General features: G+C 42.0%; 1 protein-coding gene across 1 annotated transcript; it reads right to left on the reverse strand.

Moving 5' to 3' along the window:
- Positions 1–16,902: 16,902 nt before the first annotated feature.
- On the reverse strand, positions 16,903–44,070 carry LOC131246132 (cytochrome P450 71A1-like). The gene is made up of 2 exons (XM_058246018.1): positions 43,048–44,070; positions 16,903–17,724 (listed from the first exon to the last, which is right to left on the reverse strand). The coding sequence occupies exons 1-2, from the start codon at positions 43,987–43,989 to the stop codon at positions 17,107–17,109; spliced, it is 1,560 nt and encodes a 519-aa protein (XP_058102001.1). The 5' UTR covers positions 43,990–44,070; the 3' UTR covers positions 16,903–17,106.
- Positions 44,071–72,089: the final 28,019 nt, after the last annotated feature.

Genomic DNA, 72,089 nt, shown 5'->3' on the forward strand with positions numbered 1-72,089 from the left:
TTTGTGATTTGGGTAAACTTGTGGTTATGCTTCTTATGAAATAAATGTATATTAAAAAATCCTCCTTGTAGGATCCTAGGATCAAAATTTAGTGTATAGGTGTTGGGAGCTGAGAATGGGGTACTACGGAGGCTATCGGCACCGGATTCGGTAATCAAAAATTCTATGAGCCCGGTTTTTGAGTTTGGGGCATGACAACTTGTTTGTGATGAATCCGCTCTTTAATAAGAATAATTCCTCGATATGACAATGTCCAACCTTACGCGCCTTATACCCATCTACTTTATGTAGGGCCTCCTAGGGGAGAAAAAGCCCGTTTAATGAAGTAGCCCTTAAATAAGGGCTCGGCTCATTAAAAACAGTGCAGTCTATGGAGAACCTTCTCTTAAGTGTAGAGAAGCAACCCTCTGACGACCCAACCCTTAAACAAGAGGTTGGCTCGTCAACTATAATCAATGATAATTCAAGCAATCATTACACTATGAAAATCAATCATAAAATGAAGACATTTAAATAATCAAAGTATTCAAAGGTATTCATTAAAAAAGTGACATCAAATTGCCGCAATATCCGCTTAAGCAAACCAAAAGAGAAAAATTATATTCAGGGGCATATTAATCAACTCGAGGAGGAGGTGGGTCGGTAGGAGGGGCTTGCTCAGGAGGTCCTTCTCCAGCTTCCTTAGCAGTAAGAGTGTCGGGGTTGAGGTCGGGGTAAAGGTCCTTGACGTCCCTAAGGCAAGTGTCATAACCGCAGTAATAGAAGCTCTCGGCCTCAGCAGCTCTTTCTGCTGAGGGCTTGAACTCTTCAACAGTAGCAGCAGCAATAGATGTAGCTGAGGATCGAGCTCAGGACATTGTGTGGCCAGAGCCTTCTCGACGGCCACTTGAACGACCTTCTCCATCTCGGTGGCAGCATCAATCTTCAATTACTTCAGATCAGCCGCTAATCCGGAGGTGTAGTCCTCAATGAAGGCAAGGCAGGCCTTCACCCTCATCAGCTCGGCTCTGGCTGTGTCCAAGTGGGACTTGGTCCCGCTGAGCTCTTCCATCGCCAACCTCTTCTTCACCCAGGACTCCACTAGCTGGCCCTTCAAAGCATCTCGCTCCTCATCAGTGGCCTTTAGAAGTGCTTCAGCCTCAACCTTCCCCTTCAGGGGAGCCTCATTCTCCTACTCCTTGTTCATCTCCACCAACTTCTCCTAGGTGGATAAGAACATGGGGATTGCCTGAATGAAAGACAGAACAAAGGAGCTCAGAACGAGGGAAACATATTGGGTAAAGAGGAAAACTTTCTTTATAGAAGATCGAAGCTATATTAGTCAGGAAGGCCTCATGACGGTGGGCAAGAAGGTTGGTGATCTCCGCCTCCAGAACATTCTTTGCTGCCCAACCTACCAGGTGGGACATATAATTGCTGGGTGGGATCTCCTTGGCATCCGGAGGGGAATGTGAAGATCCAGCGGCCTCACCGACGCCATTGCCAGCCGAGGCCTAGGACTCAGCCACTGGCGCAGTAACACCCCTGACCGCTGAACTAGTCTTACTAAGTAGTTGACTTTGGCGGGCGTGAGATAAGGGATGTGCTCTGCGCCCGCCTCAGTTTCCCTCCTGAGCTCGGACAGGGAAGGAGCAACAGTTTCGGCAACTGCCTCCCTTTCCATCCCAGGCGGATAGGAGGGGGTGACCGGGGGCACCTTGGGGGCTTAGGCGGGAGTGATGCTGGACCTGGCCTCGGTGAGAGGGGTCCCCTTCTTTCAGGCAGTGACCTTCACCCAGAGCATTTCAATAAGGGGAGTAAGTTGTTTCCACTTCTTGGTCCCTGAAGGCTTGGCCATACATGTGTAGCACAGCTCAACTCAAAAAACATCAGTGACAGAAATCTAAGCTACATCTAAACTATAGACGAGCACTTACTGAGAGCAGAGGGAAAAGGGTTAAATCTGTAAAGTCTGGATTGGTGGAGATTATCCGATGTGATGAGCTGGTGCCATACGCAGGATTCTTCCTTCAGCACCCTCGCCCTATCGACCTGGGCTCGGAGGAAAGAGGAGAGATCAGGTGGACCCTTCGGGTAAGCTGTGGAAGAATAGCACAAGTCAAGTCGATACGCTACAAATATATATATATATATAACAAATGGAACAATGGAACAGACATCTCCGGAGATCTGACCTGAAGTGAAGAATTTGGTGGGCACTTTGACCCGAAGACTATTGAGCTCGGCGGCAGGTGCTTCCCACTCTCCCAAGGCCCAAAATCATTCTTCTAATCCTTGTTAGATGATGGAAGTTGGACAACGAGGCCTGGGCCGCAATGCATCCTCGTTGAGAAATAATATGAGCACGGCTCTAAGGGGTCGTGCTTAGCTTAGTAGATGAACATAAATTCATCTGGGGTTAGCTCTTTGTTCTTGAACCGATGCCAGATGATGTAAGCGGCTATCAGTGACCTCCAAGCATTCAGGACGAGCTGACCCGAGGCTAACTTCAGATGCGCAATCATCGTCTGTATGAACGGGTGGATCGGGAACTGAAGCCCACATTGCAGGGCACAAATAAAGGCGACTATGTCCCCCTCGGCTAAGTCCCCGGGGACATCGTGCAGAGCAGGGGCACGAATGGCCTGCCCGGATTCTTACCATCTGAGATTCGACCAGGATTGAGCCCTCAGGGATGAGCTCGACAGGTCGTCCACTTACTGGCCTAGCGGCTGTCCTCCCAGCTAGAGCTCGGGGTGCCCTCTTCGTACCCTTAGGCCAAGCCATGGTCTTCGTGCCTTTGGCCTTCTTGGCCCAAGGTCGTAGAGGTACCGCAGTTAGTGGCTCTACCAAGGCCTCAAGCCTAGAGCTTATGCTCTCTGGCATAGTATCGCCTTCAAAGGCATATACTTCACAAACGTCATCCGAGCCATTTGACATGGAAGAAGGATGGAAAGAAAAACTGGAAATTTTGCAAAAGTAAGAGTAATAGGATGGGAAGACTCACCGAAAATCATCTACTCTGAGAGTCGTAGCAGTAGAAAATCCTTGAGCGAATGATGAGGCTAACAAAGGAAGTGGTAGCCTTGATACCATGCTTAGACAAAAAGCAATCATGATGGGCATTTAATGCTGCAGGCAAAGGTTCGCCCAACAGAGCACCTGCTCACACATGGCGGTGTCTGATTAGCCCAACCAGTGTAATAGCTCGAGCCACATGCTATCTTTAATGATCAACAATAAAAAGGTGAAGAATGAAGAGTTGTCCGCTCGCCCATCGCTTTACACGCGGCATGTTCTTCGCCACCCTGCCATTACTCATCCTCAGTTTGTGCCACGTGTCCATCCATTACTTGCCAGCAGACGAAGAGGCCACCGCATAAGTCTGACACCTCAATAATGCCAAGACATCATTATAAATCTTACTCGGCACCATCACTAGGGGGAATGAACCAGCCCGCCCGCTTGTCTTCAATGTATGAATTTACTCCTCAAGCTTGCATGGCAAACTCATGGAGTTGGGGGCTTCTGTTAGGGGAAAATATGATCTGACAATAATTAAGGTCAGCTCGGCCCAGTTACATTTATGGATGGCTCAACCTAACTTTCTTCAAGGTCGGCTTAACCAGATAAGCAGTCGTTCTAGAGACTTCATCGAAAGGAACCAGCGAGCAAGATAGGTTCGAGCCATGACATGGAAAGATATGGGCTCGGATGGATCAGTCCAAACCGTCCTCAAGTAGGTGAGCGAGTCACGCTCTGACAACTCCCGCCGACCCGGTATAACCCAGGCTCGGCTTAGGAATGCTCTACTCGACTCGTCTTTAATCGACCTTCTGGGTTCTATCAGCTGAGCTGAGCCCAATCTAGTAACGTATGATAGTATTAACCACTCAACCACAATCATGAGATAACTAACAATATCATCACGTGCGCAGTTCTCGCCTAATGGCTGAGATTGTGCCAAGATTAACGGACTCCCACTCCAACTAAACAGTATAAATAAGGTCCTCATTGAATGTAATAGGTACGTAAAACCTCTCACCCAAAACCCCTCTACACTATCAGATCTAGATTCATAGCCTGACTTTAGCATCGGAGGATCCCCTGCTCTAGCCAGGGTCTCCTTTGTTCTTCTCCTGTGTAGGTGCTCGGAGCTTGGTGAAGGTGAACCGGATTTTTGTATCAACAATGATAGTTAGGAATTTCGATGAGATGGCTTTGAGTAGGAGAATTGTGGTGCTCTAGAATCTCGGGGGGTTATTGGTTTGAGATAGATGGTTATGTCATGGGAGATTCTCGATGGTATAAGTATGAATGGTGGTTTGTGATGGTGGCAAGGGTGATTTTGGGAATAAGATGGTTCTGGTTGTGAAGTTATGTATGGTGGTGATGGCGGTTATTAGATCTCTAGCAAGGCTTCAATTTCTTAACAATATAAGAAAATGGATGGCATTACACAATACACCGAGATAGAATTCCCACCAGCCTTTGAAGCCTCTTTACCTTCTCATCTTGAGGATCCATTGCCGGTCCATTGCCTGCCACTAGGTGATCACGACTTGTCCCTCAACGTAGCATACACATGTTCTCCTTAAAAACAACTTAATTATGGAATCAGCAAACTTCAATTTCAAGCCACAAAGCTATGATCATTGCGCCTACATTAATTTTCAATCACAAACTTATATAACCTGGTGTTCTCTAACTTCAAATGCTTTTTCAACAACCACTCTTACAAGAAATTAAGCAACTCGTAATTAGGTTTTTTTTTTTTTTAATATCAAAATCCACTCTAATACCATATAATGTAATTTCCCAAAAAACAAAGAAAGCTTCAAAGAGCTCTCCATTATTAGAAATTTCCCATTAAAAGATCCAAAACTATTACATTGCAGGGAAAATAAAGTATTTATATAACTTTCGAAACTAACTCTCAACTTATCTTAGTAATGTGATAATTACAATTAATCCTTAACTAACAATAACTAATTTAACTAATCTCCTAACCATCCAACTAACAATATAATTGAAAGACTGAAATACCTGTAATATGTTGAAATAAACCAACTAATTATAGCAAACCTTGCAAAACAGGAACCCAGTGTGGTATGTCTTAGGATGGTAAGAATTGGATTTTTGTCGGCTAGGCTCTGCCACTTTTAGCTCCCGTTATAGCCTTCCACATTCAATGGGAAAAGGCTAAAACAATGGAAGGTTACAATCTTCCTATCAGTGATAATTTTGGGGATTCTCCTATTGGTGATGGGGGACGCTGATCATTAAGTAATTTCTCATTAACCATTTACTAATATGGATGGGATGGTTTAGAATCTAAAGGATTTAAAAATAGTCAAATTAAAATAGTGTATATGGAGTGCAATTTTAGTAATATTAAGAGTGAAAATGGGGGATGGGTTCCTCAAATCTCTTGCTTAGAGTCAATTCACAATCTGATTCAAACCAACCCTCTTCCATTCATGAGATATTGCAATCTGAGACTTCGGAGGGAATCCCAAATCCACAGTGGGCCACGTCTGATCAACAGTCTGGAACATTTGGACCATAACCTGGCACGTTAGTAGCTGTGAGCACAAACAAACAGTGTTGAGAATTAGGACAAAATAATTCCTTGTTAATCTAAAACTCCATTCTCAGCACCATCATTCCTGAACCTAAACTTATCATCTCTAGACAATTTTGCATCAATTTCTAGAAAATACCTAAGCGGGCGCACCTTATGGATGGAGATCCCTAAGTATATGGACCAGATTCGAACTCCAGCTGCTCCACACATGTGAAATCCAATCATCGGAAGCTCGATCGGATCAATGAAGTTGTTTCCGTGGAAGGGAAAGGGAGAGGAATAGAGGGAAATAGAGAGAGAGAGAAGTGAGCGAAATAGAGAGGAAGAGAGATCAAGATAAAGGGAGATCGTCTGTGAGAGAGCAAGAGACAAATGGGGAGAGAGATCAAGAGGGAGGGAGTGATGGAGTGAGGGAGAGATATCAAGAGGGAGGGTCAGGAATAGGGAGTGGGAGAGAGGGAGAGATCGTGCGAGAGGGCCGGGAGGGTTGGGAGTGAGGGGATTGGGGCTAGGGTTAGGGATTGGGGCTGGAGTTAGGGATGTGTGTTGGTTCTAAAACGGTGTAAAATAGTTCCACATTTGGCACAACTTTAAGCCGTTTCAGAACCAAAGAAGTACCCATTCATAAATGGTCTTTTTGGTGTAGTGGAGTGTCATGTATGTGGCTAACCTCATTTCTATTTTGTGGTTTTCTAGTTGATACTTTTTCGGATGTATGTGTTTTATTATCCTAACATGAAATTATAACCACGGATTAGATCCCAAAAAATTAACAACCTTGTGTAGATTTAACTGCTCACATATCAGATTAGTCCACCATAAACTCAGTCACAATGTATAAAAAAAATTACTTAGTAATGAAAAATAACATACATATTTTGTCATTAATATTGTAATGCGTGACATGTCAATTTGTATCATCTAAACAAACCTGATTGAATTTAGTCCCATGATGTCAAAAGGGGGAGGGCTTAGCTCTACAAATCCCTGTGTTGATTCAGACCCTTCGGAGCTCCCCAACGAGGATCGTCTTACTCCCTTCCCTCTCCAACTTCACACCGACATAGTATGTTTAACAGTTGATCCTTGCATGGAGGCCCCCAGCTCAGATTGGGCCAAGCAGTCCAGTGGCCAATTTGAGCAGAACTACGGTGTGGGTAGTCAGTCCAGACCGGTGGAGATGGTAGCAGTACAGAGCAGTAGGGAGGACAGATTGTGTAGACCAGTTGAGAGCTCTAAGTATGCAGAGCAGAGGAGAGAGCAGTTGTCCAAGCATTCAGAAGAAGTTGTCCCAACAAACTCCCCCTCCATGAATAAAGTGTCCAATGGCTACTATCTCCCTAAAAGGATTAGAGCCAGATCAGTAGGTGGTACCCCATTGTTCTAGAAACAAAACCCTGTTAGATGGACCGACCCTCCTTGGATCAGATCTCATACGGAGAAAGGAGATTCTCATATCCGAGTGTAGTAGGAAGCATGTTCCGGAGATGAAGAAGCTCGAGCCCATCTAATTGTGGATCTCTCACCGTTCTTCCAACATCAGCCTTCTAACAACTTAGTTTTCAGCTCCGCCCCTGTCAAGGATAAGGAAGAATTGGCTCCTGAGTCCCATGCTACACTGATTACAGATGTTGTTATAGCTACGTCCCCTCTTCTTCCCAAAGCTTCACTACTTAAGAGAGTCAGGAAACCTACCACTAAGAAATCTAGCAGGAACATTGAAACAGGAATATGGACTAGTAGACTGAGACGATTAAAGCGAAGGGTCGTGAACTTTGGACGTGTTACGGATGGATAGAGCCATCATTTGGAATGCTCGGGGTGTGGGCAATCAACCTACCATGAGAGCGATTAAGGAGCTTAACAGGAGGTATAAACCTTATTTCTTTGTCATTCTGGAGCCAATGTTGTGAGAAGACAGAAGAGTCACCATTGGCTCAAAGCTTGGCTTTCATGCTTCGCTATCTAACTACAAGGTAGGGGGTAAAGTCTGGGTATTTCATCATAATTTCGTAAATGTATCCTTGGTTAGTTCGTCAGACCAAATGCTTTCGGTAAGCTTGTCCTTGCAGGTCCATAATGAGCCTATCTTCATATCCATAGTTTATGCAAGTTGTAACAGAATTCAGAGGAAAGAGCTTTGGAGAGAGATCTCTGATTTGGCTGGCTCCATTCGAGGTCCATGGACAGTCGGAGGAGATTTCAATGCGGTCTTGAACGCTAATGAGAAGCTGGGTGCCCGGCCGGCTGACAGAGGTAGCTCGGCTCACTTCTTTGAGGCTGTTCAGTCCACTTCATTGCAGTTCTGGAAGTAGGTTTATTTGGTGCAACAACAGAGAGGGGGCCGCGTTGGTTTTGGCTCGGTTGGAAAGGGTTCTTTTCAACATCAGCTGGGGGACAGTTTTCCCATCTTTCCAAGTTTAGCATTTGTAGAGGCACAGGTCGGATCATGCGCCGTTGCTACTCTCCTTCCCTTGCCAATTCCAGCCTAAGGTGAAGCCTTTCCATTTCCAAAGAATGTGGATGCTTCATGAATCCTTTCAACCGCTGATTAGAAGAGCTTGGGAAGGGGTGTAAGTGCTATAGTTTATATCCCTGTCTGTTGTCAAATTTGTGGTGCCAAAATCACTGTTATATATAACTTGCATAAGTGAAGCTCTCTTAAGGATCAACATTCATAAACAAGCTAAGCTCACAACAAGCAAAGCTCACAAGTACAAGGATCAATCTTGAATGCAAGAACTGCTCACAAGACAAGACTCAAGCTGCAAGACTTCAAGAAGAGTACAAGGCAGTTTGTAAAGAACTCAAGACACTTTCAAGATTGAGCTACATCAAGACTCCAAGGCTCATACTTCAAGGTCACTAGTTCCTAATGTTTCAATGTCCTTACTTCATGGTTGAGGTTTGACTGACCTTAGGTTGACCTTAGAAGTAGGTCATTTTGGATACATAAATCGAATGTTTATTTTACATAAGTTTGGTCTGTTCTTTGACTAGTCCTAAGCCTTCTTCGACTAGTCCTAGAGTTGCTTCGACCAGTCTAAGATATTCCTCGATCAGTCGTGAGTTTGTTACAAATTTCGGATAAAATCTGTTAGGCTTCGACTAGTCCAGGAATCTGTTCGACCAGTCGAAGGAACAGTGTCGACTGCATCTTCGACCAGTCGAAAAACTTCGACTCAATATCCAGCGTTGTTTTTCAGGTTCTTCGACCAGTCGAAGGAGATCTTCCACTAGTCGAAGGTGACCTACGACCAGTCGAAGGAGACCTTCGACCAGTCGTAGAACGGTCAAAGCTTATCCCGCCTGATCTTTCAAATATCTGTTATTGCTTCGACTAGTCGAAGAGCTCCCTAGACCAGTCGAAGATGCGATCTGCTTACCTATAAATAGTGCACGAATCTCAGAAGAAATCATCGAATTAATTAATCCATTCAAGCCAATCTTCGTCAAACTTCTGAGAGATAATTCTGTGCTCCATCTAAGCTAAGTGTGCTTATTTAATATTCTCTTTCCTTAGCTTTATTTAATTGATTTTGTTTCTGCTATTCCAATCTAATTTGATAAGACGAATTGTTATTCCCTTTCTTTGGAATCAAAATCAATTAAGGCAAGCCCTATTTGGTTTAATTTAAAATTTATTAGAATTAGAACCATTGTAATTGAGTACTGGACATTGAACTTGGACATTCAATCATCTACTCTGATTTGGTTCTAGGCCGCTACAACGAAGGAGATAATCAGGTATTTTATATTTAATTGTAAATTCCTTTTTGTTTTAGTTTCTTTCAAGATTTGCCAGAAAAATCTTGTTGTATTGGTTATCTGAGGAGAACCAGGAAAACTCAGAAGTGGGGTTTTTTAATTGTGTAAGCTCACAGACAAAGACACAATTGTAAAGGTTTTGGGTGAACCTGGGAAAACCTATTTTGTTAGTGAACGCTAATATCTCCTGTGTGAGGATATTAGGAGTGGAGTAGCATTCTGTGTGGCTGTTGTTTAACAGTTGGTGAACACACAGGCGAACCACTATAATCCCTTGTGTTGTGGTTGAATGATTTATACTTCTGATCTTTAATTATTCTTTTGTGGGATGTATGTATTGTGGTGAATGTTGTAATCATTTAATTCAAGCATTGTGAGAATTTTGTAATAGTTTAGAATTTATTTTCTGCTATTCCTTTATCAGCTTGATATTCAATTTCCTTTAAAAGTTGTTCCAGCAAGGTTGCCTTGCCATTTTTATGGTGTATGGCTGTCCCTAGAACAATACATTTGTGATTACAATTTATTTCAATTCAGTTTGTATTTATTTCTGTATTCCTCTTCGGTTTGAGATTTGATACAAAGATCTTTCTAGAAATAAGGTTGTCCTACCATAAACTCTGGTTTTTGGTGTAAGGTTGTCCTTAGAACAACATTTGTATCAACCTCTCAAGATCTGAATTTTGAGGCTATTTTACTTTCTTGCATTGTGATTTATTTAGGCTATCATATTCTTTTTAATTCCGCCGTTATAAGTTTTATTTGGCATTGTCCTATTCACCCCCCCCCCCCCCTCTAGGACATATAGCTAGGCCTTTTCAAGGGGTCTGTTCTCATCTACCCATGGTCAATGTTCAGCTAAAGCTGAAGAAATGTAAGCAACTGTTGAAGGTATGGAACAAAGAGACTTTCTGCAACATTTTCCATTAGATCCAAAGGGCAAATGAGGACCTTGAGATCATTGATGCCCGATTGCAAGAGCAAGTTGATGACCATTTGATTCGCCAAAGCATGGCCATCGAACAGTGGATCGATCAGCTCCATCTGATGGAAGAAGTTTTTTGGAAACAAAAGGTGAGGAATTTCTGGTTAATGGAAGGTGACAGAAATACTAGCTTCTTCCACGCCTCGGCCAGGGACAGGGCTAGGCGAGCGACAATCTCGTCCATCCAGGATGCGTCTGGTAATATTTTTTCTACTCAGGATGAAATCAAGGTAGCAGCTGTGAGGCTTTTTCAGGATCTTTTCTCCGAGGGAGCAACTGCTGGCCAGTCTGAGTTCACCCAAAACATTCCTTGCCTAGTCTCTGTCGAAGACAATGAGTTTCTGATGTAAGCTCCGTCCGTCCTTGAAGTGTAGAGGCAGTTTTCTCATCCCCGAGTGTAACGCCCTAAAATTCGGGGGTCAAGCATAACTCAGCTCCCGAGTTCCAAAACATCACTTATGCAACATATTTAATGATGGATGTATGTTGACTGTATTAGTGCATAAAACATGGAATAGATTAAGCCAAAACACAGATATAATTCAGGGATAAGTGAAGAAAGCAAGCGGAAGACTTATAGAAATATATGTGAACAAGTGTAAATCCCTGAAGTACATATACAAACCAGGTCGTATGAAAGTATTACTATCAAAATTTCAAGTATCAAGTTACATCATTTAAATCCCAAAAATAATCCCAGAGTCCCACGCATCAGACCAAGGCTCGCTAGAACCCATCTGAAAATTGCATATAAGAGAAGGCAGCCTCATCATCATCCATCTCCCGCTCAGCCTTAGAAGTCGCATCAACATCTACAACATTAGAACCTAAGACAGAGTCTGGTGGGTGTTTAACACCGCCCCAGAACGTGGGAGTGAGTGATCAACTCAGTGGAACAATAAGGCATTGGTTAACATGTTATCAGTTCAATCAAGCAATAATGATAAAGCAGAACAATTAAATAAGTCCTAAGTACTCTTATTAATGCAAGGATGTATACAAAATGATGCGTGCCCTCACGCGTACACCCTCAGCGTCTTCATCTTACGTTACGCATGACACCACCTCAAAGTGCGCCACATCTACAAAGCACATACAAATGCAGTGCATGAATATGATTACCAAGTTTTTATTAGTCCATTTCATACAGCAGGATTGGGAAGCTAAGATACCTTCCTCATATCACCATCCAAACAGGGATCCATTCTAGGGTCGTCAGTCCTAGGTATCTCATACGATCATATGGTTTCAGGTCGTAGCAAAGGGCTCGTCACCAATCAATGCACGCCTTTCATGCCTTCGTTACTACACCAAGACTTGTCACCTCAATGCAGTATCCAGGCATGCTCGAGGTCACTACAAAGGGCTCGTTACCAATCAATGTAGGCCGACAGCACGAATATAGTGTCCCATACCACCATAATCGGCTCACGAGTTTAGTTGCTCACTGGTCACTACGGGGAAGCTCGTCACCCCAGCGTAGGCCGACAGCTCGACCACGGTGTCCCATACCACCATGTCCGGCTCATGAGTCTTAGCGGATCAAGGTACCATGGTTAATAGGATTTCACTGGTAAGTTCGGTACCCTAGATTCAAGCAGTAGCGTCCATACATGGTGAACATACATCGGACAATCGGGTTACTTGACGAACTTGACTAGCACGAGCGCACGTTGGGTTGAACGATATAGAGTGCGCAAACACTCCGCGTGGCCAAACCACTGCCGCCAACGCTAATATGGCTCGGGTTCATCTAATACGTCCGTTGTAGCGAAAGCAATCTCAGCCACAACCTTAAGGTAGATTACCGACTTCCTGGACTAATGCATAGTCCCACACACATTACACTACAATAGATAACTGTATTGAATGTAGAACAGTAATGGAACAACACTCAAATCATGTGGTACTCAAGCATTTGAAGAATATCAACTTAACATAAATGGAAGCATAAGTAAGACTTGAAATTAAATAACAAGGAAAGTAACTTGCAAGAAGAAAATCATACACACTAGTGGGAGAGTTGAGAATCGCTTCTCAACGCCCATACTAGGTCGAAACATCACACTTTAGATCATTCAGACATTTCTACAAACACTTAGAATACATATACAACATATACGACGTATGTTGAAATACACACCTTTGGACAATTCCTTTTACCAAGGAGTTGTCATACATACATGTAGCATACATACATGACAAATAATCATGGCAAACACAAGTGCATATTTTATACGTATACGGTACTTTATACATACATATAGAATACACAAATCTCCATATAACACATGCATATCAGGAAAGCAATGTAAACACAACATTTGGCATGTGAAATCTTATCCATAACAAGAATAAATCATTAACTGGCATTGAAAGCCTTGAAAACCATAACCTATACGCTTAAAGTCCACACCTTAAGCCAGAAAAGAAACACCGAACTGATTTCAGACGAGTTGTCTTCGTCAACGGCGATAGAATACCCTAAAGCAAGGATAGGAATGAGATACAACAACACCAAGACTAATCTAAGCTCTAACACAGATTAGGGTTAGGTTAACTTACCCAAAGATGAACTCAAAATCGTCAGAATAACGATTCAAAGTGAAGGTTCAAGGATGTAGAAGAACAGGAAAGAATCCAAGATGATTCACCAACTTCTCTCTCACTTTCTCTCTCTTTTCCACTCTCTTTCTTAGCTAGGGTTAGAGAAAATTCGTATGGAAAAGAGAGCTAGGGTTTAAGGACTATAAATAGGCCCATTATTGATGAAAATAACCCCAGGGCCAAGGTATACTTAGAGTATAACCAAAACCTGATTCTCGCGATCCAACGAAGCACTTCTGGTGGGCCAAATATCACGAAAGGTCAGACTTAAGCTCACTGACCATGGATCTAGGTCAAGCTGAGTTTTCGTACCGACCGGCTCTTCAGATCAGCCGTGGCAGACCACACTCAATTCAACGGTCACAGAATCTCGATCAGATCCACAAGCACAAGGATATGCCTGGGCCACCTTCCCTGATCAAAGGGTGAAATTGGGTCAGAATCCAACGGTCAGATAGCTTAAAATCATCGCGCAAGCGACACGACTCAGATTTCATAAAAGCTTATTAAATTTTCAACCGTTCTCACACTCTTCACTCCGAACTCAATCAAATCGACCCAGAACATCACATAGACTTGATTTTCGAGGTGATGGTCAAGCCCAACACGGTGACCGCAACAGCCTAAGATTATCGCTATCGGACTTTCGACCCATGGTCCAGGTCCGATCCAGATCTTCCAAAAATTTCCCAGAACAACTGGATTTAGCGATAGATCCCAGATTTCAGAGTAACATAGCGCTAACTAATCTACAAGTTTTGAGCCATACAGATACAATTTAAAATGATTGATGCAGATTTCACAAGCAATCGAGTATAGCACTAATTACCCCAAAAGCAACTACTTAAGGAAAGATTAGCACAAAATTTCCAAGGTCGTTACACCGAGAGATGGAGCCCCGGGCCCGGATGGTTTTTCGGCGGCGTTTTTCATGAACTGTTGGGATACGGTGGGGGTAGATATTCATAAAGGCACATTAAACTTATTTGAAGGAGGGGAGATGCCGAGAGCCTTCTCCGCCTCTTTGATCTGCCTAATTCCCAAATGCCCTTCTGTCTCCAATTTCTCAGAATTTAGGCCCATCAGCCTTTGTAATGTTATCTGCAAGATCTTCTCAAAAGTTATTGCTGTTAGGTTGGCTAAGATTCTGCCTAAGCTAATTTTCAAAGAACAAGGAGCCTTCGTTCCAGGCAGGGACATCTTTAGGAATATCGCGCTGGCTCAAGAGGTGGTGAGAGACATTAACAGGAAGGTACATGGGGGGAATTTTATCATCAAGCTGGACGTTGAGAAAGCGTATGATAGAGTCAATTGGAATTTCCTAAAATAAGTCCTCTCAAAATTCGGTTTCAGTGTAAGATGGATCGAGCTGGTTGAAAAGTGTTGGGCCAATAACTGGTTCTCCATTTTGGTGAATGGGGAAGTGTCAGGCTTCTTCAAATCTTCGAGAGGGTTACGTCAGGGTGACCCTCTATCGCCATCCCTATTCATCCTTGCCTCAGGAGCCTTCTCCTTAAATCTCAAAAGAATAGTCGAGTCCAATCAAATTCAGCCTTACAAGCTTTAGTGTGGCTGCCCCACTGTCTCCCACCTTCTATTTGCAGATGACACCCTTCTATTTCTCAATGGGAGGTGAAGATCACTCTTGGTAGCCATTCGTTTCCTTGATAAATACCAAGAGGCTTCAGGCCAAAAAATTAACTGCAGGAAGAGTTGTTTCTTCAGGCCTAAGGGGCTCTCAGTTGTGAGGGCTGGCAACATTGAGCACACGTTAGGATTTTCGATGGCAGTGGCTGGAGTAAAGTACCTGGGAGTGCCCCTTCAGCGAGGTAGAACCAAAGCTGCTGATTTCCAATTCCTTGTTGACATGATTAAGCAAAGAATTAGCGGATGGAAGTCAAAGATGCTATCTCAAGCTAGCAGACTGACCCTCATTAAGCATGTTCTGGGTTCTATCCCCATTCATACCATGTCAGTGATGCACGTGCCAAGGAAGGTCATCGGTAAATTGGAAAGTCTCTTGCTAGTTTTTTCTGGGGTTAGTCAGATGGCAGAAGCAAACTACATTAAATTACTTGGGACAGGATTGTTAGGCCTACCAAGGAAAGGGGATTAAAGATAAGACGGTTAAAAGAAGTGACGAGTGTTCTTAGGATGAAGATGGCTTGGGAAGTGTTGTTTGGCTGAAATGTCAGTCCCTGGGCTTCCCTTATGAGGGTCAAGTATCTTAGGGACCTCACAGAGGACTCTCCGGCCAGAGCTTCATCGCCAGCTTCCCCGTTGTGGGTTCAAATCAGACAACATTTCCAGTTTATTCTTTCCAGCGCCCAATGGAAGGTGGGACGTGGAGACATTAACCTGTGGGAGGATAATTGGTCTGGGTTAGGCCCCATTCTGAGGCTCCTTCCCTCCCATATTCCACATGAGCTGAGGAGTCTTAAGCTTCGAGATTTCCTGGGAGCAGCCGGCCCCCTCCCGCCATCATCAGCTTTGAATTACCTCCCGGACCAGGTCATTTCCCATATTTTTAATGGTGGTTTTGTAGTCTCTAAAGATGGTGATGATGAACGTTTCTAGCCATTTGAATTGTCAGGCAGATTCACTTTGAAATTGGCCTGGAAGGTGAGACGAGTTCCCTCCCCTGCCATTAGTTGGAATAGCTGGCCCTGGTACAAAGGAATTCCCCCAAAGTTTTCGATTTTCTGCTGGAGGCTACTCCATGGGGCTATTGCGGTCGAAGTTCGGGTGCAGTCCAGAGGGATTTCCCTGGCGTCAACCTGCTAATGCTACTTAGCTGACGCCCAACGTGCCTTGCCAAATGTGGAGTCTCTGGAACACCTCTTCTTCTTTGGTCAGCATGCGGCTGTCATTTGGGCCCATTTTGGCCGTTCTTGTGGCATTCCATTCATGTAAAATCTGACTGTGGAAGGGAGGCTCATGCAGTGGCGTCTTGCTGAGGCTACTGATGGTGCGCCAGCTAACATCAAGTACCTGCTCCCTCTCCTCATTTGTTGGGAAATTTGGCACGCGAGAAATGAAGCAAAATATGAGGGCTGTAAGATGAGGTTAGCCTCTTCCATTGCCCATATAAAATGGTGGGTTGTCCAAATTCTTCAAATGGATGAGGCCGACCCCTCGAAGGCTAGGCAGTGCAGTCAAATTTTGGGAGTTCCCCCTCCCAGGGAAAGACCGTTGAATAGCTGCATAATCAAATGGAACAAACCGCTAGTAGGGTGGGTTAAACTGAACGTGGATGGCTCAGCTAGAGGTTACCCTGGCTTGTCCGGAGGTGGGGGTGTGTGTAGAGGACAAAGTGGCAATCTGATTTTCGCTCTCTTTTGGATATGGTGTGTGCTCTAATAATATCGTGGAGGTGAGGGCCATGCATGACGACATTAATTTCTATCTTTCGAGGGGTTTTAAAAACATAGTTGTCAAATCCGACTTCGAGTTTGCCCTCAACCTCATCCTCCGGAAAGCTCGTATCCCATGGAAGATGCGATATTAGGTATTGAGGACGTTTTGCCTGCTCAAGGGTTGTTCGGTGTCCTTTTCCCATATCTTCAGGGAGGGGAATGGTCCGGCGGATGCCATGGCCTGCATGGGCAGTGAGACCCAGGTGGCCTCTTTCCATGTGCATTCGAGTTCCCTCTCTAGGCATATGAGGGGTCTACTTTTTCTTGACAGGACAGGCTTGGGGGCCCTACGTTCCTTTCGTGCTTGAAGTGTGGCCGCCTTGTTTCCCCGCTTGCTTTCTGGGTTTTTCTTTTGTTGGGTCAGCCTCGAGAGGATTCGGGGAGTTTTTTTGCTGGTTGTCGGTTTTTTTGTGGTTTTCCCTGTTGATATTGTAGAGCTCACGATAGGAGAGGCCCGGTTTTTTTGTGGTTGCCCTCCCGAATTAGTTTAGCTATATTTCTGTGTTTTACAAGCTATAGAAAAAAAAAAGAAGGTATCATCTAAACAGCAAACAATGCTATTCACATGCACTTATACCCATAATGTCATTATTAAACACAAAACATCGATTGTGAACATAGATGGAATAATGATAAAATATCAATATCCAAGCGACACTATCCGTAGTGCTATGATGCGTATCAAATGCACGACCGGAACTTTATTAAGTTTCTAATACATATGCCAAAATACCAACACAAACTCATTAAAGTAGAAGTATCTCCTAGTATGACTGGGGCTTTGCAACGAGAAGAAGAACACTTTTCTTGTGGACTGTAATTCCTGGAGATTCAGACATGTCTAAATCCTCCACAGTTGCCCCATTAGGCATCTCCCAATCGAAATGATAGAGAAGATTGGCAAGCACGAGCTCAACCTTGGCTATTGCGAACTGAATTCCAGGACATCCCCTTCTGCCTGCTCCAAATGGGATCAGTTCGAAATCATGCCCAGTAAAATCTATATGGCTACTGCTACTCAAGAATCTCTCTGGTTGAAATTCCTCTGGTTGTTCCCATGATTTACTGTCCCTTCCAATCGTCCATGCATTGACAATGACCCTCGTCTTTGCTGGGATGTCATAGCCCTGTATCTTGACATCCTTCATTGACTCTCGTGGGACCAACAACGGAAGCGGAGGGTGCAATCTTAGTGCTTCCTTGACTACTGATTTCAAGTATTTCATGTGAACAAGATCGTCCTCTGCAATCATTGAATGTCCTCTTGCTCGCTCCCTCACTTCTTCCTGCACTTTCTTCATTACTTTTGGGTGTGTTAGGAGTTCTGCCATTGCCCATTCGAGAATAGCGTATGTTGTATCAGTTCCTGCAGCAAACATGTCCTGTATAGAAGAAATTATAGAATAACAATAAAATTATTAGCAAGGTTTGAATTTTAAATGTGAGGTGGGCTCGACACCTACCTTCTAAGTTCAGCACGATAAAAAAAAAAGGGGGGTTGGGCACTCTTCACGTACAATTTGGATTGTCCAAATTGCTCACATATGTTAGTTCAACACAATTTTAAGAAAAGGGGAACTCTTCACATACAACCTGGGTTCCAATATTTGCTCACATATCTTATGGTGGAGCATGCGGAAACTTGCAGTGTGAAGGTAATATATATTAACCATCTGATATTTTCCTTTGAATTTCAACCAATCACTATTTTACTTTTGACCATCCATCTAATTGCCATCAATTGGTTAGTTAAGATTGCTTCATCAGTAGGAATTTAAATATAATGCTCCATCTGGAATGGGACACACAATTTCGATTGTCTAGAGTACATCAGTAACACATGTAAGAAGATGAGTCACCACTATTTGCGTAAATGGCATTAAAAAAAAAAAAAAAAAAAAAAAAAAACTAACTTAGACATTATAAAAAGAAAAGAATTGATCAGTACAATTGGAAGTACATTATTAGCCTGTTTGGATTTGGCAAAATATGCTGGGAATAGCAATCCATGGGGTGCTTTCAAGGCTAGCTGGTCATGGACATGCTATTGCTGACTATTTATTCGGTCCTTGTTTGTTAAATACATTGGAAAATGGATGAGATAGATTGTTTGGTGGCACATTTACATGTGTGCCACATTTTTTAGTCCTTCCAGATCAAGGGTGACAAATATGCATATGTTAGATGGTTGCACCTTGGAAGTCGTACACATGACACATTGAAACATACAGGTCATGTGCACAGATAAGTGTGATACTCATATTAAACAAAATGTACAGTGTAATGGACAAGTGCACAGATAAGCGTGATGCTCATATTAAACAAAATGTACAGTTTCATGGACAAGTATTTCTACCTCTCTATTGGAGACATCTTATATGTGGTTTAATGGTTATATATCCACCGCTGCTTTTCCAAAAGGCTCCTTGCACAAGAGGATCGACAATCAATGGACATCCATGATTACTTTGACTATTGTTACAACACCCCCGTGCCCAAATCCAAACTGCCCCTAAATTTAATTTAATTTATTACTATTATTATTTAATAAAAAAGAAAAAAGAAAAAGAAGAAGATTGGTGTGGACTCTTCAACTGTACACAAATGTCAAGATTGCTTGTCTAATTGTTGATGGAGCAGAACTGGCATACTGCAATGAGAAGTTAAAGTTTACCATCAGATTTTTCCCTTCAAATTTGGACAAATCACTTTTTTTTTTTTTAATTACTTTGGGTCATCCATTTAACTGTCATTAATTGGTTGGTTATAATTGCTTCATTAGTGTGATCTTAGAGATATGCCTCATCCACAACGAGACAAATAATTTGGATGCTCTAGATAGCTAAACATCAGTTCTATATGTGAGAACATGAGTCAACAACATTTCTTAAATGAAAAAAAAAAAAACTAACATGAGAGTCTATAAAAATATATAACTAACCAGATACACATGGAAGTATACTAAGTTGGCTTCTCCACCAACATGCTAGCTTTATATGACATCCTTACCTTGCAAAAGGCGGCCCCATCCTGAAGATCAATTATCATCCATCAGGTGGGTTATGCCTGAAATAGTGTGGCCTATCATAGGTGTGGATTGGCCTTTTTTTTTTTCCCTTTTATTTTGTTTATTTGTTTTGCGTGACCTGAACTTCACCATGGATATCACCATTCCAATGTTATGGACACCCCGTAAAGATGGCATGTTGATATAAAAAAGACCTTGGTGGATGACACAAATTTCTTGTAACATGTAGTACTTATAGGAATCTTTTATGACCCTTGACATGGCCTAATGAAAACAGGTCATATGTGTACGTTGGAGGTGGGAAAAAAAGCATCATTCCACCTAAAGGAATCCTCACTTTTCACCATGGATGCCTTTGACATGCATAGTAGAATCCTCACTTTTCACCATGGATGCCTTTGACATGCACACATGATGCTTTTTTCATTAGGGCTTAGGGGATTCGTGTAGCCCTTGGTTACAAGCAAATTATTCCCTTACAGTAAAAATACAGTGTAGTCTTAGTTGTATCCTAAAATTCTAAAAAATATATATAATAATTACCTAAGATATAGAGAATCAGTGATAAATGACAGAGGACAATGATTATCTTTAGGTTCCACACCTAGGACAAATACACATGATACTTTTTATTATTATTATATCATATCAAGACTTATTAGAGATTCCCGTAACCTATAATTATGGAAAATTCATATACTCATTGAAGGACTACTTCAGTGTACTTCCGGCTGCATCCCGAAGCTTTTTAAAAAATAATTACCTCAGATCCAGAGATAAATGAAAGAGAACAAGGATTACCTTATTAAATAAAAATAAAATGAACATAGCTACTGGTATGCATGATTAGTCTCAAGGGATGAGCATTGATGGTGATGATGTTGATTCACTCCACTAACATATTAAATGGTTAGAGTAAAAAGGTCAAAAAATATGTGTTTTGATGATGATGATGATGAGATCATCTTTGTGGAACATCATATTCTATACTACTTACCATTAGCTCCCTAAAATATTGGATATTTGAGCAAAATTGTTCAATGAGTGGGTTCTTAAAAAAAAAAAAAAAAAAAAACAAGATTTTACAATGAGAACAACATTCGGGCTCACCTAGAGTAAAAGGGCCTAGACGAAGCCTATCATAACAAAGCAAAAGGAAAAGAGAAAAAAAAAAAAAGACCCTATCAACAAACCGGGTTAAGTCCTAATGGCCCCCAGACCCACTCTATCAAGAAAAAGAGATCCTGTAACAAGAGAGAGAAGCTCGGCAACTTGCCGGGATAAGAAGGAGGTTTGAAATTCATTATCAAAACGGGCCATCCTTTAGAATATGCTGAAAGGACACCTGCCCTCTATTATTCAGCCTTTCAATCCTTGATAACCAAAAATGCCATTTCCATCCAACCAAGGATGTGCCATTTAGGAAACCCACCACCAGATTAGAGTCAGATTCCACAACTATTTTAGAGAAGCCCAAATTTAATCAATGGGATAAACCATCATGCACTGCACGAAGCTCTGCTTTAGTGTTGGTTCCTTCTCCATAGCCCTCAGTGAAAGTGAAAAGGAGGTCCCCCTTGTCTCCTCTACATACACCCCCTCCTCTAGAAAATCCCAGGTTACCCCAAGCTGACCCATCGACGTTCAACTTGACCCAACCATTTTTTGGCTTCAACCATTTCACCAAGATCGGGTGCTTAAGCAGCTGAAGACGTGCTTCACACCTAAATTCAATAAGGATAGAAGAGTTTATCCTTGAGGGGTAGAGAGAACCCGTCACCTTATTGGAGGTATAGAACATCTGCCATTTAACCCGTTTGACAAGGGTAGCAAATGAGGGGATGCTCCCTTCAAATCTAGAGGAGTTTCTGGATTTCAAATTTTCCATAAAATAAAACAAGGGATCAATCCTTGCATGGACCTTGCACAGCCTCCTGGAGATTGGATGCACCACCATTAGCTAAGCTTAGCCTCAATCGATTGGGCATCCAAGGATGCAATGCCAAATATGAGCCCAAAATAGTTCGAGGTAGCTAATGCCAACTTGCTAGAAATGAGAAGATGAGACAGGGATTCGGACGAGGGCCTTTTGGATGAACCATCCTCACAATATTCACATTTAGATGCCCTCGCTTGGACCGCACCATCGACTGGGACAACATTGTGGACGCATCTCTAGACGAATAAGGATATTTTTGGAGGCATCTTCGCATGCCACACCCATTTCGCCCAGCCTCTGCACTGCTTGCCCTCTTTGCTCAGCTCCCACATTGATTTACCCGAGAAGAATCCTGAAGGATCTAAAGGCCAAAAGTAGTAGTCTGGACCCTCCGATGCACAGAATCCCATTTGGAAAATGAAATTGATTACCTATTGAGGGAGATAATCGAGTACGGAGAATGGTGGGAGCAGGCCTTCATGGCCAAGAAAGTCTTCAACTTTCAGTGAGAAGAGGGGATCATGGATGGGCCTGGAATCCAGCCTTTGAAGCCACCCTAGACCTATCCAATTCGAGCTCCAGACATTGCAGTTACCAGCACTAATCTTCCATTGAGCCATAAAGTCCAGTAGCGGGAACAAGGTTCGGATTCTTTTCCAAAGCGGGGAGGAAAAGGCTAACGCCACTAATGTACAGTTTCATGGACAAGTGCACAGATAAGTGTGATGCTCATATTAAACAAAATGTACAGTTTCATGGACAAGTATTACTACCTCTCTATTGGAGACATCTTATATGTGGTTTAATGGTTATATATCCACCGTTGCTTTTCCAAGAGGCTCCTTGCACAAGAGGATTGACAACCAATGGACATCCATGATTACTTTGACTATTGTTACAACACCCCCATGCCCAAATCCAAATTGCCCCTAAATTTAATGTAATTTACTTATTTTTATTTTTATTATTTTAAAAAGAAGATTGGCGTGGACTCTTCAACTGTACACAAATGTCAAGATTGCTTATCTAATTGTTGATGGAGCAGAACTGGAATACTGCAATGAGAAGTTAAAGTTAACCATCTGATTTTTCCGTTCAAATTTGGACAAATCACTTTTTGTTTAATTACTTTGGGTCATCCATTTTACTACCATTAATTGGTTGGTTATGATTACCTCATTAGTGTGATCTTAGAGATATGCCTCATCCACAACGAGACAAATAATTTGGATGATCTAGATAGCTAAACATTGGTTCTATATGTGAGAACATGAGTCAAAAACATTTCTTGAATGAAAAAAAAAAAAAACTAACGTACCACCAACATGCCAGCTATATAGGACATCCTTACCATGCAAAAGGCGGCCCCATTCTGAAGATCAATTGTCATCCATCAGGTGGGTTATGCCTGAAATAGTGTGGCGTATCATAGGTGTGGATTGGCCTTTTTTTTTCCCTTTTATTTTGTTTATTTGTTTTGCGTGACCTGAACTTCACTGTGGATATCACCATTCCAATGTTATGGACACCCCGTAAAGATGGCATGTTGATATGAAAAAGACCTTGGTGGATTACACAAATTTCTTGTAACATGTAGTGCTTATAGGAATCTTCTATGACCCTTAACATGGCCTAATGAAAACATGTCATATGTGTACGTTGGAGGTGGGAAAAAAAGCATCATTCCACCTAAAGGAATCCTCACTTTTCACCATGGATGCCTTTGACATGCACAGTAGAATCCTTTTCACCGTGGATGCCTTTGACATGCACACATGATGCTTTCTTCATTAGGGCTTAGGGGATTCGTGTAGCCCTTGGTTACAAGCAAATTATGCCCTTACAGGAAAAATACACTGTAGTCTTAGTTGTATCCTAAAATTCTAAAAATAAAAAATAAAATTACCTAAGATACTGAGAATCAGTGATAAATGACAGAGGACAATGATTATCTTTAGGTTCCACACCTAGGACAAATACACATGATACTTTTTATTATTATTATTATATCATATCAAGACTTATTAGAGATTCTCATAACCTATAATTATGGAAAATTCATATAATCATTGAAGGACTACTTCAGTGTACTTCCGGCTGCATCCCGAAGCTTTTTAAAAAATAATTACCTCAGATCCAGAGATAGATGAAAGAGAACAATGATTACCTTTGGGTATTAAATAAAAATAAAATGAACATAGCCACTAGTATGCATGGTTAGTCTCAAGGGATGAGCATTGATGGTGATGATGTTGATTCACTCCACTAATGTATTAAATGGTTAGAGTCAAAAGGGAAAAAAAAAAAATGTGTTTTGATGATGATGATGAGATCATCTATGTGGAACATCATATCCTATACTACTTACCATTAGCTCCCTAAAATATTGGATATTTCAGCAAAATTGTTCAACAAGTGGGATCTAATAAAATTTAAAAAATAAAAAATAAAAAAGAAAAAAAAAACTGCCTTTCTATTATTAAAAAAAAAAGGATTTTACAATGAGAACAACATTCGGGCTCACCTAGAGGAAAAAGGCCTAGCCAAAGCCTATTATAACAAAACAAAAGGAAAAGAGAAAAAAAAAGACCCTATCAACAAACCGGGTTAAGTCCTAATGGCCCTCAGACCCGCTCTATCAAGAAAAAGAGATCCTCTAACAAGAGAGAGAAGCTCAGCAACTTCCTGGGATAAGAAGGATGTCTGAAATTCATTATCAAATCGGGCCATCCCATTAGCAGGCGCATTCCCTTCCTTTAGAATATGCTCAAAGGACACCTGCCCTCTATTATTCAGCCTTTCAATCCTTGACAACCAAAAATGCCATTTCTAGCCAACCAAGGATGTGCCATTCAGGAAACCCACCACCAGATTAGAGTTAGATTCCACAACTATTTTAGAGAAGCCCAAATTTAAGCAATGAGATAAACCATCATGCACTTCGCGGAGCTCTGCTTTGGAGTTGGTTCCTTCTCCATAGCCCTCAGAGAAAGCGAAAAGGAGGTCCCCTTTGTCTCCTCTACATACACCCCTCCTCTAGAAAATCTTAGGTTACCCCAAGCTGACCCATCGACGTTCAACTTGACCCAACCATTTTTCGGCTTCAACCATTTCACCAAGATCGGGCGCTTAAGTTGCTGAAGACGTGCTTCACACCCCAATTCAACAAGGATAGAAGAGTTTATCCTCGAGGGGTAGATAGAACCCGTCACCTTATTGGAGGTATAGAACATTCACCATTTAACTCATTTGACAAGGGTAGCCAACAAGGGGATGCTCCCTTATAATTTGGAGGAGTTTCTGGATTTCCAAATTTTTCATAAAATAAAACAAGGGATCAATCCTTGCATGGACCTTGCACAGCCTCCTGGAGATTGGACACACCACCATTAGCTAACCTTAGCCTCAATCGATTGGGCATCCAAGGATGCAATGCCGAATATGAGCCCAAAATAGTTCCAGGTAGCTAACGCCAACTTGTTAGAAATGAGAAGATGAGACAAGGATTCGGACGAGGGCCTTTAGGATGAACCATCCTCGCAACATTCGCATTTAGATGCCAACTGAATACCCTTCATTTGGACTGCACCGTTGACTAGGACAATATTGTGAAGGCATCTCTAGACAAATAAGGATATTTTTGAAGGCATCTTCGCATGCCACACCCATTTCGCCCAGCCTCTACACTGCCTGCCCTCTCTGCTCATCAGCTCCCACACTGATTTAACCGAGAAGAATCCCGAAGGATCTAAAGGTCAAAAGCAGCAGTCTGGACCCTCCAATGCACATAATCCCATAAATGAAATCGATTACCTGTTGAGGGACATAATCGAGTACGACCGACGGTGGGAGTAGGCCCTCATGGCCAAGAAAGTCTTTAACTTTCAGTGAGGAGAGGGGATCATGGATGGGAATGGAATCCAGCCGTTGAAGCGACCTTAGACCTATCCAATTCGAGCTCTAGACATTATAGTTACTAGCACTTATCTTCCATTGAGCTGTGGAGTCCAGCAGCGGGAGGAGGGCTCAGATTCTTTTCTAAAGCAGGGAGGAAAAGGCTAACGCCACTAATGTACAGTTTCATGGACAAGTGCACAGATAAGTGTGATGCTCATATTAAACAAAATGTACAGTTTCATGGACAAGTATTTCTACCTCTCTATTGGAGACATCTTATATGTGGTTTAATGGTTATATATCCACCGTTGCTTTTCCAAGAGGCTCCTTGCACAAGAGGATTGACAACCAATGGACATCCATGATTACTTTGACTATTGTTACAACACCCCTATGCCCAAATCCAAACTGCCCCTAAATTTAATGTAATTTAAATTTTTTTTTTTTTAAAGTAGATTGGCGTGGACTCTTCAACTGTACAAAAATGTCAAGATTGCTTCTAATTGTTGATGGAGTAGAACTGGCATACTGCAATGAGAAGTTAAAGTTAACCATCTAATTTTTCCCTTCAAATTTGGACAAATAATTTTTTTAAAAATTACTTTGGGTGATCCATTTAACTGCCATTAACTGGTTGGTTATGATTGCTTCATTAGTGTGATCTTAGAGATATGCCTCATCCACAACGAGACAAATAATTTGGATGCTCTAGATAGCTAAACATCAGTTCTATATGTGAGAACATGAGTCAACAACATTTCTTAAATGAAAAAAAAAAAAAAAAAAACTAACGTAAGAGTCTATAAAAATAAATAACTAACTAGATACACATGGAAGTATACTAAGTTGGCTTCTCCACCAACATGCCAATTATATAGGACATCCTTACCTTGCAAAAGGCGGCCCCATCCTGAAGATCAATTGTCATCCATCAGGTGGGTTATGCCTAAAATAGTGTGGCCTATCATAGGTGTGGATTGGCCTTTTTTTTTTCCCTTTTATTTTGTTTATTTGTTTTACGTGACCTGAACTTCACCGTGGATATCACCATTCCAATGTTATGGACACCCCGTAAAGATGGCATGTTGATATGAAAAAGACCTTGGTGGATGACACAAATTTCTTGTAACATGTACTACTTATAGGAATCTTCTATGACCCTTAACATGGCCTAATGAAAACATGTCATATGTGTACATTGGAGGTGGAAAAAAAAAGCATCATTCCACCTAAAGGAATCCTCACTTTTCACCATGGATGCCTTTGACATCCACATTAGAATCCTTACTTTTCACCATGGATGCCTTTGACATGCACACATGATGCTTTTTTCATTAGGGCTTAGGGGATTCGTGTAGCCCTTGGTTACAAGCAAATTATGCCCTTATAGGAAAAATACAGTGTAGTCTTAGTTATATCCTAATTTTTTTTTTTTAAAAAAAAATAATTACCTAAGATACTGAGAATCAGTGATAAATGATAGAGGACAATGATTATCTTTAGGTTCCACACATGGGACAAATACATATGATACTTATTATTATTATTATATCATATCAAGACTTATTAGAGATTCCTGTAACCTATAATTATGGAAAATTCATATACTCATTGAAGGACTACTTCAGTGTACTTCCGGCTGCATCCCGAAGCTTTTTAAAAAATAATTACCTCAGATCCAGAGATAGATGAAAGAGAACAATGATTACCTTTAGGTATTAAATAAAAATAAAATGAACATAGCCACTAGTATGCATGGTTAGTCTCAAGGGATGAGCATTGATGGTGATGATGTTGATTCACTCCACTAATGTATTAAATGGTTAGAGTCAAAAGGGAAAAAAATATGTGTTTTGATGATGATAATGAGATCGTCTATGTGGAACATCATATCCTATACTACTTACCATTAGCTCCCTAAAATATTGGATATTTGAGCAAAATTGTTCAACGAGTGGGATCTTATGAATAATTTTTTATTATTTTTTTTAAAGCCTTTGTATTATAAAAAAAAAAAGGATTTTACAACGAGAACAGCATTCGAGCTCGCCCAGTGGAAAAGGCTTAGGCGAAGCGTATCATAAAAAAGTAAAAGGAAAAGAGAAAAAAAAAGATCCTATCAACAAATTGGGTCAAGTCCTAGTGGCCCCCAGACCCACACTATCAAGAAAAAGAGATCCTTTAACAAGAGAGAAGCTCGGCAACTTGCTGGGATAAGAAGGAGGTCTGAAATTCATTATCGAAATGGGCCACCCCATTAGCAGGCGCATTCCCTTCCTTTAGAATATACTCAAAGGACACTTGCCCTCTATTATTCAGCGTTTCAATCCTTGACAACCAAAAATGCCATTCCAGCTAACCAAGGATGTGCCATTCAGGAAACCCAACACCAAATTAGAGTTAGATTCCACGACTATTTTAGAGAAGCCCAAATTTAATCAATGGGATAGACCATAATACACTGCACAAAGCTCTGCTTTGGTGTTAGTTCCTTCTCCATAGCCCTCAGAGAAAGTGAAAAGGAGGTCCCCTTTGTCTCCTCTACATACAGCCCCTTTAGAAAATCCCAGGTCACCCCAAGCTGACCCATCAACGTTCAACTTGACCCAACCATTTTTCGGCTTAAACCATTTCAATAAGATCGGGTGCTTAAGCTGCTGAAGACGTGCTTCACACCCCAGTTCAATAAGGATAGAAGAGTTTATCCTCGATGGTTAGAGAGAACCCGTCACCTTATTAGAGGTATAGAACATCCACCATTTAACCCGTTTGACAAGGGCAACAAACGAGGGGATGCTCCCTTCAAATCTGGAGGAGTTTCTGGATTTCCAAATTTTTCATAAAATAAAACAAGGGATCAATCTTTGCTTGGACCTTGCGTAGCCTCCTGGTGATTGGACGCACCACCATTAGCTAAGTTTAGCCTCAATCAATTGGGCATCCAAGGATGCAATGCCGAAATGAGCCTAAAATAGTTCCAGGTAGCTGACGCTAACCTACTAGAAATGAGAAGATGAGATAGGGATTCGGACGAGGGCCTTTGGGATGAACCATCCTCGCAACATTCGCATTTAGATGCTAGCTGAATACCCCTCGCTTGGACCACACCATCGACTGGGACAACATTGTGGAGGCATCTCTAGATGAATAAGGATATTTTTGGAGGCATCTTCGCATGCCACACCCATTTCGCCCAGCCTCTGCACTGCCTGCCCTCTCTGCTCAGCTCCCACACTGATTTAACCAAGAAGAATCCCGAAGGATCTAAAGGCCATAGTAGCAGTTTGGACCCTCCGATGCACAAAATCCCATCTGGAAAATGAAATCGATTAACTGTTGAGGGAGATAATCGAGTATGACCAACAGTGGGAGCAGCCCCTCATGGCACGCCTAGAAGCCAGCCTTTGAAGCGACCCTAGACCTATCCAATTCGAGCTCCAGACATTACAGTTACCAGCACTAATCTTCCATTGAACCGTGGAGTCCAGTAGCGGGAAGAGGACTCAGATTCTTTTCCAAAGCGGGGAGGAAAAGGTTAACGCACGGCTAGGACCATCAGGGATAAGATCTTGATTATATTTTGCAACCATAAAGGAACTCCACATGGACTCTTCTTGCTTAAATTTCACATTCCAGGCCATTCTCAAACGAAAAGCCATCATCACCTTAGATAGCTTCTATATTCCTAGCCCACCTTTGAGCTAAGGGAACACAATATCCTTCCAACACGTCCAAAGACACTTCTTTTTGCCATCGTTCCACCCCCAGAAGAAACTAGCAAACTGCTTCTTTAAATTGTGGAGGACTTGCTTCGAGATGTGGGAAGCAGCCATGGAATGAACAGGAATACTAGAAAGTACATGTTGCACCAATACTGTCCTGCCGGCCTGTGAAAGGCATCTTGCCTGCCACCCCTTGATGTGGATCTTGTTGGTCAATGATTGAAAATCTCCCTTAGACACCCTTCCTATCATTATCGGCACCCCCAAGTAGAAAGGTTTAGCCAGGGATTTCGATATACCCAGAGCTCTTTCAATGGTCCTAACTCCGGCCAGAGAAAGTTTCTCAGAACAATAGAAGGAACACTTACGAAGATTAATTTTCTGACCTGAGAACTGCTGATAAGAGGCTAAAAAAATTTTGACTTCTCTAAGTGACGCTTGTCCCCCGTTCACAAATAGAAGAGTATCATTTGCATAGAGTAAATGAGAGACTAGCGAACACCCCTGCTTAAGCTTGAAGGGGTGATAAAAACCCTTCTCCACGAGAACCCGATGCCTCCCTATTGATTAAAACTATGGACCAACTATTACCCCTGTAAGTGCTAAGTTGTAAATCTAGCACCCTGTATTGTCAAATTTTGTTGTGCCAAACCACTTTGTAGTGATTGACATGTTTTGATTAATGGAAAGTTCACCTTCAAGTTCAATAGATGGAAAGTTCACCTTCATTCGAAGATGAGTTTCAAGTCATCTACATCAACATAAAATGCTACAACTACTTCAAGTAAGTGTGCATGTTCAACTTTATGATCTAGTTCAAGTTCAAGTGTTCAAGTCCAAGTAGTCAAGTTCAAGTGCATCTCAAGCTTAAACTTAAGTTAAAGTTCAAGCTCAAGCTCAAGCTCAAGTTCAAATACACTAGCTCAAGTTTAAGTCTCAAGAACACAAGTTCAAGATATAAACTCAAGTATACGAGGTCAAACTTCATGTACTTTAAAGTAACCTATCTATCGAAGCGACCAATGTTACAGTTCAATACTCACATTTAAGGTATACATGACCCTACAAAAACCTTAGGTTTAGGTTATTAATATTGCATATTTACTTTAGGTCATAATACTTAATTTAGGCTTTGATTCGATTAGTCCTAATCATCATTCGACTAGTTCAGGCACTGGCTCGACCAGTAAAGGGTTTTTCTCGACCAGTCTAGGGTTTTACTCAGAAAATTGGATAGATTGTTAGGTCAGACCAGTCGAGTACCTTGCTCGACCGGTCGTGGAGACTGGCTCGACCAGTCGAGTAGGACTCAACTCAAACTCCAGCAATGCGAATCTTTTCCACTCAACCAGTCGAGTGTTGTGCTTGACTAGTTGAACTGGCCACTCGACTAGTTGAATAAGCCACTCGACCAGTAGAGGGTCTGTTTATCCGATCACGCTAGAAAATTTGAAAATTGGTTCTGTCAGGACTAGTCGAGTTGAACCTTAGACCAGTTGAGGAAACCGAATTGTAGTATATAAATAGAGGACATTTCTCAGATTTTATGATTCATTCCAAGCCAATTCAAGCCACCACTCTAAGAGATTAGTCCCCACTATTATGAAGCTATTGTGAGGTTTTTAAAGCTTATTTTATATAGCTTTTTGTTTCTTAATTTCTTGATCTCACGATTCCATTCTACTTGATATAAAAAGGGATTTTTCTTTAACTCCTTTTGAGATCCAAGAAATTAAATCCAAGTAGCGAAACGTTGGATTTAATTTAAAATTCATTTAGACCTAGAACCCATTCATTTGTGAGATTGAACACTAAACATCTTCATCTACAAAGTAGTTCTACCGGCTACATCAAAGAATATTCTTTAGATAAGTATTGTTTTCAATTTTGTGTATTTGGTTTGTGAGATTCAGCTAGAAAAATCTCTATTTGTGGTTTTGACTAAGATCAGACAAGAAAATCTCAGAGTGGGCTTTTTTTTTAATTATTGTATAAGCCCATTGAAAAACACATCTATAAAGGTTTTAAGGTGAATCTTGGAAAACCTTCTTTCTTAGTGAAAGCTAATATCTCGTGGGTGTGGATATTGGGAGTGGAGTAGTTGTCTGACTGTTTGCGAACAGTTGGTGTACACACATGAACCACTATAATTCTTGAAATTGTGGTGGATGTTATATTTTTTATTTGTGTGAATGCTTGTATCTCTTTTATGTGCTTGTGGTGAATGTTGTAATAGCTAGATTTGTTTCTTTTACCTCTGTATAAGTTTGAGTTTTTGATACTTACCGAAGTTCTAAAAATCAGGTTGTCCTACCATAAACCTTGGTTTTTGGTATAAGGTTGTCCTTAGAACAATGTTTGTATCAACCTCTCAAGACTAGAGCATTTGAGGTTGCTATTTATTTCTACTATCTGCATTTATTTTCCATATTTATTTTTATTTGGCATAGTCCTATTCACTCTCCCCCCTCTAGGACTGAGAGATCGCCCTTTTCAACCTTAACATCTCTCCACCAAATTAACCCATTGATCACTGAAGCCAAATTGAGATAACACTTGCTTTAGGAAGCTCCATTGAATCCTATTATATGCTTTTTCCATATCTAACATGATCACAATATTCCTGCCTCTATGATATAAGGGCTACAACTAAAATTTCCATCAATCAAGTTATTTTAGCTTATCCCCGCTCTCTCTCTAACAAGTGATCTTAATTGATGACTTAAAATAGACGATGAAATTGAACATTTGTAATATTTCTTGGTCAAAAGAAAAAACTTCCTAAAGTTAAAGTTAGGATTAACCAATTCATTATGATTGGGTTGGCCATGGCCCTTCCGGTCCCATTAAATCAAAGTTCTGGATCACCACAAACTTTCTAAATGTAACCAATTTGGTAGGATCAGAAGATAAGTAAATAAAGCATAACATATCCCACGGATTACCTTAATCATGATAATAGGTGTGTAGACCATGTAAACATAGCATACATGCATGTAATCCAAGGAGACCCTCAAACGAGATGGGATATGGCCTAAAAATTGTACACATCGAACAATCCCAATCCCAACAATTAATGGATACTTTCGAGGGTATATAGGTATATCATTTAAACATGATGACCACTGTTCAATTTCAATGGGCTAATCAAATGATTAGTGTTTAACATAATTGGAAAAAATTAGGGGTGGAGTTTTTCCACTTCCTTTTCTTATTTATATTAATGAAATATCAAAAATGATAAGAATAGTAATTCGCAGGACAACTCAACACATAACTTGGAGAAAAATAGGATTTGATTTTTTCCACTTGCTTTTCTTATTTATATTAATTGAATATCAAAAACAAAAAATAATAGTAGTCCATAGGACCACGCATGATGTAGAGCGGGTTGTAGACCTATTCTTGGCACAATTGGACCAAATAAATTCATTTATAGTAGTCCACAAAACCACTCAAGAGGCCCTAATGGAAGCAAACATAATGCATCAGATTCATGCCCATTCCTATGTAGGGCAAGACATAACTATGCCCTAGGTATGTACGGTTCCAAGAAAATTTATTCCAAATTTAGGGAGAAATTGTTGTTCAAAGTGTGAATTGTAAATTGGCCATAACTTTTGAACTAGGTATCGTTATGGGATGCATGTCCTATCAATCTTTACTGTAACGAGCCATTCAAGGCCAACCAACCACAACATAGGTTGTGTTAGTCCATTCACGAGAAAACGCTTCCTTACTATTCAAAATTATGATTTTAGTGAAAACTTACTATTTTTAATAATTTTTAATTTTGATGTATTACCTTCGTTTTAAAGTTTTAGTATACACAATCTTCTTAGGAATCGCCTGTAATCATGCTAGGAATCATTGGCACGATTAATTTAGAACTTTCTATTTTTGGTAAATTTTAATATTTTGGATAAATTCTAATTTACTCGAATTAAGACTCCTAATTAGGATTTTACTTTTTCTTTATAAGTAATGTAGTTGGGAGGTCTAACGATCATTAAATAATAAACATTTGAATTTCCTTTTTTAGCATGTGGATTCAAGGTTTTGTGTACTTGAATAAAATTTTGAATTTCCCTTTCTATCTCGTGGATTCAAGAATAATGTTGTGGATTCAAAGTTTTGCCTACTTGATGAAGACTATGTGACCTTTCTCATTATTTTTTACACTCTTTCTTTCATCAACTCAACACATAACTTACATTCTAACAATTAGGATCATTTCAAAAGTGACGGTAAATTTAATAATTACGTAAAAATAATTGTCGTGATGAGAAAAAAAAAAGTAACTAAGCCCATTTTTGTTGACACATGAAAATGAGCTCAAATTAGTTGTGTTAACAATAATTATATATTAGAGACTATAGTTTTAATAAATTAGAGGCTGAATTTTTAGTTTATGATGAACAAAACTTCCCTATTCTGAACTTAGTTTTTACATTTAGGGCCATGCATGGTTGGTTAATTTAAGCCATTCATCCTGATGGTCCCCATGCACTAGCATAATCCTGTGCAATAAAGCTCGTGTACACATGTAGTCATCCAGGTTGATCTTGTTTAACTTTAATATTTTCATGATTTTAAATGTTTATGTATTACATATATGCATAGTATATACATTGTGCATGCGCTACACTTGTAATGAACTGAAAGTTTTCTCGAGCAGAGTGGAACTACATGTATGTGCCCTTGCTACTCATACGTGTGTGATCGCATTTTTGCACCCACACATGATTATAAATGTACGAACCCTCGTGAGTGACCACACATGCACCTTGTAGACATGCACCTCCCACCTCCCTCATCCACTAATGAATGTACTCTACTAATTCAATTTTCACCATCACCCTTACATCATTATCCACTACCCCTTTGTATGGGTTACTCCACTCACAACTCCAACTCCAACTCATTGGCCATTTTTTCTACACACCTAAAAGTTTGTAGAGAGAAAAGAATGGAAGAGATAAAGAAAGAGAGAAAAGAAAGAAAGATTATGTCTTGGGATAGACAGTAGTGCTAGGGATATTTCTCAATGGACTCTTAAGTCTTTGTACCTAAAATGCAATCCTTAGAAAAAGATGAAAGGGACACCTATATATGTGAGGAATTACAGTAATACAATATGTTGAAACTAAATGCTAATTTTAAGATTATCACATTTGAGAAGCTCACTACGAAAATCTTTATTAACCGGTCCCAGTAATTCAAATTCATTCTCACATTGGATCGAGTTATGTGTCATTCTCTGGCAACGTTTCCTACCAATGACCCTAAGTACTATGATAAATCCAAGCTACCTTTATCGAGAACTTTAGATGGGTAAAGAGAATAACATGATAAAATGTACATGCTAGCCTCCATGTCTCATGTGCTCTGTCATAAAATTCAAAACATGTTGCTTGCCATGAATAACCTTTGCCTGAACGTGATGTTTGATGTCCAGGTTTTTGCCTAGATAAAATCACTCAAGCAAAAAATTGTATAGTACAAAACTCGAGGTGGGCACCTCTCTATGAGTGAGCATGTCTTGAAAATGCTCGAGGTTAAACTAAAGATAATTGGTTCTACTAAAGAGGAGGACACGATTGTAAATGCTATCCTCATATCATTGATGTGTATTTTCGATAGATTCATTGATAGTTTGAACATGTACGATCTCATGTATTTTGAGGATAAGCTGCATGCACGACCGGTGCTCTATGAGCCCAACAATATGAGACATCTAGCAGAATGGATAGTGAGTTATCCGAGGACACCTCTAATAGCGGGCCCAATCATTAGAAACGTAAGAAGAGTGACAAAAATGGTAGATAGGCACCAACCTTGAGGGAGCAGGTAACCCTTCTAATAATAATGGCTAGGGCAAAGGTAAAAGGAACAACAAGAAAAAAAAAATTCTTGCATTGTGGGATATCTGGTCACTTCAGAACCAATTTGAAGCACAACATAGAGTTAATGGAGGACTAGATTAGTGTTAATGACCCAATTTAATACTATGGTTTACGGACCTAGTTATCATTGTCCATTCATTTGGGAAATTAAAGTTTTAATCATTTATATGATTTGATATGCATGGTTCCTATTGAAATTATTACTCTGTAATCTGTACTTTGCTAAGCCCTATATGTGTGATTCATGCTGTGGACGTACAGTGATTGGTTTTCTCCACCATCAAAGGGAATCCCATATTAGGGATCGGGTACTAAATGTCATCTATAGACCTTGGAGAATACTGTAGATCTTCTACTCGTTTCCATTAATGATATCCGAGTATACACCTATATTGATGCCTCTAGCTATGTTTAGTGATGTTATACATTAGCATGCATAGCATATCGATCTCCCACTAATTTATAACGAAGTTGCTCATGAAGTGCTTCATTAAATGTCCGGACCGAACGAAATTGAAAGTCTTATTATTCTCAAAGTTTTGGCTTAGTCTTGAGCAATCATAGAAGATTGGTTATTGACTAATATCTTCCTTACAATGTGCACATGTGATAGAAATGCATGGAATGCCATAATCAATAATGGATGTGTTGAAATTTTGGTCTAAAAAGAGATGATGGACAAGCTACACTTAAAAGTGGAGGAGCACCCCCAAGCCTTTCAAGATATCATGGTTCAAAATGGGTAAAAGGAAAGTACTTCTAACCAATGTCTCATTTCTCTTATTATTGGAACAACATATAAATATAAAGTATGGTGTGATGTGGTACCCATGGGTGTATGCCATTTTTTTATTGGGAAAGTCCTGGCAATATGATTGTAAATAGTTAATTTATATCAATTTGGACATTCAAGGAAGACAAAGCTGATGGATTATTGGACTAAACCATTAATTAGAGAGAGAGAGAGAGAGAGAGAGAGAGAGAGAGAGAGAGAGAGAGAGAGAGAGAGAGAGAGAGAGAGAGAGAGAGAGAGAGAGAGAGAGAGGTCAATTCTAAAAAGTATCACATTTAAAACAAGAAGATGAGTTCTTTCAAAAAATGGGAGGATAATGCAAGCCCAATTCAAGGGGAAAGCCCAACCTATAAACTAGTGCTAAGCCTCAATATTCAGCCCATGATTTCCAGCCATATTGCATTTAAGGGTCTTTAATTATGATGCATGGCTGTGGAATATGTTGTATGCATGATAAAAAATAAAGAAACAATGGAACTTAACTATAGGTCTTGGGACTATTTTGCATGGATTAGATACTTGTATTTTACCTTAGAAAGATGTTATATATAGTGGGAATCCATGGCCATTTTTAATGTATTTATAAAAGGTTGTTGTAGTTTGTCTATATAATGACTCGTTTGCAATGAGAAAACAATACCATCTGTAGTTATTAAAAAAAATATTATTTCCAGCAAATTTTTAGTAGAAGAGAAAATTGAGTGATTCCTTTTTGGTTGTGAGTAATTCCAACCTATGCCGGTTGGGTGATTATCGGTTCGTCGCCAACTTGTCTGGTTCGTCGGAAACTTATAGTTGTAGAAAATTTTAGTTTAGCAGGTTTGTTGCTTGTGATGTTTTTGGCACTTCTAATTAATGAATTATTTTTATAACTTTTCAGATATTTCATCATCATGTCTTCTCTCATCCTAAAAAATCTCATTCATTCTTAATTCCAGAAAAATTATTAAAATTCATAAAGTACTAGCTCCCTAAAACTAATGATTTTTTAAATAGTTTCATAACATCCTAAAATCAGCCATATTTGACTTTGGATTTTGTTTCTTCTTTATTCTTCTTTTTTTTTTCCTGAAAGAAAACTCATTACGCTACATTTTGGCTTTTAAATCACCTCATTTAGAGTTGTATTTAAGAAGATATACTATGTTGAAGTCCATTGCAGTCCATTGTGACTGCTTCGGATTGCATCATTTAATAGCAGACTTGCATCACCATGCCAGTTACGTAGTACAAAATTTAGGCCTATTGGCTTATCAGTCGGGCCACACCAATAACAACAATATAAGCATATATAGCTAATTTTTTCACAAGGTGCTCCTCATGATAAGGCCAACCTGATGGAGTAGTTGGATGTCATGTACACATGTAAAGTTGGCGGTTATTCTCCAAGTGGACCACACACACACATACACACATGTAGACACCCCACCTTAACGAGATTAAAACTAAAATTTGACTTCCTGTTCTTAGGAACACATATGATGATTCGTCACTACAAAAAGGACAAGGGTAACCCCACCATTAACTACACACACACACACACACACACATATGGGAAAAAGGTTCTATGTAGTTGAGCTCATGGGAACTTCCCATGAGGTCGAGTTGTGTTGGCCCACTGTGATGCGTGTCGAACGTCTACCCCATCAGTTAGATGCACCATTCCATGGTGGGCCTAGGGCTTAAAAATCAAGACAATCCGTGACTTGGGTGGGCTACACCACTTACAAAAGTTGAGAAGGGTTACCTTCCATTAAAACATTCAAAATCATTTGTTGGGCCCACCAAGATGTGGTTCACAAATCCAGCCTATCCATTATGTGTGTCCCACTTGGATGAGGGGTTAGACCAAGTTTCAAAAGCATCCAAATTTCAGGTGGGCCCCACCAAGTGCCTTTATATGTTTTAGGCATATCTTCACATGATTTTAGATTGTATGGCCCACCAAAGTTCCGTATACCGCTGATTTTTGGGATATCTCATAATTTAAAGGGGACCCATCAAATGCATGATGTTGATGTTCGACATACATCCTAGTGAGGCCCACATAGCTTGAACTCATGGAAAGTTCCCATGAGGTCGACCGCATAGAACCTTTTTCCTATATATATATATATATATATATATATATATATATATATATATATATATATATATATATATATATATATATACACTCTATGCAGTCAAGCTCATAGGAACTTCTCATGAGGTCGAGCTATGTGGGCCCCACTATGATGCATGTCGACCATCTACCCCATCAGTCAAATGCCCCATTCCATGTCGGGCCTGGGGCTTAAAAATCAAGTCAATCCGTGACTTGTATGGGCCACACCACATACAAAAGTTGAGAGGGGTTACCTTCCATTAAAACATTCATGATCATTTTTTGGGCCCACCCAGATGTGGTTCACAAATCTAGCTCATCCATTATGTGTGCCCCACTTGGATGAGGGGTCAAACCAAGTTTTGTATGCATCCAAATTTTAGGTGGGCCCCACAAAGTGCTTTTATATGTTTTAGGCATGTCTTCACATGCTTTTAGATGGTATGAACCACTTGAGTTCCGTATACAGCTAATTTTTGAGATATCCCATAATTTAAAGGGGATCTATCAAATGCACGGTGTTGATGATCAACACACATCACGGTAGAGCCTACACAGCTCCACCTCATAGGAAGTTCCCATGAACTCGACCGCATACACACACACACACACACACACACACACACACACACACATATATATATATATGGGAAAAGGTTCTATGCGGTCGACCTCATGGGAAGTTCCCATGAGGTCGAGTTGTGTGGGCCCCACCGTGATGTGTGTCGAACATCTAGCCCATCAGTCAGATGCACCATTTGATGGTGGTCCATGGGCTTAAAAATTAAGTCAATCAATTACTTTGGTGGGCCAAACCACATACAACAGTTGAGAAGAGTTACCCTCTGTCAGTGCTATAGTGTGTAAGGCACACTTTGTTTGTCAAATTTTGTTTAGATAAAACAGCTTATGAAGTGGCCTTCTAATGTGGATTAAGATGGAAAGTTTAAGCTCTACTAAAATTTAAGTCAAGTAGAAATTAAAATGGAAAGTTTATGTTCTACTAAGATCAAGACAGAAAATTCAAGTTAAGTTCAATTCTACTAAAGTTCTAGTAGAAGATTAAACTCCATCTAGAAATTCAAGCTCTATTGAAGAATTGAGTAGAAGATCAAGCTCCATATAGTTAAGCACCCAATCTACTTCAAAGTTCAGTCATTTAAGGTATTACAAACCCTAGAAAGATATTAGGTTTAGGTACTTTCAAAATATATTTTAAATGGATTTTTATGCTTATATTTGGCTAAGGTTCAACTAGCCTAAGTTGTAGCTTGACTAGTTTAAGATTTTTTTGACTAGTCTTAGTTCAAATTGAAGTGAGACAAATTTTTTGTTACACCTTCAATTAGTCGAGGAAGCTGCTCAACTCGAAGTCCAGCAACTGAATCAGTTTGGATTTTGTGCACCCTTGACCAGTTGAAGATCATGCTCGACGAGTTGAATAGGGCCCTCAACCAGTCGAGAAGGCCATCGACCAGTCGAAGATCTGTTTTATATTATCGCGCTTAAATTTGAATATTTGTTGGAACGAAATCCATTTCTTAGACGAGTCGAAGTAATAACTTCTTTGCCTATAAATTGAGACTTTCTCTCAATCTAAAAATACAATTCAAGTCTATCAAATCCATCTACAAGAAAGAGAGAGAGAAGCCCCTATTATATTCAAGCTATTGCACGGTATTTATTAAATATTTTTAATAACATTTTGTTTAATTCCTCGATATCTTATTCTATCAATTTCATTTTATAAAGAGAGTAAATACTTTTCTTTTAAGATCTTAAAGAAATTCAAACAGGTAGCCATTAGTTTGAATCTATTTAAAATCAATTTAGAACCTTGAACCCTTGTCTATATGACTGAACATTGAACGAACTACATTCAAGAGAAGTGGTTATACGGTTACATCGACAGAAACGTCTTCAAAAGCAAAGATAAGTATATAATTCTTTTGTATTTTGGTTTTATTGAGATAGCCAGAAAATCTCATTGTTGGTTTTCCTAAGATAGCTAGAAAATTTTAGTGAGAGATTTTTTGTTTGTGATAGCCCGCTAAAATCATAACTGTATTAGGTTTTAAGGTGTTCTTATGAAAACCTTATTTATAGTGTAAGCCATTATCAGGTGGAGAGTGATTATTGGGAGTGGAGTGGGTGTAGCCGTTTGAGAACAATTGTTAACACACTGAACCACTATAATTCTTGGTGTCGTGATGAATGCCTTTAATGTTTATGTGGTGAATGCTTGTAATAATTTAGCTTTTATTGACTTTTGCTTGGTTTGTAATTTTGATTCTTACAAGTTTCGTGAAATAAGGTTGTCCTACCTAAACTTGTTTGGGTGAATGTTGTCATATGAATCAGTTTGAATCAATATTTTAATACTAGTGTAATTGATCCTCTGATTTGTTTATTATTTCTGCACTTAATTATTTGGCATAGTCATCCATTGTGTGTGTCCCACTTGGATGAGGGGTCAAACCAAGTTTTAGCCACATCCAAAACTCAGGTGGGCCCCACCAAGTGATTTTATATATTTTAGGCATGTCTTTACTTGATTTTAGATGGTATGTCCGACCTAATACAACTGATTTTTGGGATATCCGGTAGCCGAAAGGGGACCAATCCAATGCACGGTGTTGATGTTCGACACACATCATGGTAGGGCCCACACAACTTGACCTCATGGTAAGTCTCATAGTCTCAAATATGTGTGTGTGTGTGTTATCGACACCAAGACCTCACTGTTGAAACGAGTTATCTTCAGTCAGTCATCCACTTGAGTTATGGATAGGAGTGTGTCATATACACACAAATATAGACACACACACACACATATGATATGAGGTCTTAGGTCCAACCGGTTGGACCCGAAGGTATGGTCCACTCACATAATGCTTCAAACCTATAAGTGCACGTGACATCCAACCCTTCGTATAGGTTGGGCCCATCACGCCAATTAGCTAGTGCAGAAACTGGCCCTATCTACTTATCATTGAGCCACGCCTATAATAACCATTTCTTTTCTAACCATTATTAAATAGAAAAATACAAGTGTTGTCGGCTTTGATGAGTATATATAGCTGATTTTCGCACAAAGTGGTCCTCCTGATAAGGCAACCTGATGGATGGGTTGGATGTCATGCACAAATGTAAGATTGCCAGTTATCCTGTAGGTTGACCATAGTTTATAGTCCAATCACTTGAACTGGACACCCCTCTCTCTCATACACACCGAAATGGTACGGTGAGGTCAAAGGGCCCAACCGTGATGTATGTACAGCACACCGTGCATTTGGTGGTGCCCGGCCATGGAAGTTGGACACCAAAAATCAACCAGATCCAAGCATCATAGCAGATATTCCATGGTGTGGCCCACCAAATATTTAATACCCCTGATTATTAATAGGGGAATGTAATTGTCACGGCCGACCTCATAATAAACAATTAACAACCGGCCTCCTAAGAAAACAATTGATAACTATCCAAAAACCAAAATAAAATACAATAAATAAAATCACTTAATGGGTCATATGATGGTCCTATATGGCTGATATTATAGCTTAAATTTAGTGATGGGCAGACGTACTGTATATATTATATGGTCGGATGCCAAATTCGGATGCGGTTTTGCTACTATGCTACCAGACTGGTCACTGGTTGGTGCTCTGTGGGCCCACCATGATGTATGTGTTTCATTCCTGCGGTCCATCCATTATTCCATATCATAAAAGAGCCCAAAAGCCAGGTAGATCCAAATCTTAAATAGACCATATCACAGGAAATAATGTTAATTGACTGCTCACCATTAAAAACTTCCTAAGGTTAGAAAAGTTTTGCATCAAGCTGATATTTGTTTTTACCCTCCATCCGGGTCTCTGTATGACGTAATCAATATGTTCGATGTCAAATAAACGTTACAGTTAGTCGTAGGAGGCTTTATATGGTGGAGTTTCAATCATTACTGTTTTCCATGGGTATGGACTACCTGACATTCAGATCTACCAAATTTTTAGTATCAACCACATTTAGATCTCAAAAAATGGATGGACGGCGTTGATAAAACACATACATCATGGTGGGGGCCCACAGGGCACCGAACATTGGTTACTGGAGCGTCACATGCCAAACCGCGTCCGTCATATATACACTGCCGGCGCAAGCCGGACACGGATTGCAGAGCACCCCGGTGTATGTGATTTATCCACGCCGACCGTCCATTTTCTCAGGTCATTTTAAGGCATGAGCCCAAAAATCAAGGCAGATCCGATTGGTATGTGGACCACCACCAAGGAAACAACGGTAATTGAACACCCACCATTAAAAGCTTTCTTGGGCTACTAAAGTTTTAGATGAAGTTGGTATTATTGTTTTCCCTTCATCTGTCTGTGTAACCTAATCAGCATGTTGAATAGCAAATGAACATTACGCCTTAGGAAGTTATTAATGACAAGCATTCAATCACCACTTTTTCATGAGGTATGGTGTACTTGAGATTTTTATGTCTCATGTTTTAGCATGCCCTAAAATGATATGGAGAAAAAAAAGATAAACAGCGTACATAACACATATATCATATAGCCCACTGTCCGGTAGCCACATCGTTTCTGGTAGTGTCAGGAGGCAAGCCGTGACCGCGCCGATGCTAACATTCGTGGAAGTAAAAGCCCGACGCGGATCTGGTGTTGTCCACACCACACGGGAGTGGTGTGGTAATGTGTTAGGGCGCTGTTGTCCCTATCATGATCATATATGTGATTTATATCCATGTCGTCTGCTCATTTTTCCAGCACATTTTAGGACATGAAAATAAAAATGAATTAGATCCGAAGTTCAAATGGACCACGCTATAGGAAATAATGGTAATTGAACGCCCAACATCACCATCAAAATCTTCAACAAAAAAGAGTGAAAAAAGAAAAGAAAAAACACCAAGCTGATATTTGCGTTTATCCTTCGTCCAGGTCGGTGTTACCTTATCAACAGGTTGGATGGCAAATAAACATTCTGGTGGCCCTAGGAAGGTTTCAACAGTGGGAGTCATTATCTCCGATGTTTCCCGTGGTGTGGTCCAGTTGAATTTCGGATCTCCTTATTTTAGAAGTGATCCCCTTAAAACGAGCTGGCAAAACGGATGGATGGTATGGATATAAAACTCATACATCACGGTGGACTCCACATCGCCCAACATATCACTACACCATCTAATTGGGGTACGAATAAGCCTACAGAGGACCCAACCTAGGGACAGTTGTTAAAGACTAAACTAGAAAAGAACTCGAAAGAAATTCAGACGAATAAAGGATGGATAATTACCATAACGAGGGCTTTGATGTGGTCTTGTGTGAGGGTAATTCCAGTCGTGCAATCCTTCCGAATTTGCAGCAAGACATCCACAAAGTCTATCATACCCTCGTCAGCATCAGCATCAGCATCAGCATCATCATCTCCCTTTGCATCTTCATGATCCTTGACAATCCCACCAAGTATATCATCCCACTCCTTAAAATTCTTCTCTACCCTCTCATCCATACCGTTAAACTTACTAATCCATGCAAGCCGAGGGAAGTAATCACCCACATGGAAAGCTCCCAGAAGCTCCAGAAACTCCCTAAACAGCCTACGAAATCTGTGACCGCCATCTTCTCCTTCTGCTCCCAATATATACTTCTTCCCGAAAGCAATCCTGGAAGTTATATCATTGTTGAGCAAGATGATCATCTCGCTCAAGTTCACCGGACCCATCATCGCCGATGACTGGATCTTCTTGATCATGAGGGCCACTTCTTCTTCTCTCACGGACCGAAACGACTTGACCCGCTTCGTGCTTAACAAGTGGAGGATGCACACCTTCCTCGCCTGCTTCCAGTACTCGCCATAGGGTGCGAAAGCTAGGTCTTTTCCATACATGAGCTGCTTGGCCATGGAAATAGCTGGCCTGCTTGAAAATATGAGATCGTGGGTGCTCATGATCTCTCGGGCCATGTCTGCTGATGAGACTACGAGGGCGGGTACGGGACCCAGTTTCAAAAGCATGAGTGGGCCATGCCTTTTAGAGAGCGCATGGAGAGAGCGATGGGGCAGGGAGCCGAGCTGGTGAAGGTTGCCAACGATGGGAAGCTTGAATGGTGAAGGAGGAAGGTTGGGTTGTTTTCTTTTCTTGTGGCGGAGAAAGACGAAGAGGAGAATTGAGAAGAGAACGGCGACAAGGAATGAATGCGTGAAGCTCATCTCGTGGCCTTGTTGCATCAGTGACATTCTACGATCTTGAGTCTGGTTTTCCACACCCTTTTTATAGTTTCCTGGTAGGCGGCGAGCGGCCCACACACGTATGTACCAACTCTGCATGTGCTCAATTTCTGTGGACACGCGGACTGCCGGCCAACTTCAATGCTAACCCATGGAAGTCCTGGTACAAGCAGCGGCTCCGGGTGGCTGTAACGACCTGCGATTTCAGGAGCGTGTTTATCCGTACATGAATATGTGAAGAAATATTTATTCAACCATACACACGGGGAACAATCATTTTTTACACGAAGCTCATAATATATTCATCAAATCTACCAATCACATTAGTTGTATATATACTTGCCTTTTAACTAAGAATAAGTATTGTTATGGGAAAAATTTGGACAGGGTCAAGCAAGGCCGGCCCTGAGTCATCCGACCTAATTAATATGACCTCAGAAGGAAAGCGTGTCATTCGCGAATAGACTTCTGGGCTATGACCCTAGGCCGGGCAAGAAGACCTCTTGTCCTCGTCTTTGTCCTCATCCTCATCTTCATTTGAAGAAGGTTGGCTGAGCCGAGGGCTCGTCCTCTTCCTCATCCTCATCCTCATCTGAAGAAGCTCCGACCCCTAGACGTTTCGACGGCAAATTCTGACTACTTGTTCTCAGCTGGGGGATCGGGTAGGATGAGTCCGAGCCTGGATGAGGACTTTCTAAGTACAGAGCTGGGAAGCCAGCCTAAACATGTACGTGTCCGAAGATCTCGCCCAGGGATACGCTCCATTAAGACACTATGCGCTACACAATCCAAATATTGTGGAGTATCTCCACGATTGCAATATCCACTTGATTAAGTAAATCACGCCGAGATTGACAGACATGATCTACCCGACCATAGGTATAAATACCAGGGGACCCCATTGTAACAGTTATGCAATATCTTGCACCCTCTCTCTACATTACATGACTTAGACCCAGATTTCCTAGCTTGACTTAGGCATTTGAGGGTCCCATGTTTAAGCCAGGGTGTCCTTTGCTCACCTTTCTGTGTAAGACCAGGGTCCACTCGAGGCTTACAGCATTGAGTGGAGGGTGGTCCAGATTTTGACCACAACATTTTTTAGCGCCATCTGTGGGAAATCAAATAAAAAAGCTAGAAGGTTTTATCAGAAATGGCGAGAGGAAAGAAGAAGGTTATAGCAGTGGAGCCCGAACGTAGCAGACAACATCAATCGTCTTCCCTGTTGCATATTGAATCGGCTCCAATAGGACTGTCTCAGCGGACCTAGAGTCGAGGAGGGAAGTACAAGGCATTACAAAATGAAGTCCAAATGCTGAGGGACGAAATCAACCGAATAAAGCACAATAAAACTAGCAGCCACCTCTTAACATGGTGGAAGCCACCCCGGCACTTGAGGAACGACCGCAGCAAGTTAGTCTTGAGTCGAGGGGTCCCAGGCACAGTCCGTACGAGCTCCCAACCCTATACAGAATGCAGTGTCCTAGAACTGGTCCGCCCGAGTCCCGAAACCTGCTCGGGATACGAAGCCATCCTATGTGTCTGTAACTTCGGCTCTGGCCCCCACTGACCTCCGCCATTGGCTGGAGAGGAGAAGACAGGGCAAAGTACCCGAGGTGATGGAGGCCCCTTAAGAGACAGTAGCTGAGAATTAGAATCATTGGGAGGCTCAGCTTAAAGAACTTCATAACCAGATCAAGACATTACAGAAGAACCAGCAGTCCGCGTCCATCCCGATTGAGTCCATGCAATGATGGAAGAGACCGAGCCTCCCTTCACCTCATAAATCATGGATGAGGTGATGCTGCTGAGGTTCAGGATGTCTCCCGTCATCCAATACTCTAGGTTTGGGGACCCATCGGAACATGTGGAGTCCTATCGTTCGTGGATGCAAATCTAGTCGACCACGGACGCAATGATGTGTAGAGCCTTCTCGATAATCCTCTCTGGGTCTGCTCGGAGTTGGTATCGACAGCTTAAGCTAAAGTCAATCAGTAGATTGTTCCTTACCCAGTTTATCTCTAGTAAGAAGAGTTGGAAGCTGACTACCCATCTGTTTACCCTCAAACAGGGGAATAAGGAGTCATTGAAGGACTTCTTCGCTCGCTTCAATGAAGAGGTGCATTAGTAGACGACTATGACGACAAGATGATACTTTTTGCCATGTTCAACGGAATCAGGGAGGGGAAGTTTGTCCTCTCAATCAGGAAGAATCCGCTGACTACTTTAGTCGAACTCATCAACTGAGCTCAGAAATACACCAATGTCGAAGAGTTCTCCAACTCCCGTAAAAATGTCCAAGTTATTGTGTAACACCCTGAAATTCGAGGGTCGAGCATAACTCAGCTCCTGAGTTTTAAAACATCACTTATGCAACATATGTATGATGGATGTATGTTGTCTGTATGAGTGCATAAAATATGGAGTAGATTAAGCCAACTGCAAACATAATCCAGGGATAGGTGAAATCTGCAAGCAGAAGACTGAAGAAACATATATGTAGCTATATAAGTCCCTAAGACATGTATGCTCTGCCAGGTCATAATTATAAGTGTTTGTTTTAAAATATAATTAAGTATCAAAATGAAATCATCCATTACAAAATAAACCCAGAATCCCCGTAGCTCAGGGCACGGCTCACATGAACCTGCCTGAGAACTGCATAAAAGAAAACGCGTCCTCGTCATCCTCATACTCCTGCTCTGCCTCGGGGGTCGCATCATCATCTGTATTTAAGATAGAGTCTGGTTGGTGTTGAAACACGCTTCCAGAATGTGGGAGTGAGTGATCAACTCAGTGGAACTATACAGTAAAAGTTAACATGTTATCAATTCAATCAAGTAGTAATGATAAAGCAATACAATTAAACATATCCTAATTGCTCTTATTAATGCAAGGATGTATGTAGAAATGATGCATGCTCTCGCCTGCACTCCCTCAACATCTTCATCTTACGGTACGCATGACAACCTCCCGCAGTGCCCCACGACGCCAAAGCACATGCAATGCGGTGCATGAACACAATTACCAAGTTGTTATTAGTCCTTTTCATACAGTAGGATTGGGAAGCCAAGGTACCTTCCTTATATCGATTTCCACACAGTGATCCATTCTAGGGTCGTCAGTCCTAGACAATCTCATACGATCATATGGTTCTAGGTCGCTGCAAAGGGCTCGTCACCAATCAATGCATGCTTAGTCATACCTCAGTTGCTACACTAAGGCTCGTCACCTCAATGCAGTATTAAGTATGCTCGAGGGCACTACAAAGGGCTCGTCACCAATCAATGTAGGTCGACAGCGTGAATATAGTGTCCCATACCACCATAATCGGCTCACGAGTCTGGTGTGCTCACTGGTCACTACGGGGAGGTTTGTCGCCCCAGCGTATGTGAACGGCTCGACCACAGTGTCCCATACCACCATTCCCGGCTCATGAGTCTTAGTGGATCAAGGTACAATGGTTAACGGGATTGCATTGGTAAGTTTGGTACCCTAGATTCAAACAGTAGCGTCTATACATGGTGAACATCCATCGGGACAGTCAGGTTACTTGACAAGTTCGACTAGCACAAGCACACGTTGAGTTAAACGACATGAAATGCGCAAATACTCCATGTGGCCAAACCACTATCGATAACCCTAATACGACTCGGGTTCGTCAAACACGTCCTAAGTGACGAACAACCTCAGCCATGAACTCAAAGTTTATTACCGATTGCCTGAACTATTTCATAGTCCCACACCTTCAATTATAACAGATATTCATACTAGCAATTCAAAACAGTAAAAGAACAACAATTCCAATCATACAAGCATGTGAGCATTTGATGTATTTCAACTTAACATGAATTCACACCTGAGTAGTGCCTGAATTTAAACAACAAAGAATGTAAATTGCATGTAGGAAATCATACACATCAATAAGAGAGTTGAGAATCTCTTCTCAACGCCCGTAAGCAGGATAATATATTACACACTTGATCATTCAAACATTTTTACAAACACTTAGACTACATATTCCAACATACATAACGTATGTTGGTGATAACACACATTTGGACAATTCCTTTCGCCAAGGAGTTGACACATGTACAACTAACACGAATACACGATAATTAATCATGGCAAACACATGCTTGTATTTCATACGTATACGATACTTTCTACCTATACATGGAATACATAAATCTCAATATAGCTCATATATATCAGGAACGTAATACAAGCATCGCATTTGACATGTGAAATTTCACCCACAACAATAATAAACCATCAATCGACTTTGAAAGCCTTGAAAACCATAACCTATACGAATATAGTCCGTACCTTAAACCAAAAAGTGCGTAGCAAATCTGATTCAGACAATAAGTCTTCGTCAACGGCGAATAGGTAACCTAAGGCATGAATGAAATGAGCTACATTAACACTTAGACTATTCTAAGCTCCAAAACAGGCTAGGGTTTGATTGACTTACCCAAGAATGAACTTAGAATTACTGGAATAACGATTCATATGCGATGGTTTAGGTACGTAGAGTAACAGGGAAGAATCTCAAGATGATTCACCAACTTTTCTCTCACTTTCTCTCTCTTTTCCTCTCTCTCTCTCTCTCTCTTAGCTAGGGTTTAGAAAATTTGTATGGAATTTAAGAGTGAGGGTTTAAGGTATTTATATACGCTTAAAATTGATGGAAATAGCCCCAGGGCCAAGGTATACTTAGGTTATAACCAAATCGGGTCTATTTCGATCCAATGGAGTGCTTTTGGAGGTCCTTTTTCTGAGTGTGGTCGGACTTAAGCTCACTAATATTGGATCTTAAGCAAGTTAAATTTTCAGTCCGATCGGGTTTCCAGATCGCTCATGGCGGACCAATTTCAATTCAACGGTCACCGAAACTCGATCAGGGCCACAATCACTTTGACATGTGTGGGCCATCTTTTCTGATCCGAGGGTGAATTTGGGTCAGAATCCAATGGTCAGAATGCTTAAAATTGGCGCGCAAGCAACACGACTCAGATTTTATAAATTCATATTTAATTTCTCACCTTTCTCACACTCTTTACTCTGGACTCAAGCAAATCGTCTCAGGACATCATCTGGACTTGATTTTTGAGGTGATTGTCAAGCCCAACAAGTTGATCATAATTGTCTAAGATCATCACTATTGGACTTTCGATGCGCGGTCCAAGTCCGATACAAAGTTTTCAAGTACTCCCGAGAGCAATTGGATTTTGTGTTGAATCCTAGATTTCAGGGTAACGTAACGCCAATAATTCTACAAGTTTTGGGTCCTACAGATCGAATTTAAAGTGATTGGTGCTAATTTCACAAGTAATCGAGTTTAGCGCTAGTTAACCCACATTTAACTTCTAAAGAATTTGAGGTAGTACTCGGGTCTTTGCAGGAAATTTTTCGGGTCATTACATGCTGAGCAGTCATCCAAGGAGAAGAGACTGAGAAATGAAGAGCCTCAGTCATTTAGCAAGAAGCCTAACGATTGATCTAAAAGTGCCTTGGTTTGTCAATTAACATGAGCGTTGAGTCGATGAGTCAAGTGGGCCCCATATGAAGATCGTTCAAGACATTGCCTCAACCAGATGTGTGTTCAGAGCTCATCACAGGTAAACTTAGCCTCATATCCCAAATCCCAAAACACCCAGGAAAATAAAAGCCTTAGAAAAACTTAGAACAACATAGGTGTTAAAAGTCAGAAAACCTGGTTCTGGCTTCAAAATGGAAAATTCTCTAAGTTTTTAACTAAGTTCGATATCATCGATTCGTGGTCGATACAATCGAACACTCATTCTCGATAAATCGAATTGGTATTGATAACATCGAATTGAGTCATCTTTATGTCCAGCAACCACAAAGTATTTTGGACAAAATATTCGATAAATCGAAAACACTTTTAATAAAATCGAATTTCAAATATCGATGTTATTGAAGGACAGAAGATGATATTAAAAATCTCAGAGCTCTATCCAGCAAAGGCTTGGAAAATATTCTTGATATTGATCGAGGAATCGAAGGACAATCGATATCATCAAAATTTAAATATTGATCATATCGACACAGTACCAATAACATCGAAATGAGACAAGTTGTGTCCGGCAACTTTTTGAAAGAAAAACATCTAAATGTTCGAGGAATCGAAGCCAACATTGATGTCATCGAAATTCAAATCACGATGATATCAATATAGCTTGATGCAATCGAATCAAGGCAAAACTATTCCAGCAAACTTGAAAAGGAAAATCTTATGTGAATGATCGAGAAATCGATATTGTCTTGGTATGATCGTAATTCAAAAATTGATGAAATCGATATGGGATCGATATCATCAAATTGGGTCAAAAAGTACCCAATAAGTGTTCTCAAATATTCCTTGAAAAGATCAATGTATCGAACCACTATTGATGAGATCAAAATTCAAAATTTGATAACATTGACGCATGTTCGATGTCATTGATTTTCATTCAAAACGTTCCGGGTATGTGCTTCAGCTGATTTCGCATCATCGAACCCTGATTAGATCGAATCGAAAGTATACGTTCAATGATATCGAGTCAGGCCCAATGAGATTGAACTTAGTCAGACTTCGACATATTTATTACCGTTGGAACTTTTTGCCTATATATAAGAAGATTGCTCTTGGTTGTATAGTGAGAAAAATAGAGAGAGCTTTGAGAGAGTTTTGCATACTACCTACCCTAAGCTCATTTTCTTATGGAAGTTCATCCTTCAATCCACCCTCATTCTATAGAGTGGATTGAGGAATGAACTTCCCCATTCAAGGATCATCCAGCTACTATCTTAATGACAAATCATTGAGCTGAGATACCTTGAATGCTTGAATGCTTGGAATCACTCCTCTAAAATAAGAAAACATTTAATAGAGTAGGTTTCCAACATAACCTTGACCCAACCCGTCACCTTTATTGGAACATCATTAAGTGTTGCAGATCAAGGAAGCTGAAGAATCTTCATCATCAAGGAGAAGATCTTCATCATCGTGCTTAATGGGGCTCACCTACTTATCTGTAAGTCATTAAAGTCCAAAGACCTTGTTGATCATTCCTCGTATAGGTTTGGGTCACAGGTGCTTCTCACCCCTTTAAAGTCCTCATAGGAGGCCTCTGACAGGAGAGTATGTGTGGGTGCTGTGTGTTGACCCTTGCTCTTATGTAGGGCATAAACTCTACATTCCTTGTGTAGATCCTTAGCCCGTGTGGCCTAAAACGGAGGTTCCTTGTATGGATCCTTGGTCGATGTGGCCTAAAATGGAGGTTCCTTGTGTGGATCCGTTGCTCTTGTGTAGGGCATAAAACTTAGGTGCCTCATGTTGACCTTTGCTCTTGTGTAGGGCATAAACTTGTGTCTTGTATAGGCATGTCTTAGGTACCTTGTGTAGGTCCTAGAGTCAACCTTATGTAGGTTGTAATTGTTTGAAGTGAACCTGATTGAAACCTCCATTAGTGAAATTCGGTACACTCAAGGGTTGAGTGCATCCGTCGGTAGTGGAGTAGGCACGTAGCCGAACCACTATAAATGACTGTGTTTGAGATAATTATTTGCATATTACTCTATTGTGTTTACTTTGAATGTTCTCATGAAGCATATTAACATGATTATTCAGAACTGATAAGAATCACATCCCACACACAGTCACATTACTCATCCATCATAGACTAAGTTTATATATTGGTGAACTATTGAATAGTCTTGTGATTGGATCCTCTAATTGGCTTGGAAGCCATTAGAGTTAAGTTGAAGATTAGGTTAATAGGATTTTAAATTGTCATAAAATTTTATAAAGTCATATTCACCCCCCTCTAGGACACTTTAACTTATTCATACTTCTACTAGAGCGGTCATTACCGCAATTTCATGAGCCTCTCACGATCGCTAACCATGCAGGAGGCCTGAGAACAAGTTCCGCTCCTATACCCCCCTCAACACATCTCCAGAGCAGATCCAGTTAGACATCAAGGATCAGAAACTCCTGCACTAGTCAGTTTCCATGAAGGCCGATGCAGAACAGTGAGACAAGCGCAAATATTACCGTTTTCATTGTGACCATGATCACAACACGAGTGAATGTGTGGATCTCAAGGACGAGATCGAGACCCTCATCCGTAAGAGTCATCTACGATGATACACTAAGGAAGAGAAGATGTCTCGGAGAGAAGCGCAACTGAACAAGACTGTTGTAACGCCCTGAAATTTGGGGGTCGAGCATAACTCAGCTCCCGAGTTCCAAAACATCACTTATGCAACATATTTAAGGATGGACCTATGTTGACTGTATTAGTGCATAAAACATGGAATAGATTTAGCTAAAACACAGATATAATTCAGGAATAAGTGAAGAAAGCAAGCGGAAGACTTATAGAAATATATGTGTACAAGTGTAAATCCCTGAAGTACATATACAAACCAGGTCGTATGAAAGTGTTACTTAACAAAATTACAAGCATCAAGTTACATCATTTAAATTCTCAAAAAGAATAATCCCAAAGTCCCGCGCATCAGAACAAGCTCGCTAGAACCCGTCTGAAAACTGCATATAAGAGAAAGCAGCCTCATCATCATCCATCTCCCGCTCTGCCTCAGAAGTCGCATCCACATCTGCAACATCAGAACCTACGACAGAGTCTGGTGGGTGTTTAACACCGCCCTAGAACGTGGGAGTGAGTGATCAACTCAGTGGAACAATAAGGCACTAGTTAACATGTTATCAGTTCAATCAAGCAGTAATGATAAAGCAGAACAATTAAATAAATCCTAAGAACTCTTGTTAATGCAAGGATGTATGCAAAATGATGCGTGCCCTCACGCGTACACCCTCAGCATCTTCATCTTACGTTACGCATGACACCACCTCAAAGTGCGCCACATCTACAAAGCACATGCAAATGCAGTGCATGAATATGATTACCAAGTTGTTATTAGTCCTTTTTATACAGAAGGATTGAGAAGCTAAGATACCTTCCTCATATCACCATCCAAACAGTGATCCATTCTAGGGTCGTCAGTCCTAGATATCTCATACGATCATATGGTTTCAGGTCGTAGCAAAGGGCTCATCACCAATCAATGCATGCCTATCACACCGTCGTTACTACACCAAGGCTCGTCACCTCAATGCGGTATCCAGGCATGCTCGAGGTCACTACAAAGGGCTCGTCACTAATCAATGTAGGCCGACAGCACGAATATAGTGTCCCATACCACCATAATCGGCCCACGAGTTTAGTTACTCACTGGTCACTACGGGGAGGCTCGTCACCCCAGTGTAGGCCGACAGCTCGACCACGGTGTCCCATACCACCATGTCCGGCTCATGAGTCTTAGCGGATCAAGGTACCATGGTTATTAGGATTTCACTGGTAAGTTCGGTACCCTAGATTCAAGCAGTAGTGTCCATACATGGTGAACATACATCGGACAATCGGGTTACTTGATGAACTCGACTAGCACGAGCGCACATTGGGTTGAGCGACATAGAGTGCGCAAACACTCCGCGTGGCCAAACCATTGCCGCCAACTCTAATACAGTTCGGGTTCGTCTAATTACGTCCTACTTGGCGAAAGTAACCTCAGCCACGATCATAAAGCATATTACCGATTTCCTGGACTAATGCATAGTCCCACACACATTACACTATGACAGATATTCATATTAAATGTAAAACAGTAATGGAACAACAACTTAATTCAAGTGGTACTCAAGCATCTGAAGAATATCAACTTAACATAAATGTAAGCATAGTAATGCTTGATATTAAATAACATGGAATGTAACTTGCATAAAGGAAATCATGCACACTAGTGGGAGAGTTGAGAATCGCTTCTCAATGCCCATACTAGGTTGAAATATCACACTTTAGATCATTCAGACATTTCTACAAACACTTAGAATACATGGATACAACATACATGACGTATGTTGAAATACATGCATTTGGACAATTCCTTTTACCAAGGAGTTATCATACATACATCTAGCATACATACACGACAAATAATCATGGCGAACACAAGTGCATATTTTATACGTATACGGTACTTTATACATACACATAGAATACACAAATCTCAATATAACACATGCATATCAGGAACGCAACATAAACATAACATTTGGCATGCGAAATCTCATCCATAACAAGAATAAATCACTAACTGGCATTGAAAGCCTTGAAAACCATAACCTATACACTTAAAGTCCACACCTTAAGCAAAGAAAGAAACACCGAACTGATTTAGACGAGTTGTCTTCGTCAACGGCGATAGAATACCCTAAAACAAGGATAGAAATGAGATACAACAACACCAAGACTAATCTAAGCTCTAACACAGATTAGGGTTAGGTTAACTTACCCCAAGATGAACTCAGAACCGTCAGAATAACGATTCAAAGTGGAGGTTCAAAGATGTAGAAGAATAGGAAAGAATCCAAGATGATTCACCAACTTCTCTCTCACTATCTCTCTTTTCCACTCTCTTTCCAAGCCAGGGTTAGAGAAATTCGTATGGAAAAGAGGGCTAGGGTTTAAGGACTATAAATAGGCCTCAAATTGATGAAAATAACCCCAGGGACAAGGTATACTTAGGTTATAACTAAAGCAAGCCTCTCTCGATCCAACGAAGCACTTCTGGTGGGCCTATAACCACGAAAGGTCGGACTTAAGCTCACTGACCATGGATCTAGGTCAGGCTGAGTTTTCGTACCGATCGGCTCTTCAGATTAGCCGTGGCGGACCACACTCAATTCAACGGTCACGAAATCTCGATCAGGTCCACAAGCACAAGGATATGCCTGGGCCACCTTCCCTGATCAGAGGGTGAAATTGGGTCAGAATCCAACGGTCAGATTGCTTAAAATCATCGCACAAGCGACAAGCGACATGACTCAGATTTCATAAAAACTTATTAAATTTCCAACCGTTCTCACACTCTTCACTCCGAACTCAATCAAATCGACCCAGAACATCACATGGACTTGATTTTCGAGGTGATGGTCAAGCCCAACTCGGTGACCGCAACAGCCTAAGATCATCGCCATCGGGCTTTCGACGCGTGGTCCAGGTCCGATCCAAAACTTCCAAAAATTCTCCAGAACAACTGGATTTAGCGATGGATCCTAGATTTCAGAGTAACATAGCGCTAACTAATCTACAAGTTTTGAGTCATGCAGATACAATTTAAAGTGATTGATGCGAATTTCACAAGCAATCGAGTATAGCGCTAATTACCCCAAAAACAACTACTTAAGGAAAGATTAGCACAAAAATTTCCAAGGTCGTTACAACTGTGGAAGAGCCCGCTGAGATCCGCACCATTTATGACGGTTCATTTGGTGGAGACGACTCGAATAGGGCTCGCAAAGGTTATTCCCGGAGCTCAGACCTAGAGCATTACGTCCACTTGGCAGAAAGGCCGAGGAAAGAACTTCGAGTGAGCCCCTACAACTTGACCTTCACAGAGGACAATGCTTGCAGAATTCAGCATCCGCACAACGATGCGTTGGTGGTGGCTGTGACTATAAATAACCACAAGGTTTACCATATCCTGGTCAACACCAGAAGCTCGGCCGACATTATCTACTCTAAGGAGTTTGAAAGAATGGAGATCGATAGGTCACACCTCCGACCTGTGAAGACCCCGCTATATGGCTTTACCGGAGATAAAGTAATCTCCGAGGGAGCCATCTCCCTCCCTGTGACAGCAAGGGAAGGGCAACATTAGGTTATGCTTCTGGTGGACTTCCTCGTCATAAAAGTGTTGTCGGTACATATGTCATACTGGGCCGACCTTCCCTTAATGTAATGAGGAGGTTGTATCCACTTATCATCTCAGGATGAAGTTCCCCGCCGAGGAAGGAGTTAGATACCTCCAAGGGGATCAACGTGAAGCCTGGAGATGTTATTCTATGGTGGTAAGAAAGGGTTCGGTGAAGCAGATCCTCACTGTAAATGTCCAGAGCTCCTACAGAAGACTCCACGGAGGATTTAGTGACCGTCCCACTCGAGGAGGCTGACTCAAGTAGAACTATTCAGCTCGGATCGTCGCTGAATTTTGAGCAGCGGTCTCAAATGCTAGCTTTCTTACAGCAGCATAAGGACGTCTTCGCCTTGTCGCATGAAGACATGTCAGGCATCTCTCCCAAGGTTATGGTCCACAGGCTGAATGTAGACCTAGATCATAGACCAGTGAAGTAGAAGAGGAGAGCGTTCGACCTAAAAAGGTACTCGGCCATAGCAGATGAAGTGTTGAAGCTCCTCAGCGTCGGATTCATCCAAGAAGTACATTATCCAGACTGAATCACAACCATGGTCCTTGTGAAGAAAGCCAATGGGAAGTAGCGGGTCTGTGTAGACTACTCAGACTTGAACAAAGCCTGCCCCAAGGACAACTTCCCCTACCTTGGATCGATCAGCTGGTGGACAACATAGTAGGACACAATCTGTTATCCTTCCTGGATGCTTACTCTAGATACAATCAGATCACAATGCATCCCCCAGACAGGCAAAAGACGACCTCTGTCACAGATAAAGGTCTCTACTGTTATCGGGTTATGCCCTTTGGCCTAAAGAATGCTAGGGCAACATATTAGAGGCTTGTGAACCAGATGTTTGCCAAACAAATTGGTAGCACCATGGAGGTTTATGTTGACGACATGTTGGTGAAGAGCGTCAAGGCACCTAACCACATTATAAACCTCGGTGAAACTTTCTCGATTCTTCGGGAATACCGCATGAAGTTAAACCCCGCTAAGTGCGCCTTCGTAATCGGCTCTAGCAAATTCCTTGGGTTTCAAGTCAGCCAGAGGGGCATAGAGGCAAATCTCAAGAAAATCAAGTCACTACTTGACATAAGCTCACCTTGCAACACAAACGAAATCCAATGCTACATCGGTCGGGTGGCGGCACTCAGTCGATTCATATACCGAGCCACGGATAAGTGCCTCCCCTTCTTTCAACAGTTGAAGGGTGATAAGAAGACCGAGTGGACCCCGGAGTGCGAGCAGGCATTCCAACAGCTAAAGCAGTATCGGGGCTCACCACCCTTGCTTTCCAAGCAGGAAGAGGGTGAGTCCCTGTTCCTATATCTGGCGGTCTCAGCTTCGGCTGTCAGTTTTGCACTCATCAGAGAGGTGGGGGTAGGTAGCACCCCGCCTATTATGTGAGCAAAGCAATGGTACTTGCCGAGACTAGGTACCTGAGTATGGAGAAGCTGACACTCAGATTAGTCTTCTCGGCGTGGAGGCTGCGTCCGTATTTCCAGGCGCATAATATTATTATCTTGACTGACTCCCCCATTAGGCAAGTCCTCCAAACGCCTGAGGTGTTAGGCTGCCTAACCAAGTGGGCGATAGAACTCGAGGAGTTGGACATCCAATATCATCTGAGAATTGCAATCAAGGGCCAGGTTGTGGCCGATTTCCTAGCAGAGTTCACTACTCCGAATGTAGAGGCGACAGACACGGGTGCGGAGGTAGTTCCCGCGGCCCCGCCAGCTCTCCTACGTACCCAGAACGTGGAGTCAGACGGAGAGCACAGATGGATTATTTTTTTTGTGGATGGGTCGTCAAATTCCAAGCCGGGGCAGGGTTGTCCTGGTCGTGCCAGATTCAACCTCCATGCAGTACACTATTAGGCTCGACTTCAAAGCCTCCAACAATAAAGCAGAATACGAGGCCTTAATGGCTAGAATCAAATTGATAGCTAGCTAGGGGTTCTGTCTCTTGAAGTACGATGTGATTCTCAACTCGTGGTGAACCACATCTCCACCGAGTATGAGGCCAAGGAGACCAGAATGGTGGCTTATCTTGCAGAGGCCCGAAAGTTAATAGAGAAGTTCTGGAGCTGCATCATCAATTAGAGTCTGAGGACAAAGAACTCTTGGGCTGACGCCCTCGCAAAGTTAGCCTCGGCCATGGAAGGAAAGATTCCCAGGATCATTCCTGTGAAATTTTTGGATAGTCCAAGTATCGACCGAGCTAATTAAGAAACGGTCAATCCAGTGGAGACCACTTCGAGTTGGTTGGACCTGATCTATAACTACCTCACATCTGGTGAAGTCTCCTAAGATATACCAGAGGCCTGACATTTTAAGGTCAGAGCTACACAATACATAGTTCTAGACGGGATCCTATACAGAAAGGGGCATTCACAGCCCTACCTCAGGTGTCTCTGACCTAACGAAGAAGATTACGTGATCCGAGAGACTCATGAGGGAATCTGTGGAAATCACTCCGGTAGCCATGCCTTAGCTCTGAAGATACTCCGTCAGGGGTACTTCTGGCCGACCATTCGAGAAAATTCCAAGAACTATATCCGAAGGGGTGCCAAATGTCAGAGGTTAGCTATTGTGCCAAGGCAGCCTGCTAAGGAGATGACCCCTATGAGCGGACTGTGGTCGTTCGCTCAGTGGGGGATCGACATCATCGGGCATCTGCCCACTAGAAAGGGACAAGTCAAATTCGTTATCGTGGCGGTCGACTACTTCACCAAGTGGGCCAAGGCCGAGCGTGTGGCAAAGATTATAGAGGAGAAGGTGACCAACTTCGTCTGGAAAAATATTATCTTTCGATTCAAAATCCCGCACACCATTGTCTCTGACAACGAGAAGTAGTTCGATAACGACATATTCTGAGGCATGTGTAGGGGGCTCGACATCTCAAATGTATACTCCTCGCCTCGCCATCCATAGTCTAATGGGCAGGTGGAAGCAATAAACAAGGTCATTAAGCACTACCTTAAGACGAAGTTCAAGAAAGCCAAAGGTAACTGGGCCAAAGAGCTCCCGTTTGTCCTTTGGGCCTACAGGACTATAACTTAGTCATCTACCTTAGAGACCCCATGTTCACTATCTTACGGCTCGTAAGCGTTGTCCTAGTCGAGATCGGCCTCCCCACAGCTCGGATCAGAAACTACTAGGAGGGTCAAAATGCCGAGCAAATTGTAGTGGGCCTTGACTTACTCGAAGAGGGCAGAGACGTTGCCAGACTTCGAGTCGCAACTCGAGATTAGCAAGTGTCACAATTCTACAATTCTAGGGACAAGACAAGGTGATTTCAACTAGGGGACCTGGTTCTCCGCCGCGTATTCCAAAATGCATCAGAATTGGGGGCTGGGATGCTCAGACCGAACTGGGAAGGGTCTTATCGCGTGGTCAGATCAACAAATCCAGTCTCCTACCACTTGGAAGATCTCGAAGGACGTCCTCTCCCTCATCCCTGCAACGCCGAGCATTTGAAGATCTACTATCCGTGAAGAATGACTACTAGCCATTTAAGGCCCTTAATAAATGTACAACTCGAATCTACTAGCCTATCAAGGCTCTAAATAAAAGCATCTTTCCATGTACATGGTCTGCCTATTCAGTTCATCTACAAAAAAAGAGTCACCTCTCGTAAGCAGAGGTGAACTCAATGGACCGATCTCTTAAAGAAGGGGTCGGCTCGTTAATCTACGAAAACCTACAAAAGGGTCACCTCTCACATGTAGGAATGAAACCCATAGGTGAACTGATCCTTTAAAAGGAGGGGTCAGCTCGTCATAAGGATTTACAAAATGACTAAGTGTCGCACGCAATTCGTGAAAGGTGGACCCCTCAAGGGGTCTTCCTTCAATATCAACAAACCATCATGCAACAATCAACATATAAAATTATGCCCTTGACCAAGGGTCAAATGATCAAAAATAAAAAATCATCATCTATCCTAAAAATTAACATCTCATGTAAAAAAATGGAAAAGTATTTCACTCCCTCCAAGCAGAGGGACCAGCCACCAAGCTAGGGGCTGAGCGTCAGGGTTGGCCTCAGTAGCAGCTGGGGCATTCTCCCACTCAACTACAGTGGGTTCAACATCCTCAGCCTCGTCCATAGCAAGAGCGTTGAGGTCGATGCTTAGATGAAGCTTTCGGACCTCGGCAAAGCAGGTGTCGAAGCCAGTGTTGTAGCCATAGAGCTACAACTTGTCTAACTCTCCAGCCCTCTCCAACGACTCCTCGTATGCTTCCATTACCTCAGCAGCTTGTGAGGCCGCTTAAGTCTTGATCACCCCTCGTTGCTTCTCTAGCTCTGTAGAAGCTCAAGCCTCGAGGACTATCCTCTGCTGAGCCAGCCCATCGGCAGCCACACGCTTCTCCCTTCTGAGGTCGTCCATAAGCTGAGTGCTCTCCCCCTCCATGCGTTCAATGGAGGCCTCCAGGCGTTCAATGACCTCCCATAAGTGCACGACTTCGCGGTCTTCCACATCCAAGTGAGCTTAGAGTTGATTAACCTCACCCTAGAGCACCAGTTCCCTCGCTCAACCCTTATTTGTGGCCCTCTTTAGCTCCTCCCATTCAGAAGCTGAAGCCTCTAAAAGCCTTCCGAGCTCAGCCTTCTCTACCTCAAGCTTGGCCTTCTCCGCCTCGAGTCGATCCATCTCCTTCAACCTTTCCTTAACCTCCACCATCATCAGCAATGACTGGTAGCAGACCGCTGTATAGTCGTTCATGAACTTGGTGTAGTTGCGGGAGAGGGTGTTGGCTATGCTCAACTTTGGTACATGCTTGGCCACCTAATCGTTCAACAAAGCCATGTGATACCAGAAGGAAAGATCTGAGGAGTGGACTCGGTGGCTTGTCTGACTCCGCTGGCCTTAGAGGCTTGAGCCGGAGCCTCAGGCATGTTGGTGTACCCAACTAGGGTGTCGGTTCTACCGGCCAAGAAGTCAATCTCGGCAACAGTCAAGCGGGCCGCATAATGGGCAGGGGTGTCAACACCGGGAGTCTCCCCGACAACTTTCCCAATCCCAGGGGGGCTATTAGGGAGCGGGGGAGGAAACTCGGAGGCTTGCCCCTCAGGAGTCGGAGTCGATATGGTGATAGGCTCGGCTCGGGCAGGGGCCTCTCGGGCCGGTGTGTCATGGGCAGAGGTCGAGGCTGGGGCGGCCACAACTTTGGCTGGGGCAGGCGCAGCTTGAGCCAGGGAAGGCTTGGCTTCAGAAGTCTTCCTCTTCTTTGGTATCACCTTAGTCCTCGGCTCACTAGCGAGGACCATGTTCATCGGAGGGCGCAGTACCACCGACCTCTTCCTTTTTAAGCCGCTTGCTTCCATTCCTATCTGAAAAGAAACAAAATTAGCCTAGGCAAAATCTATAAAAGAACAACGGACAGTCTCCGAGGCCCTTACCCTGCTTACTTAGAGCAAAGGGAGTAGGCTGAAATCTGCAGAAACTAGATGACACTAGGTTCTGCCCATTGATGAGTTCAAACCAAGCACGTTGATCTTCAGTGAGCACTTTGGCTCGAGCTACTTGATTCATCAGGAGGGGACTGAGATCAGGAGCCCCTTTCGATTGGACTACAGGCAGAAGCAGAGCATAAGTTAGAACACAAAGACAAGTCAGATATACAGAGCGCGATAAAATGAAAAGTTCCCGACCTGGATTGGCGAACTTGGTAGAGACCCAATCCTGTAGTCTGCCCAGCTCAGAGACCGGGCCCTCCCACTCCCCCTAGGCCCAAAACCACTTCCTCTTCCAATCTTTATTGGAAGTAGGGAGTCGGGTTACTAAACCCGAGATACATGGGGGTTTGACAGAGAAGTAATACCAGGATGGCTCATTCCTGGCGTACTTAGCCACGTACAAATAAGAACTCATCCGGTGTCAACTTCTGATTATTCGCCCAGTGCCAGATGAGGAATGTGGAAACTAGGATTCGCTAGGCATTAGGGACCAGTTGGCCCGAGGTCACTTTCAATTATGCAGTTAGCTTACGCACAAAAGGATGGATGGGAAGTTGGAGCTTGCACTAAAGGGTGCCAGTGTATATAGCAATCTCCCCCTCAGCAGGAAGACCAGCTTGATTAGTGGGAGAAGGAGCTCGGATGTGCATCAAGTCTAGGATCTAGTAGTCTTCATGAATTTGAGCCATCTCGGACTCAACCAGAACCGAACCCCCAAGGACCAAGGGCTTTGGTCTGCCTCCCGATGGGCCTGCCTTCGACCGTCCCACGGGATCTCTAATGACAAAATAAGAATAACATTGATAACGATAAGTGTTAATATCTAATACCGACAATCAAGTAGTTCAATTAATGGTATCTAATGATAATTCCTAACAATAGTTAAACAACAATATTTACTAATGTTACAAATAATGATAACCTATTAATGGCTAGCTAGCAACACACCAACTATTACATTAAAATGTTAATTATAATTTCTAGTTAATAGCCTTAAAATAATGTTAATTGCTATAAAAAATAGAAAATAATAACAGTATTATTAATAAAAAAAATGACTAATGGCGAATCTGATCAATGAAGAGGAACGAAAATTCTCACCTTATTGACTCGATTCGAGCCGAGTTGACTCAGCAGCCACCAAACCCATCTTCTTCTCTTTCTCTCTTGTTTTCCTTCTTCTCTCCATCCTATCTTCCCCTTCTTACTTTTTCTTTTCTGTTTTTGGGAAGTCCAGAGGTGGCTAGACTCGAATCAGGGATGGCCCAACTCAGTGGACTCAACTGAGTCAGCAAGTTGACTCGACAGGAGCTCCATGGAGAGGACAACATCCCTCTCCTTCTCTTGTTTCCCTTCTCTCTTTCCTTTCCTCCACTTCTTTCTATCTTGCAGCCACATAGTTGTGGGTAGGATGAAATCCATTGTGGTTTTTCTTGGAAGACCTAAACCACAAACATCGGATGGCTGAGAGCCTCCTAAACGGATGACTGAGATCAGCTAGAGACCCTTCACATGGATCGCTGACATGGAGTGGAAATAGTTTCCATTTTTGGAAATGTTATGTTTCCGGGTCCATGTTGCGCCAGCTCACGAGTGCATGTAGGACCCAGCAGGTGGAGGTTTTAGGGTTTTGGTTAGGGCTGAGGAACGCACATGATGGATGGTTTGGATCGTCCATATGGACAGTGTAGGTGGGCCGCTGATCAAAGAACGGACGTACGTCCGTCCACTGCTGAAATCAAAGGGAGAGAGAGAGGGGTCTCTCTTTTCTGGAAATTCTGGGTCAGCGGCCGCTGACCGAGCTGGTACGCCTGGTGCACGGCGGGTTCGGGTGCACTAGGTGCACTCACACCAAGTGTAGGGTCCACCGTGATGTATGAGATAGATCCACTCCACCCATTATGTTTTATGGCTTAATTGGGCCATCTAGACTGGAGATGAGATAGGTCCAGTGCTTAGGTGGGCCGTATTAATTGAATAAGGATTTATAAGTGTCTCTAGTGACAATCCGATGGCCGGATCTTCCCGAGATCCAACGACAACGGTTAAAAGGGTCCTATTGGCTGTTCGTATGTCTTTTGTAATGAGTGACTACCCAGAGACTAATATTAATACAATTTTTATTATTTTTGTATATTACTTATAATTACCATATTTAAAATCTCATTCATATATATATATATAATTAAAATTTTAACATTAACATATTACTAATTACATACTACTGTGCACACATTCATTAATATACATAATTCATAATATACAATATCATATTATACGTAGATATGAATTGAAGATTATACAATATTATATTTAATTAAAATTATATTTGTATTTAATAATATTGTTAAATAATATATAATTCCATTAAATTATCTAATGACTTTTGTATACATACGTATATAAAAAAAATATTCAATGCTACCTTATTATTAAACTTTAATTTTATGTTGTGAAATTATTTTTCATTATGTTTATTTAATATAATATTATTTTCATAATGTCTTATATACATTAAATACATATGTATCATTTTAGCATGAAATTTTAAATCTTCACAAAGTATATTCATCTCATAGTGCATATATTTAGGTTGCACTATTTATATATATTTATTTATATTTATATTAAATTTATCTACATGGTAACACTCCAGTACTGGAAAGTACGTGGTGTTACACGCACGCCCAACCTGAGATCAGGAGTCTACCACATTGAGCCTATTTATCCTAATTTAGTTATGGGACTGGTTTGGATAGAAGTCCCTTATGATGGACCCCGTAGCCTGCGATACTACGTACTATCATCCCGACTTTACACTCCAGTTTGATCATTTCATTTGCACCTCATACTACATCTGCGGCATATGGAATTTTGGGTTGCTATGTTTCTGCATTTATATGGCCTAGATGATCCTAACGATATTTATAGACTCATCAGGATTTGTATATTAAATTGCTTCCTCAGTATATGATATTAGCTTATTATATTTTTGTACTGCATAGCCTGGATAAGGCTGATGATATTTATGGACTTATTAGCATGTTTCCATATTACTCTGATATTGTACGATTTATGGATTGCTAATATTTCTACTTATTCTGATATTTATATCCTTGGCACGTGCATCGCACAGACTTACACCACCCTCTAAGCTTTTTATAAGTGTATGCATGATTGATGTGTGCAGGTGACGTTAGGTTGTAGCAGCGTTGAGCTTGGAGCGTGCAGCGGTCTTCTGGAGCTTTGATTTTTGATATATGTATTTCCCTTTCAGTATTATATTCAACTATTTATATTAGTGGATAAGTGATGATGATGTAGCTTTTGTGATTTGGGTCAACTTGCGGTTATGCTTCTTACGAGATAAATGCATGTTGAAAAATTCTCCTTGTAAGATCCCAGGATTGGAATCTGGTGTATGTGCACTGGGAGCTGAGAATGGGGTACTACGGAGGTTGTCGACACCGGATTCAGTGATCAAAAATTTTGTGAGCTTCATTTCTAAGTTTGGGGCGTGACAAGTTCTGTCTTGTAAACTCGACCCGATTTGACTCGAAACCTATACCCTTGCGACCGCATCGACGCCACGGTTTTGACGCCGCGTCTCATTTGTGAATCTGATGTGTAAATAAAAAATTATATGCTGCGCTTTATTTAGACCTTTGATAACGTTTGTGGGACCCACCTCTAGCATGGCATGCCCCCTATGCATGCATGACATCATCATTTTCATAATTACCTAGCCAACTTATAGCTAGCCTAGACCCCTAGCCCCCTAGCAAGCATGGACCCCCTCTTCAAAAAACTAATCATGGCACATCTCTCTCTCCCATGAGCAATCATTGTTTTGCTTCTCAAAGCTCATCATGGGCCAACATTGCCATCATTACCTTGTCTTATCTCTCCATCTCTCTTTTCTCTTCATTTTTCCTTTCTTCCTCTCCATTTGCAAGAGAGAAAAATGTCCACCATTCTAGTAAATTCCAGCTCTCTTTCCTCCCATTTCCCCCTAAATCCAACCCCTAAAACTCAATCTTAACCATAGATCTAAAACCCTTGGAGCTTAAGGAGCTTGGAAATAGGTGAAAGTAGGAGTTCTTATGAGGTGGGTGCCCATTTAGAACAGTTTTCAGCTTTTCTTTCTTAGATCTTCTTTTTCTCATTCAAGGGAGCTTATGGGGCCCATCAAAAGATGGTGGAGGTCCCTCATGTCTCCATGGGTGTGGCTAATGGCCCACCTTATGCATGCTTGTTCCATAGATGGGGTCATTCTCCATGGACCCCATCATGGCAATTTTTCTTTGATCCATAGCTTATGGAGTCATCTAGACCCTAGATCCTTAGTGGGGATGACATCCCCACCTTAGATTTTTTTGAACCATGCATATGTAAGATCTAGCTTGTAATATGTTATGATGAATGTTGTGAGGTTGTGATAATGGAGAGGGCCTCAATAGTGGCGGAGTCCCCTCTCCCATGGCCTTATTTTATTCCCCCTTCCTCTGATTTTGATTTCTGATGTGTGTGGCCCACTTAGAGGCCCTGGAACGTCCAGACCATTCAAGCAAGGTGGGATGCCCCTTGCTGTCCATTTTCTGGACAATAACGTCCTAATTGTTGCATTATTGTTGCATGCATGAAGTTTTGTGTTGGGGATTTGGTCTGGATGTTTGTAGGGCCCACTAAGGTGGACCATGTCACCATTTTTGTAGAGTATTTTCCCTTTATTCAGCAGTTATGGATTGATGTGTCCAGTTATATCTTGCTATCCAGAAAATTTCTGGACTATTTTCTTGGTTGTTTTTCATTGATCTTGGAATGGAAGATTGGACTTATTATAGGCATGTTTTACCCCTATTGATAGCTAATTCCTGGAGGTGTGGACCCCACCTTGATGTAGGTTGAAGTCGACCTCCATCCGTCCTTGATTGATCACCCAAAAGAGTGGGCCAAGAGGGGAGGATGGTCTAAATTTCTGGACCGTCCAGCCACTCTGCATGTTGAAGAAACATAAATATCAGCTTGATTCTGAGATGATGGGCCACTTTTGTGGACCCCACTCTGTCGTATACTTGTAAAGGGATGTTGGCCATATATTTTCCCAATTTTTGGTAGACCTGGGCCCACTCTAATGAGGTGCACAAGTTCGGGACAACAACATTTTCCTACAATAATTTTATTCATGGACCTTGCTGTCCATTTTTTGTAAAATATTTTTGAATGTGATTGTGGCCTTACTCCTCATCTATCTTGTGGCCCACTTTGTGGGGACCCATCTCAGGTGTACGTGGGTCACCAAAATCACAAAATTTGGGGGGGTTCTTGGGGCTGGAACAGCAGCACCATTGCTGGACGTCTAGCCGGGCTGACATCCAGCCATGGGCTAACCGTCCTCCCCCTTGTGGCCCATGTTGATGTATGTGCTTCTTCCAGCCGTCCTCCCTGGTGTGGCCCACTAAAGTGTCAACCATTCTCTCGTAGGACGTCCACCTATGGAGCCCACCTAATGTAATTATGGTTGGCCGTCTAGGCCTTTAGGGACGCGCAAGCCTGCCTGGGACGTCCAGACTTTTTGGGTAGCTGCTGGACTTGCAGTTTAGCAACAGGCCTACCTAATTTTATGTGTTGTATCCCCACTCTCCATCTGATTTGGGTCCACTATGATGATTAAGGGTCACTATAACAATTTATTTTTCCCCAAGATTACTATCTGCTGGACCTCAGCAGGCCCAGGAGCTGGATGGGCTAAAAGTCTAGCAATGTCTTAAGGAATAAATTGTACATGTTGCTGAATATTGTAAGGACGTGAGACCCACAAAATGGAGAGTATTGTGTACTCACACTATGAGTTTATTTTTAAGATTTTTGGGCTTAATTAGTGCTTAGTAAGACCTACTTTTTAGTTGTTTGTTTGGACCCAACATATTCCAGATTTTTGGGATGACCAGCAGGCCCAGGTGGGCTGGGACGTCCAGCTTTGGCCCAGTCCTTGTGCATGGCCTGTCACAATATTCTGGACTTTGTGGGCTGAATTGTATATGTGATTGGGTCCTTGATTACCCACCTATATTACCTAGATTTGGGCTGATATTGATTGGCCCATTTGACCCAACTTGGATATGTTTACCTATGTGCTTGGGCTTATAGGTTGCCCACTAGGTCCAACATAATGCATGAATTCAGCGGCTATTGTTCTTGGGCCATAGCTTGCCTTTTTGGGCATATGATGTTGTGTGAGGGCTTTGGGCCATTTTCTTGGGGCCTATTATGTGATATGATATATATGTATTGCTGCCCATTTTATTTATAAGGTCGTACTTGGGCCTTCGGCCTTGCTTTAGATAGATTCTTTGTTGGGAAACCTTCTGGGGGACAATGGTGGTTAAATGTCTTCATTGTGGACCCCTCTAGGGCCATTTATTAGGCTTATTCTCATCTACTAGTGGTTGAATGTCCACCTTAGACCCCTTGTTAGGCCCATTCTTATCATTTTAGGCCCATAGTATTCTTCTCTTAGTCTTTGTGGGCTACCCCAAATTGTTGGGCCCCCACTAGTAGTTATGCTCTTTCTATTCCATGTAAAATTGTCTAAGTACCTAGACTTGATCTTATTATGAGGAGATTACAACATCGTCGCATGGCATACTTAGTTATCTTCACAACCCATTCCCATGTGCATCATATGTGTACTTGGTTGAGATGTGATTGGTCATGGTTTATGCCATTGGGCAGGCTGTTATGAGACTCCCTGGGTGATGGAGTTGCCCCTCTTGAGCGTGCTGTATGCGCAGGACTGATGCATGGTTGATTTGTGTGATTGATGCATTTGACATTAAATAGCATGGTTGATATTTGCCCTAGCTTCATCAGGGCCGTAGCCTTCAAGGTATATCGTGGATGGCTAGATTTGGGCACAGAAAATATTAGTTTGAGGACTGTGGGTACGTAGGATGTCCTTGGGTGAAGTCACAGAACCTTCATGGTACCAAGAGATGCTCCAACACAGAGACTGAGTGGAAAACATGAGCGCCGATGCTTTTACCATTAGGCCGCGTCTCTCACTGTATTATGGTCGGTTGGAAAGGGGTGTGGCCCTATCTGCCCGAGTAAGGGGGTATTTAAGCTAGGCTAAGTTTGACCAGCTCATAAATGGGTCCACTGCCATCGAGCATTGTTGGTGATTGGCTATCTATAAGCGGGTAGTGAGGTCTCTGATGCTCGCTAGGCTGCGCAGTTAGGGAGGGGACAATTTATATGGAGTGTACTTGACCTCGGTGATTTTTCAGAGAGGAGCTGTACCAATATGTGGACTTGATATGAGGATGAGCATAATCACATTGCGCATTGCGCATTGCATATGGCATTTGGCTATACTAGCCCGCATTGCTTAGCCTTGGGGTGGCTAATGGTATTCTTGCATTGAGTTGCATAGTCTTTGGTTAGCAGATGGTATTCCTGCCTTGCATTTCAATAGCCTTGTTACGGCTGGTAGTATTCATGGTCTTGCTGCATTCTCCACATACTCTGATATCACATTCATGATACCTGTCCTACACACACTTACACCACCCTCTAAGCTTTTTATAAGCTTATGCACGATTGATGGGTGCAGGTGATTCTAGGCAGTGAGTAGGAGCAGGAGTTATCGTGGATCTTTTGGAGTTTTACTTTATAGCCCTTATATTTTTCTCTTTCGAACCATGTATTGTAAAAAGTTTTAAATTCTTAGTAGATTTGTAATGGTGTTCCTATAGTTATTATTTGTGGTTATGATGTTATGATCTTGGGTATGCTCATTATGAATCAGACTTATGTTATAGAAATCCTCCTTATAGGATCCTAGGATCGGAACCTAGTGAACGGGCGCCAGGAGCCGAGAATGGGGCACTACGGAGGCTGTCACTGCCAAATTCGGCAATCAAAAATTTTATAAGCATAGTCTCCGAGTTTGGGGCATGACAGGAGTTGGTATCAGAGCATATCAGAGAATAACCTATGAAATAACTCAGGACAACATCACATATCTGCTATGGGCTTAGGACAAGTAGTGTCTCGAATGCGTATCCTTTGATTTGGTTCTCTAACCTCCATCATCCTTGGACGCGATTGTTGTTTTTGTAGATCATGCCACTTAGACGAGGCACCCGTGGTCGAGGCATGTGAGGTAAAGGCACCCGTGGTGCCAAAGCAACCCGAGCTCATCTCGCTCCATCTGTTGTGGATCCTAGTCCCTATCCTATTTTGGAGGTTCTTGTTCCACCTTCAGTTGATCCTATTCCTCCGCCAGAGCCTGCCATGCCTATGCTAGAGGCTCCTACAATTCCTTCACCTCCGCCTGAGGCTAGTGCATCCCTTGCATTTCCTAACATTCCAGTCAAAGTCGAGTAGTTGCAGTAGATGCTCTAAGCAGTTACAGCCACCCTCTAGGGGTAGAGTAGACAGTCAGAGGAGACTCTAGAGCAGAGGGAGAAAATTCATGTGAGTGCTCTTCTTCAGGATTTTTGTTAGCATGATCCCCCACGTTTCAGGGGTGAGCCTGATGCTACAGGAGTCAAGTTGTGGTGTACCGAGGTGGAGAAGATCTTTGACCCCATGAGATGCACATCACAGCAATGAGTTCAGTTAGTAGTTTTTCTTCTTCAGGGCGAGGCCCAGCACTGGTGGGCTTGTGTTTCCAGATCAGTTGGGAGAGATTTTGTATGGACCTGGGAGGACTTCATAGATCATTTTGAGCAGAAGTTCTTCCCTGAGCACGTTCAGCAGCAAAGAGCTTTGGAGTTTGAGACCCTTGTTTAGGGTGATATGACAGTTTCGTAGTACGAGGCCCATTTTGCTGCTTTGTCTCGATTCACGACCTACTTAGTGGATGATGAGAGGTAGAAGGCCCACTGTATTGTAAACGGCTTGCGTCCCGCTCTCAGGAGTTAAGTGGTTGGGCTTCTTCTTACGACATTCGCTGATGTTGTACAAAGGGCCCTAGTTTATGAGGAAGATTGGGCCACTTTTCAAAGGTCCCGAGATCAGGGAGGAGACCGGAAGAGGAAGGCGCACTTCGGTAGCTCCCATCAGCATCAACACTGTCGGTATAGGGGACGTTCAAGGTTTAGAGTGCCAACAACGTAGCCAACTTCTTCTTTCGGTTCGTTTATTAGAGTCTATTTTGGATGTGGATGGACAGGGCATTGTAGGCACGAGTGTTCCCATCCTCAGCAGCAGCAGCAGTCGAGGGCAACAAAACAGCCCCCGCACTAACCTCCATAGTAGAGCAGTAGTAGCGACCCTAGCACCAACCTCCTAGGCCTCCTCCATAGTAGCAGAGGCAGCAGGGTAGGCCACCACAACGACCACAACAACAGTAGAGACCGCAGATGCAGAGGGGACATGCACCTCCCCCGCAGGCCCAGAGCAGATTCTATGCCGCGCAGCAGGTGTAAGGTCAGGACCCTCAGTCATCACGCTTGCTTCCCTTGCCAGTTTAGGGAAGATTCTACACCGCTCAGTAGGACTCTCTGTCGTCAGGAGGGTAGTTGAGGGTATTCTTCTTGTCTCCGCTTTTATTGCTCGTGTATTGTTTGATTTCGGAGCATCTCATTTGTTCATATCCGAGGAGTTCTGTTGATCGACCAGTCTACCATTGGAGTCCATTCGTGAGGCTTATCAGTATCAACTCCCTTGGGGAGGTCTATAGTTTTGGTTCGTTTCTATTCATCGTGCCCCATTCTGGTTGGGGATATGTTTCTGCCCGCGGATTTGTTTGTGTTACCAATGATCGATTATGATGTTATCCTGCGTATGGATTGGCTTGCCAAGTACAACACCATGTTGGACTATTCCGCCAGGACAGTCACGTTCTGCATACCTGGCTTGCCGTTATTCCAGTTCGTTGCCGAGCCTAGAGGAGAGCCACTGTCTACTTTGTTGGCCTATGTAGTAGAGGAGCTAGTATATGGGTGTTTTGAGCAGTTGCCAGTTGTTTGGGAGTTCCCCAATGTGTTTTAAGAGATTCTAGGATTTCCACCGCACCGACAGATAGAGTTTCAGATGATCTTGTGCCCGGTACCGTACCTATCTCAAAGGCCCCATATCATATGACACCGATAGAGTTATGAGAAGTAAAGGTGCAGTTGGACGAGTTACGGGAGTTAGGTTTTATTCGTCCTAGTAGTTCACCATGGGGAGCCCTGGTATTGTTTGTGAAGGAGAAGGGTGGATCGTTGAGGCTCTACATGGATTACTGCGATCTTAACAAAGTCACTATCATGAACAGATACCCGCTCTCGAGGATTGATAATTTATTCGACCAGCTACAGGGTGTATAGTTTTTCTCCAAGATTGACCTATGGCATGGCTATCACTAGATTCGGGTCCGAGAGGAGGACATTCCGAAGACAGCTTTCCAAACGTGCTATGGTCATTTCGAGTTTCTGGTCATGTCTTTTAGGCTAACTAATGCGCCCGTCATCTTTATGCAACTGATGAACAAGGTCTTCCGGCCTTGCCTTGACCAGTTTGTTCTAGTCTTCATCGATGACATTCTGGTCTATTCGAGGACCCCGGAGGACCATGAGGAGCATTTTTAGATTGTGTTGGAGATTGTCCGTGCTCACCAGCTATATGCGAAGCTGGAGAAGTGCGAGTTCTGGCAAAAGGAGGTGAAGTTCCTCGGTCATGTGGTGAAGAGGGAGGGTGTCACTATAGACCCCTCGAAGATTGATGGAGTGCGTCAGTGGGGCCAGCTCATGAACGCGTCTGAGATTCGTAGTTTCCTTGGTCTAGTGGGATATTATCGGTGATTTATTGTGGGATTCTCCCGCATTGTAGCACCGCTGACCCAGTTGACACGGAAGGACGCCGAG

This window comes from Magnolia sinica, chromosome 5 (assembly GCF_029962835.1).
Source record: "Magnolia sinica isolate HGM2019 chromosome 5, MsV1, whole genome shotgun sequence".
Classification (NCBI taxonomy): Eukaryota; Viridiplantae; Streptophyta; class Magnoliopsida; order Magnoliales; family Magnoliaceae; genus Magnolia; species Magnolia sinica.

Bases quoted from the DNA above. Each gene is read 5' to 3' on its own strand.
- LOC131246132 (XM_058246018.1), bottom strand. From the start codon at position 43,989: ATGTCACTGATGCAACAAGGCCACGAGATGAGCTTCACGCATTCATTC. The intron at 17,725-43,047 runs GTAATTATCCAT...TCTTCTATACAG, and splicing joins ACATCAAAGCCCTCGTTATG to GACATGTTTGCTGCAGGAAC.